This window comes from Glycine max, chromosome 6 (assembly GCF_000004515.6).
Source record: "Glycine max cultivar Williams 82 chromosome 6, Glycine_max_v4.0, whole genome shotgun sequence".
Classification (NCBI taxonomy): Eukaryota; Viridiplantae; Streptophyta; class Magnoliopsida; order Fabales; family Fabaceae; genus Glycine; species Glycine max.
This window is the reverse complement of record NC_038242.2, coordinates 43,391,832-43,463,920: the sequence shown is the minus strand read 5'-3', so window position 1 is coordinate 43,463,920 and position 72,089 is coordinate 43,391,832. Positions and strand designations below refer to the sequence as shown.

General features: G+C 36.1%; 5 protein-coding genes and 1 pseudogene across 6 annotated transcripts; 2 read left to right on the top strand and 4 right to left on the bottom strand.

Annotated features, from left to right (window-relative positions):
- Positions 1–10,584: 10,584 nt before the first annotated feature.
- Positions 10,585–11,300, top strand: LOC102663741 (uncharacterized). The gene is made up of 2 exons (XM_006582660.1): positions 10,585–10,636; positions 10,777–11,300. The coding sequence occupies exons 1-2, from the start codon at positions 10,585–10,587 to the stop codon at positions 11,298–11,300; spliced, it is 576 nt and encodes a 191-aa protein (XP_006582723.1).
- Positions 11,301–17,606: 6,306 nt separating this feature from the next.
- LOC100776576 (G-type lectin S-receptor-like serine/threonine-protein kinase At4g27290) lies at positions 17,607–21,412 on the bottom strand. Of its 2 annotated transcripts, XM_006582141.4 has the most exons (7): positions 20,010–21,411; positions 19,473–19,580; positions 19,203–19,360; positions 18,916–19,126; positions 18,558–18,795; positions 18,320–18,470; positions 17,608–18,236 (listed from the first exon to the last, which is right to left on the bottom strand). In XM_006582141.4, exons 1-7 carry the CDS (start codon positions 21,283–21,285, stop codon positions 17,928–17,930), a joined length of 2,451 nt encoding a protein of 816 aa, XP_006582204.1. In that variant the 5' UTR covers positions 21,286–21,411; the 3' UTR covers positions 17,608–17,927. The 2 variants fall into 2 exon arrangements, with proteins under 2 accessions (XP_006582205.1, XP_006582204.1); XM_006582142.4 differs by lacking the exon at positions 19,473–19,580 and having other exon boundaries at positions 17,607–18,236; positions 20,010–21,412.
- Positions 21,413–23,670: 2,258 nt separating this feature from the next.
- On the bottom strand, positions 23,671–26,111 carry LOC100776042 (G-type lectin S-receptor-like serine/threonine-protein kinase SD1-1). The gene is made up of 6 exons (XM_014776724.3): positions 26,018–26,111; positions 25,743–25,900; positions 25,452–25,662; positions 25,094–25,332; positions 24,853–25,003; positions 23,671–24,772 (listed from the first exon to the last, which is right to left on the bottom strand). Exons 3-6 carry the CDS (start codon positions 25,491–25,493, stop codon positions 24,464–24,466), a joined length of 741 nt encoding a protein of 246 aa, XP_014632210.1. The 5' UTR covers positions 25,494–25,662; positions 25,743–25,900; positions 26,018–26,111; the 3' UTR covers positions 23,671–24,463.
- A 2,065-nt stretch (positions 26,112–28,176) lies between these two features.
- LOC121175011 (uncharacterized) lies at positions 28,177–30,232 on the top strand. The gene is made up of 4 exons (XM_041016166.1): positions 28,177–29,791; positions 29,857–29,960; positions 30,025–30,115; positions 30,189–30,232. The coding sequence occupies exons 1-4, from the start codon at positions 28,177–28,179 to the stop codon at positions 30,230–30,232; spliced, it is 1,854 nt and encodes a 617-aa protein (XP_040872100.1).
- Positions 30,233–39,628: 9,396 nt separating this feature from the next.
- Positions 39,629–41,032, bottom strand: LOC102663080 (G-type lectin S-receptor-like serine/threonine-protein kinase At4g27290). The gene has a single exon (XM_006582658.1). The coding sequence runs from the start codon at positions 41,030–41,032 to the stop codon at positions 39,629–39,631; it is 1,404 nt and encodes a 467-aa protein (XP_006582721.1).
- A 28,934-nt stretch (positions 41,033–69,966) lies between these two features.
- LOC100819695 (G-type lectin S-receptor-like serine/threonine-protein kinase At4g27290) overlaps positions 69,967–72,089 on the bottom strand; it is a 7,954-nt pseudogene continuing 5,831 nt past the window's right edge.

Genomic DNA, 72,089 nt, shown 5'->3' with positions numbered 1-72,089 from the left:
GTGAAGTATTTTTTTGTTTACATACACGCACATCTAAGGTATCTCTCTACCTAAACATACATATATATATTTTGTGAAGTATTTTTTTGTTTACATACATGCATATCTAAGGTATTTTCACTACCTAAACATACATATATATATTTTGTTGTATGACTACCTTCCGAGCTTGCGCTTGTTTTATTTAAATCCCCAGGATCATGAGCAACTAGGTGCGTCCTACTATAAAAAGTGATCAAATAACAGGCATAGATTCAAAAGGTACTAGGTTGCCTCCTAGTAGCGCTTCTTTAACGTCTTTAGCTGGACGCCTTATGACTTGTCGGTCACTGACCTAGTACTTTGCTTACCTTTGGCTTTGGACTTGGTCACCTATGGGTCGGCCATGTGTCGTAGGCAACGCTCTAACTTTTTTGTGGATGAGCAGAGGTGAACTCTAAAGGTGGTGGCGGTGCATCTATTGCCCGCTACCGGCCATCCTAATGCTATTGTGGTGTCTCGCCCTGCGTCTGCCTGAGGGCGCAATACTTCTTGATGAAAGCCCGATTAATAGGGGCCTGATGACCTTGCTGGGGGCGACAGGCACTCTCTAGAACTGACAGAGACTCGTATTTAGAGCTGGCAACTCCAAGACCCTGTTGGCCTTCTTCGGGTCCACTAGGTGTCTTGCGGGCACAATCCCTGCAAACAATAGATGACATCAGAAATCAGTTGGGGGAGGTGCATACTTACCTATGCCACGACGACATGAACTTGCTGGGGGGAACGGGCGCCCTGTAGGGCCGACAGAGGCCCGTAACCAGAGCTGGAAACCCCAGGGCCCTGTTGGACTTCTTCAGGTCCACTGGGTGTCTTGGTGGGTGCGATCCCTACAAACAATAGATGGTATCAGAAATCAGTTGAACCATATGCATACTTACCCATGTCGGGACGACACAGACCAACTGATACTTTTGCAGGGGGAGATTGGCATTGCGGTCGCTGGGCAGAATGTTGCTAAGTGGCAATGTCATCTATATCTGTGTGAGAGTGATCATGTTTGTGCGCATGATCCGCACTCGTCTCTTTGCAGTGGCACGGGTGAAATCTTGCCCCGGTATGCATAGTAGCTGTGTGATAGCCTCCCTCTCTGGTTGTGCTCGCACAGTTGGCCGTCCTCCAATATCAGGGGGTGGCCCAGGAACTGTTAAAAGGAAACTACTGGTCCCTTAACCGGGAGTGCAAGTCTTGGTTAAGCATTTAAGGATAGAGGACCTTAAATTCTCTTAAGGTACGGATGTGGAGCACACTGAAAATGAGGACACGTAGCCCTCTAAAGGTGAGGGCGTGCAACCCTCTCAAGGCGAGGATGTATAGTCCTCTGGAGGTGAGGGCGTGTAGTCCTCTCAAGGTGAGGGCGTGCAGCCCTCTGTTGGCAAGGACGTGTAGTCCTCTAAAGGTGAAGGCGTGTAGCCCTCTGTTGGCGAGGACGTGTAGTCCTCTAAAGGTGAGGGCGTGTAGCCCTACGAAGGTGAGGACATGCAGTCCTCTGATGGCGAGGGCGTGTAGCCCTCTGAAGGTGAGGACGTGTGGTCCTTTAAAGGTGAGGGCGTGTAGCCCTACGAAGGTGAGGACATGTAGTCCTCTGAAGGTGAGGGTAACTAGTACCCAAGGCAAGGGCGAGTAGCCCTCTCAAGGCGAGGACGTGTAGTCCTCTGGAGGTGAGGGCGTGCAGCCCTCTGATGGTGAGGACATGTAGTCCTCTCAAGGCGAGGACGTGTAGTCCTCTGGAAGTGAGGGCGTGCAGCCCTCTGATGGTAAGGACATGGAGTCCTCTGAAGGCGAGGACGTGTAGTCCTCTAAAGGTGAGGGCGTGTAGCCCTACGTTGGTGAGGACATGTAGTCCTCTCAAGGCGAGGACGTTTAGTCCTCTCAAGGTGAGGGTAACTAGTACCCAAGGCGAGGGCGAGTAGCCCTCTCAAGGCGAGGATGTGTAGTCCTCTGGAGGTGAGGGCGTGCAGCCCTCTGATGGTGAGGACATGGAGTCCTCTGAAGGCGAGGACGTGTAGTCCTCTAAAGGTGAGGGCGTGTAGCCCTACGTTGGCGAGGACGTGTAGTCCTCTCAAGGTGAGGGCGTGCAGCCCTCTGTTGGCGAGGACGTGTAGTCCTCTAAAGGTGAGGGCGTGTAGCCCTACGAAGGTGAGGACATGCAGTCCTCTGATGGCGAGGGCGTGTAACCCTCTGAAGGTGAGGACACGCAGTCCTCTGATGGCGAGGGCGTGTAGCCCTCTAAAGGTGAGGACATGCAGTCCTCTGAAAGTGAGGACACACAGTCCTCTTAAGGTGAGGGCGTGCAGCCCTCTGTTGGCGAGGAGTGTAGTCCTCTGAAGACCAGGGTACTAGTACCCGAGGGTCCATCCTTATGAGAAAGCAAGAGATCGACTCATCGAGAGAGCCGGTCATCCCAAATCCACAAGATTTGGACATTAGATGTAGGAAATCTATGCAGTTAACATGATTTTTAGGGATGCAGATGCATGCAACCTTTGTCGGGAAATTTGGTAAATGCGGACTTCATATGAAACAATGCAATGTAATGGAAAGTTGTACAATGTTCATGACATTCTTTCCCTATTTTGTGATTTTGATTTTGATTTAATTTTTTTGGAAAACACAGATTGACTGTCCTTTTGAAAGAGGTGATAATTCATGCAACCTCATCCTATCTTTTTTGCAAATCTCTCTGGGAACTCCCTCAGAGTGTATGTTCTTTTTTATTTAGTCACTTGACCATTTTGGAGTGACGGCAATGGAGTCGTTTGATGTTTAATCAATCCATTGAAATCCTAGGGTTTGTCCCCTTTTTTTTTTGTTGAAAACATCGATGGGTGAGAACTTTTGATCGGCCCCTATGTTCACTTGAGGCTCATGCACGGTGCCCCTCATTGCCCTAGTGTAAGGCTTTGAGGTACCAATCGTTGTCTTTCGTCATGACCTTGTAGGAGGGAACCTATTGGGTGAGAACTTCTAATCTGCCCCTAGGTTCACTTGAGGCTCATGCACGATGCCCCTTATTGCCCCAGTGTAAGGCTTTGAGGTACCAATCGTTGTCTTGTTTTCATAGCCTCGTAGTGAGGAAGAATGAAAGAAGCAGTTGATTCTTGCAAAAAGAATTTTCCAAGGACGAGAAATAGTTGAAGGATTTTTTGATGGATTAAGTCAAATGACTCCTATGTAGAAGCAAGATGTTTTGATGTTTTGATGATGCCAAAGGATCAAGTGCTTCCAAGTTTTATTCAAGGCAAGAATCCAAGAATCCAAGATAATCAAGATATATGATCAAGTTGATCTCTAGAATCTTAGGGAGAAGTTTCCAAATTAAAAAAACAAAAGGTTTGACCAAAGAATTCTATCATTTCAAATTGAGATTTGCTCTCTGGTAATCGATTACCAGCAGCTGAAAATGTTTATATTCAAATTTTTAAAACCTGTGATCGTTTACACAAGTCTTGTAATTGATTACCAGAGGGGATTTTCGGAAAATAATTTCCAAGAGTCACATCTATTCAAATGGTTTATGAATGGGCATCAAAGGTGGCTTGGAAGCACGAATTTAAAGAGAGTTTTCATTGCCCACAAAGTTTATCCTCTCAAAAGATTAAGAGTTTTTCTGAACTGAACTGTCTTATCCTCTCAAAAAGATTCCTTGGTCAACCACTTGCATATTCAATAAGGAATTTTGATTGGTCTTCATTGTACAATCTATCCCTTTTAAGAGAGAATTCTTCTTCTCTTCTTCTTACTTCTGAAAAGGGATTAAGAGACTGAGAGTCTCTTATTGTAGAGGATTCTTGAACACAAGGGAAGGGTTGTCCCTGTGTGGTTCAGACTTTGTAAAAGGAGTTTTACAAAGAGAGTGGAAAATCTCAAGTGGGTTTCTTGAGGACTGGACGTAGGCGCGGGAAGTGGCCGAACCAGTATAAATCAAGTTTGCATTCCTCTCTTCCTTTAAACTTCTTTTATTGCTATTTATCTTTTGCTTTAAAGAAGTTTATTTTGATTTGTCTTTTGAGTAATTCATGTTAAGGGTGCATTGTTAATCCAAAAAGAAAGAGTGATAGTTCAATTGGGGAATAGTCTTTGCATCTTAATTCAACCCCCCTTTTTCTTAAGGTAACTGAGGCCATTTGTCCAACATCCTATTCTTGACAACTCGCTTCTCTAAGAAGACAAACTTTCTGGAATGATAAAATGAAGTCACATGAACGTCTATATTTTTACTTGAAAACACAGTCAATCAAATGCCTTTTTATTTTTTTTTATTTTGAAACTTATTTTTTATTTTGAAACTTATTTGTTTTGAACTTTACTCATTGTTTTACGGAAACCCCACCAACGTGCAAGACGAGTAATCTCTGATTGAACGGTCTTGGAAGTCCAAACTCAGGAGCACAGGTCGCTTGAGCAAACTGACCAATGGCTTGCACTTGAAAATCCTGATGAGTCATTAGAGACATCTAACAACAGTTTTCAAAATTGCCCCATGTGTGGCATCTCTTGTCAATGTCAGGATTTACACGCGATTCTCCTCAAATTTCAACTAGCCCGCATCAATTAGACCTTGCACCTTACGCCTGAGGGTCATACAGTGCTCAATGGAATGCCCCAGGGCTCCCCCACGATATGCACATGTTGCGTTCGAGTCATATCCTTAGAAAAATGGGGGTTTGAGGGAACCTAGCAGGGGTTATGGCTACCATTGCGTTATCAAGTAGATATGGGAGCAAGTTAGCATAGGACACTGGAATTGGGGTGAATTCTACAGGCTTTCTCGCTGCAAAATTCACTTCTTGGTTGGTGTTTTTGGTTTGTGCTAAAGGTGGTGTTCGTCATTGGAAGTGCGGTAGACAGACTTTGTGGTAGATTTAGGGATGGCCTTTGTGGATAACTGGGTGGTGGGTAAGGAGGAGGTTTGTTATTGACTGAGTAATGACATTGTTGGGTTTGGTGAGAAACTTGGCCGTATAGGAATGGCAGTCACAGCATGGGTTTCTCCCTCTTTCTCACCCTCTTCATTTGCCCCAGTTTTCTCAGTCGTCCTAGTAGGATGATCAAATTTGCCTCTTTTCGGACCCACATCGATCCTTTCACTGGCGAAGACCAAATCCGCAAAGCTTTGAGGGTGCGTAGCCCACCATCTTTTCATAGTAGAGTATCGATAATGTGTCTACCATCATGATCATCGTCTCCCTTTCCATCATTGGGGGTACCACCTGGGCCGCCAGATCCCTCCACCTTTTGGGCGTGTTCTTTGAAAGATCCGTCCCCCTTTTTGCAAATGTTCTGTAGTTGCATCCTATCCGGAACCATATCAAAATTGTACTGATATTGCCTAACAAAGGCAACCATTAGGTCCTTCCAAGAATGGACTCGGGAAGATTCCAAGTTAGTGTACCAGGTAACAGCTACCCCAGTAAGACCTTCTTGGAAGGAATGTATTAGCAATTCCTCATCTTTTGCGTATTCCCCCATCTTCTGACAATACATCTTTAGATGGTTCTTGGGACAAGTAGTCCCCTTGTACTTGTCAAGGTCCAGCACCTTGAACTTGGGAGGGGTGATGATATTGGGTTCTAGGAACAACTCTTTTAGGTTAGCAAAGGCATAATCTTCACCTCCTTCAATGGCCCTGAGCCTTTCCTCTAGATGATCCGACTTTCCCATTTCTGCCATAGCATGAGGGTTTTTACTTGTCGTGGAATGCAAGAGGTGTAGTTGTGGGTGATACTGAGGGCCCTCCAAAGTGTTTTGCAGGGGTATACCACCAACTGCTTGCCCTTCAGCAGCATATCCGAGGCAAGGCTCGAAGTTGGCTAGATCGTGGTGGGGAATTTCATGTGTCTCCTCCATGGGTCGAGAGACATGTGCATGATCAGATTGAGGTTGTTGGCTCTTAATGAGTATGGGAGTGAAGTTATTGACATCCTCATTGGGAATGTACACCACATTGGGTGGTGTATAGTTTGGGAGGCAAACCATATGGCGGGAAGGCGTGCTTGTTTTGAATTTTCACATCATGGGGTCATCCATACTTCCCAAATCTTTGCCTACCATATTTGAGGTTGGATGATTCATTTGCTTGAGGCCAGATGGGAGCATCGAGTTCACCTTAGCGACAGCGTTGGTAGCGGCAATTGCAACCGCATTGGCTTCCATTATCTTCTTCACGCTCATCATGGCCTCCATCATTGTGGCCATTTTCTCTTTAATGGCCTCTATGTCGGCCTTCATCTTCTCTTGTATCGCCTCTACTTCACCCATTACTCTAGCTCTAGCACGAGTTCGGTAAGGGCGTCGTAAAGCGTGTCCCTTTCTTTTTTATAACAATGATTAAGTTCATTTTATTTTATTTTATTTTATTTTTCAAGGAAAGAATGCAATGAGCAATGCAACCAATGAAAAGCATGGATGTATGCGAATGATGTACAGTTGAAGTATTGCGAATTTTTACGCAGGATATGGGGTTGAATCATTTTAGATTTTCAACATGGTCCATGACATCTTTGTCAAGGTGAAACTGGCAGTAACAAGGACATCAACAATCCTAAATATGTTTGGCAGTAGACGAAGCAGTGATGTGACTCGATTCATCTTTTGCCCCAATTTTTGCAAGATAGTTACTTCCATACTTCAACTTGACTTGATGAACTTTTTTCGAAAAAGCATAAGCTTGGTTCAACCCTATAATCCAAGGAATGGCAATTCTGATCGCCAATATTTCAACAACATCTCATAGGGATGAATGACTCGGGCATACTTTAAGCTATGCATGGAAAATGTAATTATGAAATTGAGATGCCCGAAGAAACACCATTTCCTAGTTAACCATGCATTAGGTACCATGTTCAATTTTGTTTTGTTGTTGTGTGTGTTTTTTTTTGTTTTTTTTTTCTTTTAGAAATGGGTTTATGATCCCAACATGGTTGGCTCATGGTGCCTAACACATGCAACTAAGAATGTAGTGTGAAGTTTTCACGCTTCCCCTTTTTTGTTTTTGTTTTGTAGAGGAAAACGCAAGGATGAGCAAACATGAAAACAAATGGTATGCAATTTTGCAGATCAAAAAGTTTGTTGAACGCATATGCATGATGATGCCATGACTCATGCAAAATGTGAGGCTGGAATATGATAACGGACAAATCCAGGAACGATATGTTCATTATGATGTTATGAAGAGATGCTTATGCGATGCATGATATGAATGTATTTTACGGATACGGGAGCCCGAGAAATTGTTTCCTTCTTGGATACAACGTTTGGGCAGCATGGCACCCAACGTATGTTTTTTAAGAAGGCGACACGGACCCTCCGTCGGTTTGCTAAAGTGAGGGGATCAAAGACGAAACCCACGCATGATGCATATGCGAAAGGCACAACACGGGGATGTACATAGTACGATAATATTCACAAACAAATATAAGCAAAAGGGTATATGATACTTATGCATGGCAGTGTGAAAAATGGCACGCAACGTGTTTGCTCCGTGCCCCTATTTAAAGGGACCTACAGGGGAGAGAACTAACTAGGTATTTAGCAATAACCCCCCAAGGTAGTCATATCTCTCTTGACGGTTTCTAGAGGTATTATCCTCTTCGAAGAACATATTGCAGCAGTAGGGACTACTAGCAACAATAAGTTTTCAAAGAGAAAAGCTCTAGATGAGGGTTCACTGTAATCAAGCAAGTCGGAGACCTAGCATGATCACAGATTCACCTCCACTCCTTATGTTCCCATGAACCCGGGTATAGGGCCCTTTTTCACTCACAGTGTGTGCAAATAGTGTTGGTGTTTGTGTGCATCAAATGAATAAATATTTACCTCATGCATACATTTTAAAACGCACTAGAAGCAACAAAGAGTTTATATACACAAGAACATAATGAAGGGAAACCAACAAAGGGGTAAATCACGGTAAAACATTGCACAAGATTTAAATGGCCTAACTCTCTAAAAATAGTCCCCAGTGGAGTCGCCAACTGTCGCAACCTACCCTTCGGCGGGAGGGCGACGCGTGACTCGCGGGATGCGTGTTCCACGAAAGGAATACGCGCGGAGTCGCCACCAACGTTTATTTGAGGAAAACGTCGGAAAAACCGGAAAAGACGCGATCTACGAACTTTTAAGTGAAAGGTTCGGGAGTTGTATTTACGCACGGGGAAGGTATTAGCACCCCACACGTCCGTCCCAAGGGACGGCAACCTTTAATCGAATGTGCAAACATGACTTTGATTTTTACGTTCCCTTTTATGTCCTTATATCCTTTATACCCTTTTTATATTTTTTCTCTTTTTGTGGTCGACAAGGGTGTTTCCCTTTGCTCCTACGTATTCCTCAATTTGGGATGAGAAAATCAGACCCACGTAGTTCTTTCGGAACAAAGTGTTTGGTTTAAGTTTGTTTTTTGTCTTTTTTGCAAAATATGTTTTTTATTTGAACAAAAGGTCATTTAAGGTGTTGGACCATTAAACGGTCTTTTGATTTTGAAAGGAGAGAAATGTTAAGGCATTGGACCATTAACGATCTCTTGTTTTTGAAAGGAGAGAAACGTTAAGGCATTTGGACCATTAACGATCTCTTGGGGTGGTCGACAAAAGCGGGGCTTTTGCTCCTACGTATCCTCAATTGCGATGAGGAAATCAGACCTACGTAGTTCTTGCAAAAGCGGTAAAGTTACATGTTGATTTTATGCTTTTGAACGGTCCATGTTAACCGATAAAAGCAAAGAGGACCGTTTAAGGCGTTGGACCTTAAAACGGTTTTTAGTGATTTTTCGGAAAAAAACTTGATTTGTGAGTTGATTTTAGTCTTAGTTTCACTTTGGTTATTAATCAATTCATTCAAGGAAACTTCCAAAGAAAAACGTCCGATTGATTTTTTTAATTTATTTTATTCAAAGATATTTTGATTATTTTATTATTATTTTTCAAGATATTTTGATTATTTTATTATTATTTTACTTTTTTTGGTTTAACCGAGGTTATAGCGTGAACGATCGGTTAGATTTCGTTTTAACAGTGATTAAACGAGATTACAACACAAATGATCGGTTGAAATTCATTTTATCATTTATTAGACGAGAAAACGGCTTAAATAAATGATTAAAGCACGTTAAAAACGGAAGAAAAGAAAACTGAAAGTAAACGAAATTAAAGTGAAAGTAGACAAAACAAGAAATGAATTGAAAGTCTCGAATTCGAAAACTTACCCGTTGAAGAACGAAGAACGAACGAAGAACGGATGAAGAACGGTGAAGAACGATGAAGAATTTCCACAGAATCGCTTACGGAAGCGTTTCGGAAGCGCCTCGGCTTAGATTTTCTTCACGGAAACGATTTTTCCAAGCAAATTCGAAAGAGAGAGAAGTGCCAAAGGGGCTGAACATTTTGAAACAGCTCCCCCCTCCCCTATTTATAGAAAAAAGGGAGGTGCTTGCCGCCCAAAGACTTAATGAAGAAGATTTCTAAGCGCACTCGAATTACTAAGTTCACCTCCCTTTTCGTATTTTACGGAAAAGTTACGAAAGCCTTACGGAACTGTTTTCGAATTTGATTTTCATCTTTTTTCTCTTCCCTTTCACCAATGTTAAGTGGAATATGCTTACCCAAGGTTTTCGGAAATTTTACGGAAGCATTACGGAAGCCGCGGAAGCCCCGAAAACTATTTTTCAAAAACGTGGAGGAGCTTGCCGCCCAGTTGCTTCCTCCTTAAGCAACCCAACTTCCAAAATGTTCTAGAAGGGCCTAGATTTGAATTGCTATTTACACCCCGATCTTGATAAGTTCACCCCCTTACCTTTTTTGGTGATTCTTTTTTCGTAAAGTTACGGAAACTTACGAATCTCGTAACGATACTTGTTTTCTTTCCGTAATGTTACGGAACCTTGCGGATTACATAATCATCCCCCTTTTGACTTACGGAATGTTACGGAATCTCACTTAATTATGCAACGATGCTTCCATTTGATTTCCGGTGTGTCACGGAAACTTACGGATTGTGCATCAATATTTTTTGGTTTTCCGGCATGTCCTGGAATTTCACAAATTACCTAATGATGGATGCCAAGCACCTCACAAGGACCAAAGAAAGGTCGCATGTCATCAAGCAAAGGTCCCCGGACGAAATTAGGGTATGACATGACCTAAGGTAGTTAACATCGGTTTTCAAAAAACCGATTTTATCCATAGGTAGTTAACATCGGGTTTAAAAAAACCGATGTTAACATCATATGGTTAACATCGGTTTTCACAAAACCAATGTTAACTACCTGAGGTTAACATCGGTTACTTTAATACCCGATGTTAACCTTGGGTAGTTAACATCGGTTTTAAAAAAACCGATGTTAACTATGTTGACTTATTTACAAAAATGCCACCGTGCATTTGTTAACATCAGTTTTTTAAAAAATCGATGTTAATCGTGCAATATTAATTCTATATTTTATAGTAGTGTAAGGGCCACCTAAGTACCAGTTGCCAACATTCGAGGAAGGAGAAGAGGAGTGGAAGTTTGAATAACCAGAGCGGACGAATAAGAACCATAGGGAGAATGTTTGCTCTTAGTGGTGCTGATGCTGCACAGTCTGATGATCTCATCCAAGGTATGTGTTTCATAAGTTAAGTTCCCTTGGTTGTATTGTATGATGCAGGTGCGACACATTCCTTTACTTCTCGTGTTTGTGTTGAAAACCTTGCCTTACCTATGTCTTCCTTGAAATTTGACTTGTTGTGAATACACCAGCTAGTGGGTCTGTTTTAACTTCTGATGTGTGCTTGCAATGTCCTGTCTTAATTTCTGATAGACAGTTTCTAATTGATTTAGTTGTTTTACCTTTGAGTCAGATTGATGTTATTCTTGGTATGGAGTGGTTATCTTCCAATCACGTCTTATTAAATTGTTTTGAGAAATATGTTGTTTTTCCTGAGTCTGGTGTGAGTGAAAGTGATATGTTTTTGTCTGCTAACCAAGTTGAGGCATCTTTAAGGGAGGATGCACAGGTATACATGATCTTAGCTAGTATGAGTGTTGAGACCAAAACCCCTGTGAGTGATATACCATTGGTGAGAGAGTTTCCAGAGGTGTTTGAGGAGGTGACAGGATTACAACCTGGGAGAGAGGTCGAGTTCTCTATAGACCTAGTGCCTAGTACTGGACCCATATCCATAGCACCTTATAGGATGCCCCCTGTAGAGTTGAGTGAGCATAAGAAACAGTTAGAGGAACTCTTAGAGAAACAGTTTGTGAGGCCTAGTGTGTCACCCTAGGGAGCACCGATGTTGTTAGTCAAGAAGAAGGATGGGACTATGATGCTATGCGTAGATTATCGTCAGTTGAATAAGGTAACGATTAAGAATAAGTACCCTTTGCCTAGGATAGATGACCTGATGGATCAATTAGTAGGGGCTTATGTGTTCAGTAAGATAGATCTTAGGTCAAGTTACCACCAGATTAGAGTGAAGCCAGAAGATGTTCCGAAGACTGCCTTTAGGACCCGTTACGGCCATTATGAGTACTTGGTTATGCCTTTTTGTGTGACCAAGGCCCCTAGTGTGTTCATGGATTATATGAATAGGATCTTTCACCCCTACCTAGATAGTTTTGTAGTGGTCTTCATAGATGATATCTTGGTGTATTCTAAGACTAGAGAGGAACATGAGGAGCATCTGAGAGTTGCATTGCAAACCCTCAAAGACAATAAACTATATGCTAAGTTGTCCAAGTGTGATTTTTGGCTAGAGGAAGTGAGATTCTTAGGGATGTTATATCCTGGGGAGGGATAGCAGTAGATCCTTCTAAGGTAGAGGCGATGATGAGTTGGGAGAGTCCTAAGTCAGTGTTTGAGATAAGGAGTTTCCGTGGCTTAGCAGGAAACTACCGTAGATTCATAGAGGGCTTTTCTAAGCTAGCCTTACCTTTGACTAAGCTTACTCGTAAGGGTCAAGTTTTTGTGTGGGATGCCCAATGTGAGAATAGTTTCCGTACCCTTAAGGAAAGGTTGACCACTGCACCAGTTTTAGTGTTACCTAACCCAAGTGAACCCTTTGTGGTGTACTGTGATGCATCTAAGATGGGTTTGGGTGGAGTGCTTATGCAGCGGGGACAAGTAGTGGCCTATGCTTCTCGACAGCTCAAGATACATGAAAGGACTTACCCCACACACGATCTTGAGTTAGCAACCGTAGTTTTTGCTCTTAAGCTTTGGAGGCATTACCTTTATGGATCTCAATTTGAGGTGTTTAGTGACCATAAGAGCCTTAGATATTTGTTTGATCAAAAAGAGCTTAACATGAGGCATAGTAAATGGTTAGAGTTCCTTAAGGATTACGATTTTCAGCTTAGCAATCACCCAGGTAAAGCCAATGTAGTAGCTGATGCCTTGAGTAGGAAATCCCTTTAGATGTCTGCTTTGATGGTTAGAGAGTTAGACCTCTTAGAGCAGTTTAGAGACATGACTTTGGCATGTGAGATCACCTCTAGTAGCATTAAGTTGGGTATGTTGAGAGTCACCAACGAACTCTTGAGCGAGATCCGTGAGGGTCAGAAGTCTAACCCATTCTTGTCAGCCCAGTTAGAGTCCATAGTTGCAGGGGGAGAAAGTAGTTTTAGAGTGGGGCCTGATGGAGTCTTGAGATTTCAGGATAGGGTTTGTGTTCCTAGTGTACCCAAGCTTAGGAGAACGATCTTGGAAGAGGGTCATAGAAGTAGTCTAAGTATCCACCCAGGAGCGACTAAGATGTACCAGGACCTTAGGTAGATGTTTTGGTGGCCGGGTATGAAGAAAGAAGTTAATGAGTTTGTCCTTGTGTGCCTAGTGTGTTAGAAAGCTAAGATAGAACACCATAAGCCTTTAGGGAAGTTGCAACCTTTAGAGATACCTAAGTGGAAGTGGGATATCATCTCCATGGATTTCGTGGTGGGGTTACCTAGGACCCCCAAAGGTTTAGATTTCATTTGGGTTGTTGTAGACAAGTTGACCAAATATGCTCACTTCATCCCAATTAACATCAGATATTCCTTAGAGAGGTTGATTAGCTTGTATGTCAGTGAGATAGTTAGACTACACGATGTTCCTTCTAGCATAGTCTCTGATAGAGATCCCAGATTTACCTCTATATTTTGGGAGAGTCTTCATAAAGCCTTGGGGACCAAACTTAAGTAGAGTTCTGCTTACCACCCACAGACTGATAGTCAAACCGAGCGCACCATCCAATCCCTAGAGGACCTCTTGAGAGCTTGTGTGTTAGAGCAGAGGGGTAGTTGGGATAGTTTCTTACCCTTAATAGAATTTACATACAACAATGGTTTTCATTCTAGTATAGGTATGGCACCCTACGAGGCATTGTATGGTAGAAGATGTAGGACACCTCTATGTTGGGTAGATCCCGGTGAGAGCATTGCCTTAGGACCTAAGGTGGTTCAGAAAACCACTGAAAAGGTCAAGTTGATCCAAGAAAGGATGAGAGTAGCCCAAAGTAGGTAGAAGAGCTACTATGATAGGAGAAGAAAGGACCTTGAATTTGTCGTAGGGGATCATGTATTTCTAAGAGTCACTCCGTGGACTGGGGTTGGTAGGGCGTTGAAGTCCCGTAAGCTAACACCTAGATTCATTGGTCCCTTTGAAATCCTAAAGTGTGTTGGCCCAGTTGCGTATCAGGTGGCTTTGCCACATCTCTCTCAAATCTCCATAGTGTCTTCCATATCTCTCAGCTCAGAAAATATGTCCGTGATCCGTCGCACGTGATCGAGTTGGACAATGTCCAAGTGAAAGAGAACTTTACATATGAAACACAACGAGTGAGGATCGATGATCGTATGGTTAAGCAACTAAGAGGGAAGGAGATTTCCTTGGTCAAAGTAGTATAATGAGTTACTCACGATTAGGGATTAGAATAAACATGCGTAGGGATTCCTAGAGGATCAATTTTTGGGTTCTTTTGGGGTATTTTTGTGAAGTTCAATTATGTTTTTATGTTTAATCGCGGATTGAGTGTGTTTAATGAACCAATTGGTGTTCTGATGCGAATTTGTTGTAAAATTGATGTGTTCCTATGTTGGGTGTGTACCTTAGGGATTAGGATTCTTTATAATTAGCATAAAAATATATGGTAGTGATGATTTTGTTTATATCATATATGTTGGCCTTTCAATCTTGTTGATTTTTATTTTATTTATATTTTTTTAAAATTTTTTCACACCGCAATGTATACGTATACATATATTGACACTCTTATTTCACAAACTTTATATTTTATTTCGCGTGGGTGATTTCTCGTCATGAAATTCACATGTACAGGGATTATTGGATAATTGAATTGGCTAAAATTATTTGAAGAAATTAACTAAAGTTGTATTCACATTGTAATTAGGCATTTTCTTGATGTTGATAACTTAGTTCAAATATGTTTAGAATATAGGTATACATGTTTTTCATATAAATCAATATAAGTATATATTTTTATTGTTATATATAATTTGTATTTACTTAATGATATTTTTGATATTATTGTGATTATTTTATATTAATATATATTTAATACATTTTATGTATTTTATATGTTATATATATATATATATATATATATATATATATATATATATAAATAATACATTTTCTATATATATATATATATATATAATATGTATGTTTACGTTAATATTTTGTTATATTTATATTAATGTACATTTATCCAAATAATTTAATTTATCAAGTTAATGTACGTTAACGTTAGTATGTATATATAATAATAAGCTTAACGTTTAAATTAATATATATAATTATATATACATAGATTAATAAGTTTATATTCTAATATACTTACGTTAACAATGTATGTTTACGTTAATACTACGTTAATATATATATTGAATATAATATATTTATATATATGTTTTACGTTTTGAATATAATTATGTTAACATTTTTAATGCTTACGCGAATGTTTCAATATATTTATATTAATGTTTTTAAATGTTTATGTTAAGCCTTAAATATATATAATGTTTTTAATATATTTATGTAAATGTTTTAATATATTAATTGTTTATACATATATATTAATGTTTATAATACATTTAATTACTTACATATGTATATATTTAATGTGTTAATCCCTTTTATGTACTTATATATATAGTATAATATTTATTCAATGATGTGTTTATGATTATTGTTATTTTATATAATATATATATATATATATATATATATATATATATATATATATAGTATTACATGTATGTTATATTTATTTGTTTATAAGTCTTGAAGTTATATATTGTATGTTATTATTATTATTATTATTATTATTATACATTTTTATTTATTTGTTAAGTATACTTTGTAATTAGTTAAATTGTGAAATGTTAAATTGTAGACATGAGATAAGATTATAAATGAGTGTCTGATTAATACTTATAGTGATATTACTTGTCTTGTGAGCTATGAGTTATACAATAACCTGACCAGTGTTTACCTTGAGAAAATTTTTATGTGCAGTGTTAAAGGAAAAGTGTAGGATTCCTAGTTAGGATCTTCAAGGGTGAAACGGTAGCGCAACTTGTTAAATATGTTTGAAATATAAGTGTGAGGTCATGGGTATTGTATAATTCATAAACAGTGTCTGCGTGCAAAAAAAAAATTATTTTAGGGGTTGGACTTGAATTAGGAGGAAGAGGCCTTGACGGACTCTTCGGAGTGTAGGCCTTGGGGGTCACTCGATTTGAGTGCTCCTTTAAGTCTGTGCTGACCCGACATGGTTGGAGCATTCTCGCAAAACAGCGTGACCTTGTCTGATCTCCCTATGATTTTACTTAGTGAGAGTGACCTGGCATATCCATTGTGTTGTGTGTCTTGTTATGTACTCCTAAGTGTCTCAATGTGGTTTTTCACTAATATGGTACCACTTTGCATATAGGATTGAGTCTTAGTATAATTGTTGCATAACGTTTGTGTTTGACTTTCATTGAGTTAACAATTGTGGTTTGATATTATTTTCTGAAGTGTGTGAACTTGAATGGATGTGAATAATGTGTGTGATTTTATGAAATGATGTTATTTATATAAATTCAACTTTAAGTATTGCATGTTTTACATGCTCTAATGTTTTATTATATAAGAATGTGATAACTCATTCCCGATGTGTATTTGTTATTGGGCTGATTGCCATTTTGTTCAAGTGAGCCATCACATGATGAGTTTCACGCTAGAGATGGAGAGACTTAGTCCGTGATAGGAACATGCTCTGATAAGTGTGACATTGGGGCATAGGATTCTACTTCGCATGTTATAATTTCCGTGAATGATATGATTGCACTACATTTTCTATTTTAGTTTTTTTTTTATTTAGCATGGACGACCTTGTTTTGAGTCGGGATAACTTTGTTTTTATTCGAACAATTTTTACTATGTTTTCATTAGGTGAATGTGAACCCTTTGTCTTTTGAAATTAATTTAAGGTCAATGTGTTTTTTTTTAAAAAAAATTAAATAATATTTCTGCATGATTTTATTTCCTTTTATTCGTTATTTGTGAGGGTAGAGGGTGTCACACAAAGCGTCTTCGTCGTGATCTTGTGGGAGGAAAGGAAAGGGGTGAGAATTTGAGAGGTCAGACCGTGTCTTGCAACAAAAGAGATTGGGACGCATAATTTTTCAAAATTCTCATTTTACCAACTATGGGAGGATAGGTGTTGAACAAAGGAATAAGGGTAAAATTGTATTTTTTTGGCAAACTATTCTTGTTATAAGATAGTTTTCGAAAAATCGTCTTAGAATGATAGTTTTTGAAGCGATTTTCGCAAAATCGTCTTAGAATGATTATAATTATTTATCGAAATGCCACCACGTTTCTTTATAAGATGGTTTTTTATCAACCGACTTAAAATCAGTGTCGTAAAAATTAATTTTTCTAGTAGTGAAACGGGTTTAAATGCAGTAATGATTGCTTATAGTGTAGCATTTATAAGGTTTTATTATATGCAATAACAATGACAAAATTGAGGTCTATTGAAAGGCATTGATGCATAAGGTTACTAGTTTTAAAGATACTGATTGACATTTATGCTAGGATTAATTAAGAGTTGTTAAAAAGATGAGTCAAACAAGTGGTACATGCTTACTTGCATCACCAATCTGATAAGAGACTTAGACTGACGATATGTTCGGTTTCCAGTCGAACCAATCAAAGCCGAGTTTAAGAATATTGATCAAATTTACTTAACTTTCTCTTCATCTCTCTCAAGTGCTCACAAATTATATTTGTTCCATGAATTCACCTATTTTGAAATAAATGTTTGTGTATGGCTTAAATGGTTTTTCTCAACTGTTTTTTGGGGTTGCGGAGGGTGGTGGTTTCCTTTGACAAGTAGGTCAAACTTTTATACAAAAGTTCTATGAAAAAAATAATTATTTTTAACAAGGAAAAGAGAGAAAAAATAACTTTAGTCAGCTTTTCTATAACTTATTAGCAAGTGCAAAAATCATGGTAATAAGTATTAGGTTGTTTTTCTTTTGACAATACTATCAGTTAGTCCAACCACGAAAATTAATGAGCCCCAGCATATTTAATACTCATGTACAAAGTTACAGGTACCAACACTCGTTCAACCTGCTACAAAAATCTTCTAACTTTTTTGCTTTCTTATGATGTGTAGAACAAGTTAAGAAGGATCTAAATTGCTTCATATATCTGGAGATGTTTCAGAACTCTATTCTAGTGCAGATAGCAATATTATTGTCTTCAAAGTATGCTTATCTCATACACTTATTTGGATACATGAAACAAAGGCAAAGCTGGCAATCATAATAGAACTTTCACTAGTTATGTATAATGAAAATAGCTGTTATGTTTCACATTATAAGGTGAAGCCCTAACATTTGCTTGCCTCCATTCCCTATCTTGCATCTAATATTGTGATGGACAGTTCATTAACTGAGCACAGTTTGTGATTTGCCGATGAAGAATTTGCTTCAGATGTAACATCCTTTTCGGTGTAAAAACCCGGAACCTTAGGCTTTGACAATAATTTATCACCATTCAAGAATAAACCCACGGATGACATGTCTGGTCTATCTTCTGGTCTTTGTTGCACACATAGTAGGCCTATTTGTATGCATCGTATGATTTCAGAGAGTGTGCATTGTTCTCCTAACACTTCATCTAATAGTTCCAGCGCCCTCCCTTCGGTCCATAATCTCCATGCCTGAGATGGTGAGAATTAAATTAGTAGGAGTGAAACAATTCAATTTATACTGATTAGAAACATAGTCAGATAAGTGTGCTTACATGCCCGAGAAGATTATTGTAGTGTTGTGGGTCTGAAAATTCTCTGTTTTTCTTCCCACTTACAATCTCTAGTAGTATCACACCATAACTAAAGACATCTGATTTCACTGAGAAATGCCCACGTGCAGCATACTCAGGAGGTATGTAACCACTGAACATAAAATTTTAAAAACAAAATAATTAAACTTGATGGAAAATTATCAAAGAATCATAATCACATAGCATCAAACTAGCTTACTATGTGCCAGCCACTCTATTTGTCTTTGCGTCGAATTGATCTCCCAAAAAAGATCGAGCCAAGCCGAAGTCTGATATTTTGGGATCAAAATTTGCATCTAGTAAAATATTGCTAGTTTTTAGGTCTCTGTGAATAATCCTCAGCCTAGAGTCTTGATGAAGATACAAAAGTCCTCGAGCAATGCCACTAATAATGTTGAAACGCTTATGCCAGTCTAGCAATTTCCTTTTGGTTTCATCTAATGAAAAAAAGACTAGCATTTAGCAGAGCAGTTGCAGATTCAATCATTTCATAAAACCACAATAAAGAAATAAGAATATTTTTATAGATGTTTAAATCAAATAGTATAGACTCAAACCAAAAATAAAGTAGTCCAAGCTTTGATTCGGCATGTATTCGTAAATTAACATTTTTTCTTCTCCTTCGATACAACAACCCAGAAGTTTTACAAGATTACGGTGCTGAAGTTTCGCAATCAATGCTACTTCATTTTTGAATTCTTCTAGCCCTTGTCCAGATTCCTTTGAAAGCCTTTTCACAGCTAACACTTGTCCATCTATCAGCTTTCCCTGAAAAAAGTCATCAGCTAAACTTAAAATGTTTTTAAGGAAATTAGAATTTCTGGATATTGGTTTTCTTTATCACCTTGTACACTGGTCCAAAGCCACCTTCGCCAAGCTTATTTTTAGTTGAAAAGTTTTCGGTAGCATTAGCTAAGACTGACAAATTGAAAGTTGGCAAATCACCATCTTCCTTTCTCGGTTTACTTTTGAAATGCTTGTTGTAAAGTTTTCTTGCTGTCCCTGATTGGTTGGAAGATAGCAAACATTATCATGTAATATACATAGATTTTGTTTTGTTCTTTACTTTTCCAATTATGTTATATTTGATGGTAAATTATATCTATGTACTTACATGGATTTCTTATTATAAATACGGATGCACATATGAGAAATCCGAAAATGATTACACCAACGATGATTTCTACTATCTTCTTCTTGATATTTCCATGGCCAGCATGGTCTAAAAGAAACACAGCATGATCAGTCACCAACTTTAAGCACAACAGTTGTGCTGACAGAGTGAGGAAAAAAACATTGTATTTAAGTTGCAAAAATTTATTAGGGAACAATAGTAAAAATTGAGTATTTATTAAGGATAAAAAATAGACTTAGCCCAACAAATAACATGCATTACTAAACTTTATTTGCAATTGTTACCAAAAGCTTGCAACGAACATCGTATAGTCCCCCCTTTCAATTATTTTCTTTACTTCGGCATGGTATTCCATGCTTCAATAATAGAACTTTTAACTTACAATTGAATGTTCCCACGGCCTTCCTTACTCCACCCTTTTCTTTTAGAATAATGCAATGATTAACAAGAAATCAAACAGGAAATGAAACCAAAGACATTAATGGCGAAAATCAAAATCAAAAATGGAACGTGTACCTAATTCTGAAGCTGGGACTCTGACAAACAAGTCTTGTCCCCAATCAGAGAATTTCCTCATGTCAACCAGATCATTAGACCAAAGTAGACAGCCACTCCCTCCATCACGGATATCCAAATTTGTATATGCTGTACAGGAACAGGTTGTAAGACATGACCTCTGACATTCATCAAGGTTCATGGTTTTATTATACCGTGATGCAGATGTGTCTGGCAATTTCAAATGTTTATATGTAAAGAAACCATCTGTATAGCTGTTCTTGCAATTTGATTTATTCCTTGGAACACAACCATCGGACCAGACTGACATATTCCATTGATCAGGAGACTTGGGAACATAACCTCTCAAGCATTCACAAGTTGGTCGGTTACCATCAAAATTGCATATAGAATTTGCTCCACAAAAGGCATAATTCTCGCATTGATCTTCCTCCCCAGTTGAGGCGATTTTCCTTGTGGTTCTTTCACTTGACCAATATAAAGACTGCCCTGTGCCTGAAGGAGTCAGTTTATATACACTGAAGGCCCATCGAGCAACAACGTCGTACTCATAATACACCTCTTTTTCATTGATCACAAATTTTTGTGATGTTTCATGAATTGGACCTGGATATCCAACTAGATACAAGCCATTCCATGATCCTATTCTGGTTCTTATATCAGGTCCCTTGAACCGTACTAATTGTGGATATCCTGTAAGTTCAATTTTTGAAGTATATTCTCCCTCAGCTGGATCTTCAACACTTTTCCAAGATGTAAGATATCTTTCTAGACCAGTCTCTATGTTCCACCCAAGCTTCATTCCTGACATCAATGTATCAGTTGGATAATCAAAACTCTGCCACAAGAAGCTGTTCTCGTTAGTTTCATGTCCATTTTTCACTACAAAATTTCCCGAATCCAAAAGATAAGCAACTGGATTATTCACTGCTTTGCTTGATATATTGGATGACCAAATGGTGCCATTTGTAGGACTGAGAAGCTCAAGAATCCCTTTCTCATTGAGTTTGAGAACTCCTGAGTTATTCTGAAGAGGTGTGTTTCGGTTAGCCACCCATACCACTGTGTAAGGGGATACATTTGTGTACCATATAGCCAAGTATCGTCTTGTCGAATTTCCGGGACTGAAGAAACCCAGTTCAGTAATTCCACCAGCTGAAACCAAAGTCTCACCATCTCGAATGGATTGACTCACTGCTAAATGATTTACGGATCGCAAAGTTGAAGTTGAAGTTGTAGTTGTGTAAGAGATTAGCAAGAACCAAATAAGTAACATCGTGATGCTCCCTTAATATTTTGGCTTCTACTAGTAGAATGACAATAGCATACCATGCGAAGGAACATAATAAACTGATGTGGAATATGGCTCGTAGAGTAGTGCCATGACAACATCATTTGATGTTAGAAGAAGACTGTGCCAAGTCAATGACAGAGTCCATTATTGTAGAGCTGTAGCATAGAAACATATTTTCATACGATTTGGCATTTTTCTATTGAAAAATTATGTTATCTCAATTATTATTATTATTATTATTATTATTATTATTATTATTATTATTATTATTATAATTATTATTATTATTATTATTATTTCACTAAAATAAAAACCAACAGCCCATCGCAAAGAGATGTGGACTCGCGTTCGTGCATTTCATGTAAAAACATTTTTGTAATATATAACACTGCAATCTTCAATGATATTTCTTTTTTTAGTTCGTGATATAAGAAAGGAACACAACATAAATATAGTTGGTGGTTTCCATTGTGAAGTTGAATGTCATTTTTTTTCTTAATGTCTCCGGTAAATGTAATAATGTTGACATTCTCAACCGCGTGGGCATTTGATCCTATATCAGATGTTACAAAGATAGGACTGAAAATGAAATAAACCAACTTAAAATTAATTTGACAATCAACCTATTAATTAACATGATCAACTTGGCTAATTATCTAGTATTAACTATCTTTAAGGACAGAGACAATCCAAAAACAATATGTACAGGAATGAACCGGGCAGATTTTTTTTCGAAATTATATTTCAACTAAATTGTTGGCAGATACTGTAGCAAAAGGCTGGGTTTTGGCAAGAATATATAACCACTACAATGGTCTCTTACCCTGAAAAAAATTGGTATGTTATCTTTTATGCTAGAATCTCCTATATATACATAATTGTTTTGAAGAAATTGGCATGTTATCTTCAGATATAAAATTGGTGAGTTATGGAGAGTGTCCCATCTTTGGTAATGGATTGGCAGATTGCCATTGTCAAAAATTTTAAAAGATATTGCATAATGTATAGTTATCCATCTTATCGTCCATTTTATAAATTAATTTGACAACTATATATAAAGTCAAGCATTTTATAAGCATAAGATGGACATCGTGTTTTTCAATTTACTGAATTTAGTGTGAGGACGATAGTGGAACTGAGCATATGTATCATATCCCAAAGTAAACCTAACTCCAATTCTTTTTTTTTTTCATATCTATGACTAAACTTGACGAAGTCAAAGAAATCCTCAGGTAGCTCTCACCATTAATAATGTTGAACTATTACAACCACTAGCGTCTACTTTATCCAGGATTGATCTGTAAAGGCTCAAAATAAATAGTTCAAGTCAAGCATTTATTATGCCTGTATTCATAAATGAACTTTAGTTAGATTACTTTTTAAGACCTTTAATTTATAAAATGGGTTCTATTTGATCTCATTTTTCTTCTCTAATCTTTAAACATTTTAAAAAATGATAAAATATATTTTTGATCCCTCAACTATTTAAATTTTTTATTTTTAATCTCTCAACTAAATGTTAATTGATCTTGGTCCTTAAACAATTTTTCCCTTTCGATTTTCATTCCCACCCTTTGTAACTCTGTTAAGTTGCTAGCTGTCTGTTGAGGTGAGAAATTAGGGATTGCCACATGGTCATTTTAATTGATGTGACTTTTTCTCAACTTAAAAAACATGTTTTATTTATTTTAATAAAAAATCCATCATTGTCTCTCTTCACCTTCAACTACCTCTTGATGACACCACCCATCACGATGTCCACACACATTCCCACTTCCTCTCCTCCACATTGGAATGACCTAGCACTGCAGTTTGATTTTATCATCATAATCAAATCAATCACGAGCTCTATCGACCACCGTAACAATTCGAAAGGCCACACACATTAAGAATAGTTTTTATATATTTTTTATTTTTTTACAAGAATTATAAGGTTGATTGGGTGATAAAAAGGAGAAGGAAGGAGAAAAAAGTTGCAAGTTCAATTCTCTCACTAACAAAATACTAAAAATTGACAACTAACATTTGCCAAAACAAAAATCATTAATTTTACATCCCCAGTCTGTGTTTTCCAGTTATTCATGTTTAATGGAACGTAAAAGCAACTAAACATTGTGTTGATAATGCGTGCCCGGCATCCCAATTGTTCATGCAAACATACAGCTGATAAAAGAAATTATTCTATTGTTTGATTTTGTAGAAAGTTAAAGAAAAAATATGTATATACAACAATATAAATATATAGTGAAAGGATGATTCATTTTTATATTTTTCTTTCCAAAATATGTTAGGTTACAAAAATAGAGGGGTTTCTTACCTTTTTTGGGCATTCTTTCCTTTCCGAGTGCTAAATATATAGTGAAAGGATGATTCGTTTTTGTACTTTTTTTTCCTTCCATAACAGTTTGAAGCAAACGGATATTAATTACCAGAATGTGACTTAAGCCACACCGTATGACAAATCTAGTGAAAGGATGATTCATTTTTTATATTTTTCTTTCCAAAATATGTTAGGTTACAAAAATAGAGGGGTTTCTTACCTTTTTTGGGCATTCTTTCCTTTCCGAGTGCTAAATATATAGAGAAAGGATGGTTCGTTTGTGTATTTTTTTTTTCCTTCCATGACAGTTTGAAGCAAACGGATATTACTAGAATGTGACTTTAGCAACGACCGTATGACAAATCTAGTAATGGTCTCAACTAAAGGGTGCCAAATAAAAAAAAAATCGTGTTTAATAATGAGTATTAGTTTGTTTTTCTTTTGACACTACTATCCATCGATCAGACCAACCTTGAAAATAAATGAGTCCCAGCATATTTAATACTCATGTACAAAGTCACAGGTACCAACACTCTCAACGGGTTACAAAAAGCTTCATACTTTTTCGCTTTATTGTAATGAGCGGAACAGGTTCAGAAGGAGCTAAATTGTTTCATATCAAGATCTGGAGCAGTTTCATAACTATATTCTATTGCAGATAGAAACTAACAATTATTGTCTTACTTATAGTATGCTTATCTTATGCGTTTGTTTGGATACATGAAACAAAGGTAAAGAGGGAGCTCATAATAGACATTTAACTAGTTGTGTGCTCAAATAACCGATATGTCCCACATTGGAAGCTGGAGCCTTAATATTTTCTTTAATTTCCTCCTTTTCTTATCTTGCATTTAACACTGTGATGGAAAGTTCATTAACTGAGCATAGTTTGTGATTTGCCGATGAAGAACTGGCTTCAGATGAAACATCCCTTTCAGTGTAAAAACCAGGAACCTTTGGCTTTGACAATAATTTATCACCATTCAACAATAAAACCACGGATGACATGTCTGGTCTATCCTCTGGTCTTTGTTGCACACACAGTAGGCCTACCTGTATGCATCGTATGACTTCAGCGGGCTCGCATTGTTCTCCTAACACTTCATCCAATAGTTCCAACGCCCTCTCTTCACTCCATAATCTCCATGCCTGAGATGGAGAGAATTGAATTAGGAGTGCAACAATTCAATTTATACTTATGAGAAACAAAGTCTTATTAGTCTACTTACATGCCCAAGAAGATTATTGTAGTGTTCTGGGTCAGAAAATTCTCTGTTTTTCTTCCCACTTACAATCTCTAGTATTATCACACCATAACTATAGACATCTGACTTAACTGAAAAATGCCCACGTGCAGCATACTCAGGAGGAATGTAACCACTGAAAATAAAATTTTGAAAGCAAAATAATTAAAACTTGACAGCAAATTATCAATGAATCATAATCAGATGGAACTTTAAACTAGCTCACTATGTGCCAGCCACCCGATTTGTGTTTGCCTCAACTTGATCTCCCAAAAATAATCTTGCCAAGCCAAAGTCTGATATTTTGGGATCCAAATTTGCATCCAGTAAAATATTGCTAGGTTTGAGATCTCTGTGAATAATCCTCAGCCTAGAGTCTTGATGAAGATACAGAAGTCCTCGAGCTATGCCACTAATAATGTTGAAACGCTTATGCCAATCAAGCATCTTTCTTTTTGGTTTCATCTAGTAAAACACAGACACATTTAGCATTGCAGTTACAGTCTTCAAAATTTTGTATACCACACAAATAAGAAATAAGGAGATTGCCATAGATGTTCAGAAATAATTGTAAGGGTTCCAACCAAAAACAAAGTAGTCCAAGCTTTGGTTGGGCATGTATTCATAAATTAACATTTTTTCTTCTCCTTCGATGCAACAACCCAGAAGCTTAACAAGATTACGATGCTGAAGTTTTGCAATCAATGCTACTTCATTTTTGAACTCTTCTACCCCTTGTCCAGATTTCTTTGAAAGCCTTTTCACAGCTAACTCTTGTCCATCTATCAACGTGCCCTGAAAAAAAAAGTCATCTGCTAAACTTTAGAAAGTTCTAAAGGAAATTAGAATTTATGAATATCAGTTTTCTTTATCACCTTGTATACTTGTCCAAAGCCACCTTCTCCGAGCTTGTTTTTAGTTGAAAAGTTTTGGGTAGCATTAGCTAAGATTGACAAATCAAAAGTTGGCAAATCCGCATCTCCCTTTTTCTGTTTAATTTTGCAATGCTGGCAGCAAAGTTTTCTTGCTGTTCCTGATTGGTTCGAAGGTATCAGTATTTAAACACTAACACATAATAAGCATGGATCTTGTTTTCTTCTTTTGTTCCTAATAGGCTATATTTGATGGTAAATTATATCTATGAACTTACCTGGATATTTTTTTATAAATATGCATGCACATGTGACTAATCCAAAAGTAATCACACCAAGTGTGATTTCTACTGTCTTTTTCTTGATGTTTCCATGGCCTGCAGCATGATCTAAAAGAAACAGCGCATGATCAGTCACCAACTTTAAGCACAACATTTCAATTGATTGAAGTTAAAAAAGTGAATCTGTGTAATACTTTAGATACAATAACTTAATAACTGTTTGTATTTTTTTTCAACTAAAATTGAAGTTCAACATTGGTAATCTGTGGAATAAAGGTTGACATTAAAAAATTATTTGGATTACCAAGGTTTGGAGAATTACAAAAAAAAAACACCCAAAGTACTGTATCTAAATTTTGTCTATCTCGCAACCGACATATCTTTATGGAAATCATTGTCTTCGCTAGAGTGTGGCATTTCACGGCACAATAATTGAATCATTGTTTAACTAACCTCTGAATGTTCTCACCGCCTTACCCAACTCCATCCCTTTTCTCTTATAACAATGAAATAATCAACAAAAATTGAATAGGAAAAGAAAGCAGAGATATTAAAGGAAAAAAATCTAAATTAAAATATAAATTGATGGAGTACCTAATTCTGAAACAGGGACCCTGACATATAAATCTTGTCCCCATTCAGAGAATTTCCTCAAGTCAAGTAGAGTGTGTTTACACTGGAATTTGGTAAACAACCGCTAGTCTAAGTTAATTGCTTGCGAGACCAACTAGTGAATCTCAGGAGCATGTCATTTGCGTGTTTGCTTTAAACATAAAACCGTTAATGTTCATCATTGCAACAAACACTCACTGGTTCGAAATTTGCAGAAAGTAAAATTGTTTAACAGAAATCGAAATGCTGGAAATAACTAGGCAAGGAAAGGAAAATTCTGACAGAATCGAAAGGCTGGAAGTAAATTAACAAGGGAGGAAAATTGCAGAATGTAAAGGAGCAGTAAGTTCACTCGATCGAATGAACCATTTAAAAGACAGGAATTCTAAAGTGAAGCGTAAATTGCATTGCATTCGAAATGTAAAGTTTACAGAAATTTAAAATGGTTCACAAACAAACATACATTCTCCTTGTGTACTCGTTTCTCTCTGCGCTGGATACTTTGAGTGTATAAGGATTCTGTAGAAATGATTTGCGACCCCGAAATCTAACTAAAAAACTGCTATATATAGACATTCGAAAATAAACTGCCCTAACGGTCGAACATTATCCGAATGCCAAGTGTCCTGCCACGTACATCTTACATGCACATAACTGCTCCTTAGAACGGTTATCCATCTTGCTCGAAGTTGAAGCTAATTTTGTGAAGTTGTCAGAAATTGTGCTAAGTCTAGAACTCCTGTTACCTCGACTTCGACTCGATCATACACCAATTCGAATCACCCAATGATTCGAAAGCTCTCTTTCTTATCCTAGCCTTGTACTTCGCAAATACCTCCTTGAACCTGGGAATCCCTTTCAAAAGACTCTTCTCTCTTTTCGATTCGAACAGGTCCTGACCAGACTCTTGCTCTGTAATACGCTTCGAACCTCGAGACGACATCCAATGCATACTTAGAGCATATTTTAGCCCGTCGAAAATATGGGCTAACAAATTGCCCCCAAAAAATGTCTGCTTCGATTCGAGATCGAAGGAAGATGAGAAGTTGACATTTTTTTCTCTTCTTCTACCAGCTTTCTTGAAACAACGTCACGATCGCACGTTCACTGTGTAACCGTCGCCTCGATCTCCATTACCCATCATTAATTCCACCTTTCTAGGCAGAGTGGGACACGTGTCACGCTGGGGAGTCAAAAGGGAAATCTGATGTGATTGATTTCTGACCCTTGATTCTTATTATATTATTTTCCTCTTTTTTAAAGTGAAACCCCATAAATAGCGCCAGAACTACAGATAAAACCCCTTCAGCTTCTTCCAAAACCCTTCTTCTTCCTTGCTTCTGAAACCCTTCTTCTTCTTTGCTTCATATTTCCGGCGAAACCTTTCTTGCTTTCAGATCTTCCTATTAACTTGTTACTCCTTTCATCATCAACCTCACCGTATCTCTGAGCTTCGCCACTGTTCTTCGTGAACCCAAGCTCTCACTTACTGATTCTATCAGCTACAAAACCCTTCGTAAGAATCATCTTTTCTTAGATTTACAATGTCGCAAGGACAAGCAGTTCCGTTTGCTGGGAAATGGCACCGTTTCACAGTCAGGAACGACGGAGAAAAGGTGGTTCCAGAACCACAAGGTGACGCCGAACACACAGAAATCTGGGAATCGGAGGTGATGATCCCTTTCGCAGTGGAAAGGACAGTTTACGCTTTCGGTGGACCTCTGCCAGACCAAGAGTCACTCTCGAGTTCAATGAACAAGGTATTCCCCTGCTACCCAACTTGCGAACCTAGGATTTTTGATAGTGAGCCTTACAACTTCAATTGTTTAAGCAAACCCCACAAACTCTTTCGATCCGCCCCGTCAATAGCCCATAGGGATTACATACCTTGGCTTGATCGAGTCGAACAAGCGTATGAGGATTTCTGGAAGACATATGGCATATTTGACTTAATACAATTCTCTCGGTTTGGTCCTGAATATCGACCAGAAATGCTGATAGCAGCTATGCATTTTTTCGAGTCTTCTACCAACACCTTTCAATTTAAATGTGGTATGATGACCCCTACTCTCTTAGATGTAGCTGCCCTCACAGGCCTTAGGCCTAGCGGAGAAACGTATGATCCCACTAAATCTAGTGATAATATCAAGCTAGTATATAAGGAGAACACCTTTTCCAAATATATAGCTGAACACAAAGGATCGGTCGAAGAGGAAGTCTCTGATGAAGAGCATGTAGCCTTCTTGACCCTATGGCTATCTCACTACGTCTTTTGCACAAAATCCTTGCAAGTAGCCAAAAGATTTATTCCAATGGCAATACAAATTCATGAAGGTCAGAACTTTGGATTTGGACGCCTCTTGTTAGCAGTGCTATATGAATCGCTTGGAGAGGCATGTGATGACCTGAAGAAATCGAAGGATGGGTCTTCCTTCTTAGTATCTGGGCCTATGTGGCTTCTCCAGTTGTGGCTTAATGCCACTTTCGAACAAGAAATGGGATTAATAATCCCACAAGATTATGCTGAAGAAGTTGCCAATCGCTCGATCGAAGGCCAGAGAGCACTTCGATTAACACCCAAGACCTTCGATCAAAACCCACAAAAGCTGTTCCTCAAGTACATGAAGATTTTTCTGAGTTTTGACAAGTTTCTTCCCCAACATGCTCCATTCATTAGTCGAGAGGTCGGCCCGGCCTGGTTCACTGACGATTTTCCTGCTGTCGATCCGGACAATGAAGAAGAAGTGAATGAAATATGGTCATTTTACTTGAATCCACAGATCCTGTCCTGTCGTACAGGTGTTCAATCGAACTATTTAGGCCTGGTTGGATACCAGCCTAATTTGGTTTCAAGACAATTTGGCCTCTCTCAGATCCGTCCCAAAAGCTTGTTCGAAGATCCTAGAGACGTCATAAGAGGGGCCAATCTCTCAGAAAAGACTTTCAAGAAATTTTTGAAGATTTCTCTTGATGAAAAATATAACCTGCATCCTTTTGAGTTCAACCATTCCCACTTCTGCACCATGGGATTTGTTACCTGGTGGGAGAAGTATTATTCGGGCCGTTCGGTTGGAGACACAACTATCATGATCTCCAGACTTGAGAGTGGTTTTACACAACCAACGGTCGAGAATATCCGCTCAAACCTTCAAGCTCGAGGTACTAACTTTTGATTTTTCTAAATTGATATGTATTTTTGCCTTTCCTAATATTCTCACTTTCAGGCAAAACAATCATGACAAAGAAAATTGCTGAAATATCTCGAGCTGATGTGAGACCCAAAAAACCCACTGGGGTGAAGATCCAAGAATGGAAACAAGAAGAGAAGGTAACTCTTCTGAACTTATCTTTCACTCTTAACGTCTTTGCCTCATATTTCTTTATTTTTTCAGAATCATAAGAAAGATGATAGCACCGAGACTACCACGACCTCAAAACGCTCGAAGCGTGTGGTCATCGAATTCGACGAAGAAAAAGATGCAAGTTTTATTCCTAATGTCAATATTATAACTCTTTTAAGTCTATACTCTGACATTTCTTTACCCTCATAACACAGGAAGAAGAGGAAAGACCTCTTGTAAGAAAAAGAAAATCACCTGAGACTTCGACCAAATCTGCTGACCAAACAGAGGCAGGCGATTCCCAGGCTCAAATGCCTAAGAAGAAAAAGAAAGTGAAGCAGATCGAGCCTGAACCTTTTGTGACGGTCGAGGGTGGTGAGCCAGTCAGGAAGAAAAAGAAGGAGACCAAGTCTTCAAAAGAACAAGGTGAGAATCAACCTGTTGACGTCCAACCACCTTCGACTGATGTCGGCGGCGCTGAAACAGAAACTACTCCCTCTATTGCTGAGATGGGCAACCTTGTCGAACAACCGGACTTACCACAAGAACACCCTACCGTCGAGGTATCATTCTTAATATGATTTTAATCATAGCTAATACGAAACTATTTGTTAACCTTTTCCATGACAATTCGAATCAGGTACAACAAAATGTTTCTGTAGAAGAAATACCCTCATGTGCTCGAACCTCTCCTGCTCCTGAGACGGATGCAGTGAATGTTGAGGAACAGGGTGAAGGTCAAGGTATTGGACCCAGCAGTCCTCAGGGATCGAGTCAAAGAAGTTCATCTGAAGAACACTTTTCCGATGAAGAGGCCATACAAGAGGCTGAAGCTGGAGGTTCAGACATTTTCCCAGCGTCTTCGACATCTAAGCTTTCCGCTAGCATAGGGATCGCAGAGGATACATTCATTCAAATGCAAGACGAAGACCCTGCTGCAGCCCTTCGACTCCTGCTGAACACCAGTCAAGCCAACACCTCAAGTGAAAAGAATCCTGGTGCTTCGTCCTCATCTGATGCTGATATAACCTCTACAGTACGCCAAGATTGCCTGCTTTTGAAGTTATCAATGGAATACGCACGGGCAGACGTACTTAAATCCATTGAAGAGAACCCTTCTGCTGCTTTTGGGCACCTGAACTTTTTGAAGAAATTGCATAACCCCCTTACTTCTGATGAGATTCTGGGCAAAGTTATACAAATCGAGTCCATTATCGATCAATTTGCAAATACTGTGCAGAAAAAACGCGAAAATGGCGCCAGACTCGATGCCCAGAAACAGGCACATATCCTTCTGCTCGAGAAAGCCCGAGCGGCTCAACGTGAAGTCGAGCGTCTCACCAAAGAAGCGAAAGAAGGATCTTCTGAGATCAAAGCCTGTGATGATAACATCTCCTCCTGGGAGGCAACTATTACAAATTTGCTGTCTCAGGTCGATGATCTAAGGCAGAAAATTGTAACAGAGCAGGCCAAGCGCAAAGAACTCCAGGAGAAGGCCGCTGATTCGATTCAGAAACTTGTTGCTGAAAAAGGGAGGGAAGGCTTAAAGGCCTTCAGTGCATCTCAAGCGGTAGCAGATGAGGCGAGAGCTATGGAGAGTGCTGACCAGGTTTTGAGCAAAGAGATGGCCACCTTGAAGAAGCTATATGAGGATTTGATCATGACTTAGTAGAACTTATGATTTTTTATTTCGAATTCTGTATTTCGATTCTACTCTTGATGTAACATTGACACATGCCCTTTCGTGGCAATTTTACTGTTATCGCCATTTTTATGTTTCCATCACTTCTGTTTATTCTATGCTTATTTTAACTTCGAGCAATGTTGGTTTATATTTTTTCAAATATTTACCATTTATCCTCAAAGTACGTTTCTGAGGGGTTAATTCCTCTAATTCATAAGCACCATTCGAATAGATCTGAATTATTTTAAACGGTCCTTCCCAATTTGGGGACCATTTGCCCCAGGCTCGATCCTTACTATCCATGGGCAGGATAACCTTCCAAACTAAATCTCCAACATTAAAAGTTTTCGACTTCACTTTCTTATTATAAGCTTTAGCAACTCTTTCTTTTTGTTTAGTCAAGACTTCTAATGCTCTTAATCTCTCCTCGTCTAAATCAACTAACTCATCTGACATCATTTTCCAATAATGGTCGATCGGAATGTCCATTTGTTTTTGTACTCTAGCTGATTGCAAATGTATTTCGACCGGAAGTATAGCATCGTGCCCATAAGTCAGTCGAAATGGGGTAGTATTAGTTGATTCCTTAGGAGAATTTCTACATGCCCATAGAACTTGATCTAACGTTTTATTCCAATTTCTTGGCTTTTGGGCAATGTGTTTTTTAATCAAGTTGATTACAATCTTATTGGCTGCTTCGACTTGACCATTTGCTTGCGCATAATATGGTGTCGAGGTTAATAATCGAAAGCCAGTTTTTTGGGCAAATTCTTTCATTTTTCGTCCAGTAAAAACTGAACCTTGATCAGTGGTAATTGTTTCGGGAATACCAAACCTATAAATAATATAATTTTGAATGAAACTAATTACTGCTTCCTGATCAACATTTGGCAAAGGGACTGCTTCGATCCATTTTGTAAAGTAATCGATACCAACTATAATATAACGCTGGTTCTTAGAAGAGGCAGGCTTGATTTCACCAATTAAGTCCAAAGCCCATCCTCTGAAAGGCCAAGGTTTGATTATGGAATGTAACTCACTAGCAGGTACATGCTGTATCCCTGCATGCTTTTGGCATTCCTGACAGCCTTTAGCGAATTCTATGCAGTCTTTTAACATCGAAGGCCAATACAAACCTTGTCGAAATAAAAGCCATTTCATTTTATGGCCTGCTTGATGTGATCCACAAGCCCCACTGTGAACATGGGAAACTGCCAAGTATGCTTCTGATTCACTTAGACATTTTAACAACACTCCTTCTGCAGTCTTTTTAAACAAATCATTTCCCACAATCACGTAATTTAAAGCCCTATATTTGATCTTTCGAGCCACATTGCCTATTGGATTTTCCAAATATTCAATAATGGACTTTCTCCAATCATTATCTAACATATTGTCAATGGCCAAAATTTGAATTTTTTCCTGAAGATCATTCATACTTTCATCTTCATTATTTTGTGGAATACTTGCCCCCACAAGTTTTGGCATTGGCAATTTAGTGCCTAATGGCTCTGGTAACACCAGTTTATCTTTTATTTCGATCAATTGAGTTAACTTTTCCTTCGACATTTTGTACCCTGAAGCTATTTGGGCTAAATCATTTGCTTCTCGGTTTTCTTGTCGAGGTACATGCTCAATGTTAATATAATCGAAATGATTCAGAAGAGAACTTGCTATAACAAAATATTTTGCTAAGTGTTCATTAACACATTTGTATTCTTGTGTTAATTGCCTCAACACTAATTCTGAATCACCTCTTATATTAACATTTCTTGCCCCCAGGCTAATTAAAATTTCAAGGCCTGTAATTAGAGCTTCATACTCAGCCTCATTATTAGAACAAAGCCCTTTGATTTTATACTTGAATTTAGTTGGAATTTTATTGGGGGATATTATTAAAACTCCAATTCCAGTTCCATGTTTGTGTTTCGAACCATCGAAATACAAAATCCATGGCTCTGTATCGACATAGTCTTGCGACATTTCGACCACTGAGTGATCTACAATAAAATCTGCCACAATTTGACCCTTAACAGATTTCAAAGGCTTGTACGTTAAAGAATATTCTGTTAATGCTAAAGCCCATTTTCCAATTCTACTGTGTAAAATCGGTTTTGACAACATGTGCTTAATAACATCATAATGAGAATACACATAAACATCAACAGGCTTTATATATTGCTTAAGTTTTGCACAAGAGAAATACAGACAAAGACAAAGTTTTTCTATGGCAGTATATCTAGTTTCTGCATCATTTAGTACACGACTAAGATAATAAATTGCATGTTCTATGCTATCATCATCTTCCTGAGCCAACATGCTACCAATGGTCTTGTCAGACGCAGCAATATACAATTTCATAGACTTGTTTCGACTAGGAGGCATTAACACAGGAGGCTTGATCAGATATTCTTTAATTTCATCGAAAGCCTTTTGATGCTCTTCATTCCATTTGAATGGTTCATCTTTCTTGAGTCGAAGTAATGGCGAAAAAATCTGAGCTTTGCCACTTAGATTCGAAATGAATCGCCTCAAGAAGTTGATTTTTCCTAGCAAAGACTGAAGCTGTTTTTTAGTCGAAGGAGGCTTCGTCTCAAGAATAGCCTTTGTCTTATTTTGATTTATCTCAATGCCTTTTTTATGCACCACAAAACCAAGGAAATCTCCTGCACGCACACAAAAAGCACATTTTAATGGATTCATTTTTAATCCATGTTTCCTCATTCGTTCGAAAGATTGCCTAAGATAATCCAAATGGCTATCTTCTGAGGAGGATTTGATGATTATATCATCAATATAAATTTGCATAAATGTGTCAATAAAATCATGAAACATGGAATTCATAGCCCTTTGATAAGTGGCCCCAGCATTTTTCAACCCAAAGGGCATAACCACCCATTCATAAGTGCCTAAAGCACCAGGGCATCGAAATGCTGTTTTCGACACATCATTTTCAGCAATAAATATTTGGTTATAACCAGAATAACCATCTAACATGCTTAAAAATTCGAAACCAGCTGCCGAATCTACCAACATTTCCGCTACTGGCATAGCATATTCATCTTTAGGTGTAGCATTATTTAAATCCCTAAAATCTATGCATACTCTAAGAGTTCCATTCTTTTTAATGACAGGGACTATATTTGCTAACCATTCGACATACCTGGCAGCCCTGATGAATTTACACCTCAGCAGCCTTTCGATCTCTTCCTTGATCTTGGACATGATTTCTGGTGCGAATCTTCTCGGTAGTTGTTTTACTGGTCTTTTTCCTTCCTTAATAGGTAACTTCATTTCGACCATTTCTCTGCTTAACCCAGGCATTTCGTGGTAATCCCAAGCAAAACAGTCTTTAAACTCTCTAAGAAGAGGCACCAGCTTTTCTTTTAAACTTGAGGTGATATTGGCACTGATATAAGTTGGCCTTTTAATCGAGCCATCTCCAATATCGACCTCTTCCAAAGGATCTTGAGCCTGCATCTTTGGCGCCTCACTTATGGGATTTTTCTCGAAACCCAGCGGCTCATCGTCATATATGCAATCCAGTCTTCGATCCTTTGTTTCTTTGTTTTCATGATCTTCGATCTTGGCTTCAACTGCCATATTTTGTTGAGACTCAGCCTCAAAGGCCGTATTTATTCTATTTTCGGCCATATAAGCCGTAATTCTGGCCCATGCAGTGGCCTCAGTCATATTAATCTTCATATATATTCCACCCAGTTGGTGGAATGACTCCATCTTTAGAGGGAACAACATCAATTTCCTCCCTCTCCCATATAAACCCATAGGTAGGATGGAGTTTGACAGAGTGGACAACATTGTCACTCGATTCGACAACAGCCTCCTTGTCACCACAAGGTGCTATGTTAGCCAACTTTTTGTCAAAGGTCTGTGCAGTAACATTACCGACCTCTGAGTTATAGAAGCTTTGATCCGCCTCTATATTTTCAACAATCCCATCCTCCCTCCAGATAATGAGCTTCTGGTGAAGGGTAGATGGCACAGCCCCAACTCCATGAATCCACTCCCTTCCTAATAGCAAGTTAAAATTAGCCTTAGACTGTATCACCAGGAAAAGAGTTGGTCGAACTATACTGCCTACAGCAACATCTACTTGAATGGCTCCCAAAGAATAGCCAGTTTTACCCTCATAATTCGAAAGCACAATGTTGTGGGCAGATAGATCAGTGTCATGTTTCCCGATCTTGTAGAGCATAGATCGAGGCATTAAGTTGACAGCCGCTCCTCCATCAATGAGCACTTTGTTGATTCCAACATTCTCAACTTTTGCTCTGATGAAAAGAGGTTTGAGATGACTTTTCATCTGAAAATCTGGCTTTTCGAAATAAGCTAATTGCTCTTCCACACAGCCATTATTCATAACATAGTAACATACTGGCTTTGGGTCAGCCATATCAAAATGATCGAACTCACTTTCGATCTCAGTAACTTCAGATTGGACATCATATTCAGATGGCAAAATTGATACCACACAGATGACATCGAAATCTGGCTCAGAATCCAGTAGATCCTCATCCTCCATCTTATCTTCATCCACCGGAGGCAGGAGTCTCTCCTTTACTGGCCTCCTAGATACTTCTTTATATTGGCCCATTTGCGGGTTCTGCTGGGCCAATCTCTTCTGACGCTGGAACCTACGCCATTGGGTCCTCGTCATAGGATTCTTTCCCTTGTAATTGTTCCTATACGAGTACCTATTGGCCTCCTGTGGGCCAATTTGCTTTGTTCCACTCGAACCACCTACTTCCATAATCCCTTTGTTGAACCTTATGAGTCCCTGGTGCATCCATTTTTCGACCGGCACTGAACCAGGAGGAGCGAAAGTATTCCTTCGACCCGACTTCTGATTAGTATTCGACTGCACCATAACTCTTTTGCCTTTATCGAAACGTTGGTTCTGCCTTGCCCCCTTGTTAACAACTTGGTATTTCTTGAGGCCCTCAGTAGCCTCCTTATCACATACTGCACTGCAGCGAGGGCAGAGCATCACAATCTTATTTTCGAGTTTGCATCTGTTCAAGAAATCAATTAACTCCTCCTCAGCCTGAGGATAAACAACCTTCATCTGTTCGTTGTAATCCTCTTCAGATACATCCTGAACTTGCACATGGGACACCTCCATTGTTTCGACCATCATTATTTCTTGGGGCTCCGCATAGAGAGTTTCGGCAGCTTTGGATGTTTCAGCATTTGCCTGAACAACCTTTGGTTTCTCACCAAATTTTAGCCTTCCTTCGTCAAGAGCCTTTTGAACCAAATCCCTGAAAAGAACACAACGTGAGGTTTTATGGCCAAGGAAATTATGAAATTTACAATAACCCCTTTTTTTCTGTTGTTCGATTGGGGGTACTTTCAAGCCCTTAGGAACAACAATCTGGCCATCTGTGACTAATAAATCAAATATTTCATCACATTTAGTTATGTCAAATGTATAAGTTTTAGACATAAATTTATCATTTTTAGGTTCAACAGGGTTTTTTCCATTGGAAGGTCTAAGGAGTTTACAAACATAAGGAGGTCCAGGTTTTAATTCTGCTAAATCAACCTCACTGTCTTCGATATCTTCATATATAATATCGAACTCCTGGTCACTGTCATTGGTTTCGATATAAGCAACCCTTTCCTTCTTGTGGAATTTAGAATTTCTAGCCTTTTCGGCCTTCAACCGTTCGAGTTGTCGAACTCTATCAGCCAATTGAGCCATATCCCTTAAATACTGGGTATCTAATTTCTTTCTAATCGAATAGTCTAGGCCACCAGCAGCCATTTCGACTAATTCATGTTCAGGGACTTGGGTGAAACACCTTGCCTTTAAGAGTCTGAATCTGTTCAAATAATCATCAATTGATTCAAGTGCCTTGCGTCGAACGCTGGCTAACTCTTTAAGGCTGATCTTAGACTGTCCCATATAAAATTGCTCATGGAAAATCCTTTCCAATTGGTTCCAATTATGTATGGAATGAGGAGGAAGGGTTGTAAACCATGTAAAAGCATTTTTAGTCAAGGAACTAGGGAAAAATTTCATTCTTAAATTTTCATTATTAGCCAAATCCCCTGCTTCGACCAAATATCTAGCAACGTGTTCGACAGTGGACTCATTTGTCTCTCCCGCAAACTTGGTAAACTTAGGGATTTTCACACCCCTTGGTAATTCTGTCTGTAACACATACTCAGATAATGGAGACACAAAATTAGGCCTGTGTAAACCTAAGTTCAAACCATTCTGCACCAAAATCGTTTCGACCATTTGGGCTAGGTTATTCTGCATATCGAAACGGTTTTGTTGAATATTCCCTATTACTTCATCAGCATTTTGGTTCCTATTTACCAATACTATACCAGGGTTTGGTTCGACCTGTTGGGCTGGTGGCTCTATGCGAGCCAATGGTTGTGGTGCTTGAGCCATTTGCATCCCTGGATTGTTAGGCATCTGTATCTCTTGGACAGGCGCCTGTATTTGGATCTGTCGCATCGGTGGTTGCTGTATGGGTGGTGCCCCAAAAAAGTCAGCAATTCGACTTATTTGATTTGTTAACGTTTGGTAACTGTCATTTGTATTTTGAATTAAAGGGTTAATAACAGTTCCTATTTGTTGTGTTAACATGTTAACCATATCATGGTTACTTTCATCCATTTGTTGTCTGAGTGACAAAACGGATGTATTAGTTAAATGTTGCGGAATTACCCTACCTTGATTGCCCGCTACAGATCCTGATGGAGAGGACATATTAAGATTCTCTATGTTTGGTTGAGAATTTTGCAACCCTACCATCAAAGATGTAGGCATGCCATATAGAGGGTTTTGAGGCGGTCGAAAGGGACTTCCACTGGGATTCCCTAAACTAGGGTTGTTCCAAGGGGCAAAAGCAGATGCTGACGTGGTCGAACTTGCCAACGTCATGTTGGTCATGGGAGAGGTTACCCCTGTCTGATTCATAACCGTCGAAGCGGTTGAACTAATCGTGCCAACAGTTTGGTCAGGAATTGGTCCTATACCAGAATTTATATTGGCATTACTGACAGATGTTTGCGTTGGTTGCCCCTCCATATTTGGAAGGTCATTGTTTCGATTGCTTGGGGGTGGTCTAGCCATCCTTGTACGAGTTTTGAATTCTGTTAAGTGTGGAACAGATTTCCCACTTCTTAAATGCATACAAAAATCAAAACAATTAAGAAGGCAATAAACCAACTGCAACAAACAAAACTTTAAAAATAATTTAAAACCAAAACACACAATTGACCGGTCCCACCGGGCGTGCCAATTTGTTTACACTGGAATTTGGTAAACAACCGCTAGTCTAAGTTAATTGCTTGCGAGACCAACTAGTGAATCTCAGGAGCATGTCATTTGCGTGTTTGCTTTAAACATAAAACCGTTAATGTTCATCATTGCAACAAACACTCACTGGTTCGAAATTTGCAGAAAGTAAAATTGTTTAACAGAAATCGAAATGCTGGAAATAACTAGGCAAGGAAAGGAAAATTCTGACAGAATCGAAAGGCTGGAAGTAAATTAACAAGGGAGGAAAATTGCAGAATGTAAAGGAGCAGTAAGTTCACTCGATCGAATGAACCATTTAAAAGACAGGAATTCTAAAGTGAAGCGTAAATTGCATTGCATTCGAAATGTAAAGTTTACAGAAATTTAAAATGGTTCACAAACAAACATACATTCTCCTTGTGTACTCGTTTCTCTCTGCGCTGGATACTTTGAGTGTATAAGGATTCTGTAGAAATGATTTGCGACCCCGAAATCTAACTAAAAAACTGCTATATATAGACATTCGAAAATAAACTGCCCTAACGGTCGAACATTATCCGAATGCCAAGTGTCCTGCCACGTACATCTTACATGCACATAACTGCTCCTTAGAACGGTTATCCATCTTGCTCGAAGTTGAAGCTAATTTTGTGAAGTTGTCAGAAATTGTGCTAAGTCTAGAACTCCTGTTACCTCGACTTCGACTCGATCATACACCAATTCGAATCACCCAATGATTCGAAAGCTCTCTTTCTTATCCTAGCCTTGTACTTCGCAAATACCTCCTTGAACCTGGGAATCCCTTTCAAAAGACTCTTCTCTCTTTTCGATTCGAACAGGTCCTGACCAGACTCTTGCTCTGTAATACGCTTCGAACCTCGAGACGACATCCAATGCATACTTAGAGCATATTTTAGCCCGTCGAAAATATGGGCTAACAGAGTGTTAAACCAAAGTAGACAGCCACTTCCTCCATTGCGGATATCTAAATTTGCATATGCTTTACAAGAACAGTTTTCAAGACATGACTTTTGACATTCATCAAGGTTCATAGTGTTACTAAACCATGACGAAGACGTGTCGGGCAATTTCAAGTGTGAGTACTTCAAGAAGCCATCTGTATAACTGATTTTGCAATCAGATTTGTTCCTCCGAATACAACCATCAAACCAAATTCGTATATTCCATTCATCAGGTGACTTGGGAACATAACCTCTCAGACATTCACAAGTTAGATAGTTATCATCATAAATGCATATAGAATTTGCACCACAAAAGGCATAGTTCTCGCATTGATCTTTCTCCCCATTTTGGACAACTTGCGGTGTGCTTGTTTGGTTTGTCCAAGAGAAACTCTGCGTTATGCCTGATGGGGTAAGCTTGGATACAATGAACATCGATTTTTTAATAATCTCGTACTCATAATACACCTCTTTTTCATTGACCACAAATTTGCGTATCAATAGAGGAGTTGGAGATGGATATCCAACTGTTGTCAAGCCATTCCACGACCCTGTTCTCATTCTTATATCAGATCCCTTGAATTCAATCATTTGAGGTAACCCTCGAAGATCAATTTTTATAGCATATTCTCCCTCAGCAGGATCATCATCACTTTTCCAAGAAGAAATAGATCTTTCTAGTCCAGTCTCTAAGTTCCATCCAAGTTTTATTCCTGGCATCAAGGTATCACCCGGATAATCAAAACTCTGCCACAAGACGCCGTCCTCGCTATTTTTCACCACAAAATTTCCCGAATCAAAAAGGCAAGCAATTGGGTTATTCACTGCATTGCTTGATACAATATTGGATGACCAAATAGTGTTGTTTGTGGCGTTGAGAAGCTCAAGAACCCCTTTTTCATTGAGTTTAAGGACTCCTGATTTATTCTCAAGAGGTGTATTCCTGTTAGCCACCCACACTACTATAAAAGGAGATACATTTCTGTACCATATACCCAAATATCGTCTTATGGAATTTCCGGGACTGAAGAAACCCGCTTCAATAATTCCACCCGCAGAAGCCAAAGTCTCACCATCTCGGATGGATTGAGTCACCGCTAAACGGTCTACTGAAGTGGAAGTTGTAGTCATGTAGAAGAATATAAAGAAACAAATAAATAACATTGTGATGTTATGGAACCAATGATTTCTAAACTACACAAGCAAACATGATGAAGTCGGCCTCAACAATATTTGGAACATTGAGGAAGTTGATGTTGAAGTTGAATGTCTGTGAAAATAAGTTCTTGTGATTATGCAGAGGATTACCATAATATAGAATGGAAAATAACTCAATAAACTGCAGAAAAATCGAGCAAAAGGAAAGATTGGTAAGTCACATGTCATGACAACGCCCATTGTTATCAGAAGACCAGTCAGTCAATGACGGAGTCCTTTTGCGTTGAGAAAAGCATAATAGAAGTTTAATATATAGGATTGCTAGTTGCCACGAAAGATATCCTTCCAATACCAATTCTTGAATTACCTAGACTCTACGACAGAGTTGTTAATGAAGTGTGTATTGAAAAAAATTATATTACTTTTCTTTTTTCATTTTGAGAAATGATATCATGAAGATGATCAACAATGAATTAAAAAACAAAAAATAAAAAGACAATCGAAGATGGGCAAAATACTCTTGAATTAATTACAGTTGCTTAAAACTTCTAAATATTAACAAAAATAATCATAAAATATTTTTAGTCCTTATACTTCAAACTATTTCTTTTTAGCCCCTATGTGTATTATTTTAATCCCTTCAAGAGTATATTGATGTTTGGGTTCAATTTGTCTAACAATAAGAAAAGAAGTTTAAATATTTTTTTATCCTTGTAAAATATTATTATTTTTTGTTTTGGTACTTTTAAAATTAATTTTATCAAAATGTATTTGTAAAATTCTTTTTTGGTATTGTCACTACAACAAAATATGGATCTTACGGGTTTTTTTTTTTTTTTTTGCTTTACCAAGGACTTAAACCCCCGTTAAATACGTTACGTGTAGTTGTTTCTTCCGTTGGTAAAGGGTCAGTGGCAAATGTATTACCCCCGTTAAATACGTTACCCGTGATTTTGAAACCCCTGGTAATTACCAGGAGTTTGTAACCACCGTTATATTATAAAAAGGCCCTACACATATTAACTTGGCACTTATGGGTTTTATTGACCCCTGTTAATACCATTTTTAAAAAAAAAAAAATTATCATCCATATATCGAAAGAAATTTAGAACTCAAATGGATGTGATAGATTGACATAAAAAAATACATTGTCTTGCATTATTAATCATTCAAATTAATAATAAGGTTGTATTAAAATAAAGGCTTAAATATTCTTTCCATATATATATATATATATATATATGTATGTATGTATATATGTATGTATGTGTGTGTGTGAGAGAGAGAGAGAGAATTTCATTTTTGATTATTGATAATAGAAATTTTTCGTTTTCCCTCCTTGATATTTAAAAAAATTTATATTTTGATCCGTGTGGTTAGAATTTCTCTAGTGATTAGTGATGTTAATATTATATATTTTTAAAAATATGATTTTCTGATGGGTTTAAAACCGTCAATATTGATTTAAAATTTTAAATTATAATTTTTTGCGGTTAAAAATTAACATAATCAATTAAAGGAGGAGAAAAGGGATATCAAGTCAAATCTACAAGAGATAGATAAAAGAAAAATCGCCACCCACCAACCCCACCTCCTTCCTTTGATGTCACACACCAACCCTGCCACCCTCATTTGACGTCATGCACCACCTCCAACTACATGCAAATCTGATCGTGCATGACTCTTCTGCCTCCAAACACATGCACCCTTACACCTTTAACGACACCAGCGGGACCCCTACCAGAATCGCCACATGTCATCTCCGCCCAACCCTGACGTCGCCACACCACATGCACTGTCTTATGTATATTCTTTCTTTTTTTCATCCATCTCTTGTGTTTCTATGTTCTTTTTTTGTTTTGATTGTGCATTGTATTCATGTTGTTCCAGAGTTTCGATTGTACATGTTCATAAATTCTTCTTAATTATGTTTGATTTGAATTGAAATGACACTATGAAGGAAAAAAGGAAATGTATTTCAAATCCTTTTATCCTTCTTTAATTGATTTTGGTGGTTTTTACCCACCAAAAATTATAATTTTAATTCAAAAATGAATAATGGTATGTCACCAATTAACATAGAAATTCTAACGGCGGGGATCAAAAATAAAACTTTTTAAATATCAAAAGCAAAAACGAAGAAATTTTTTTTATCAGTGATCAAATAAGAAATTTAGATATATATCAAGGAGCACTAATATATTTAAGCCTAAAATAAAAATGTCTTCAAATTGTCATTGTTACGTCTTGTGTTTATCCCCAAATGAATACCTGAAACTATTCATGCTTTTCATAACTTAACCATTTCTTTCATGGAGGTTAGATGAGTCATAGGGTGATCTAGGGACTTAAAATATTTATTCTTTGGCCTTCTCTTACTAAAATCCCATGCACACTTGAAATGTCCCATCCATTTAGCCTTTGACCAACTTCTCATATTACACTCATGTGTGTGCATTAGATACCTCAACCAGAAGTCCAGGACTGAGAAAGAAGTACCTTAGTCTTCGCAACTGATAAGTGTTATGGATACATCATTTGTATACTAAAATCACATAACAATTATCTTGTTTTCTTCTCTTCTATTGTTTATTTTGTGTTGAAGGAATAAGAACATAGCTAATTCTGAGTTTTTATCTAGAAGATGCTAAAGTTAATGAATTTATAGCCATTTTGGTTGTATTTTGTGTAAAGTTTTAGCAGAGACATGGAAGAAGATTGATGAACTGAAATGTCACGCTTAGCGCGACGTCCTTGCTCAGCAAGTCAGAACCGCTCAGTCCAAGCAAGCCACTTAATGTACGAGGCGACCTTAGAAGATAATTGTCATTAGCAAGTGTGCTTGGCGTGCATCATGCGCTCAGCTCATGGCCACCTGATTCAGCTGGATATGCGTGCTCAGCGTGAGTGTCAGGCTAAGCACACAAGAGAGTTATGATTGGCCAATTAGTTAGTGAAACATATAAAAAGGAAGGAAACAATTGTTTCCTTCAATATGAAGCAAATGAGGAACAAAGGAACAGAGGAAGCAAAAGAAGCCATTGTTAAAGGAATCAATTTTGGATCTCAAGTAGATCTGTTTCAATCCATTTCTCTTCCATTTTCTTTTCTTTTATCCCACTTTTATATTAGTAAGTCTCTCATGACAATGAGAGGCTAAAACCACTCGTTGTTGGAAGCTCTGCAAACCAAACTATCTTTGATGTAATGATTCTTAACTATCTTTTATTATAATGTTGTTATTATTATTTATCCATGAGCTTATTCACATACTTATGGTTTGATCATCCGTATTTATGTACTATTTTAGGATATAAATATTGGGAAATGTTTGTATGCTAATAACTTGGAAAGAATATCTAAAATGAGTCATATTTAATGATAGAGTAGTCTACTTTAGCATGTGCATGCATCTCTACTCCTAATATAAATCATTTAGTAATCAATCGCCAAGGGATTGAGAGCGATATTAAGTGATTTAGGTTGTTTCACTCGAGGGATCTTGATTAGAATAGACTTGTAGATGCGGGTGATAGTCATATTAATGTTAAAAGAGAAAAATCAATAAAAGATTACATCAAGAAAAGTTTTGGCAAGCAGATTCCCCAACACATTCCTTAACTCATCACAATATCAACTCACAACCTCAAACATTTGTTTTCTTAACCTGCATATTCCTTGTTTTGTATTTAATTTATTTTAGTTTATACTTGTAGTTAATCAATGAGCAAGATTAGATTTGAGTCACTAATTACTTAATCACTATATATATATATATATATATATATATATATATATATATATATATATATATATATATATATATATATATAACTCTGAGTACAAGCATAGTCCCAGTGGAATTTGATATTCAATCTTACACTACTAGAAAATATATTTTTTATATCAGTTATTAAAAACTTTTAACATTAGTTATCAACCGATGTTAAAGTATCAATGTTAACATTGGTTGTTTAAAAACCGATGTTATTTTACCATTTTGGATTTTTTTTTAATATCATGACTGTTTTTTAATTACCAACTTCTAATTATTCATATTACAACTTATCATTCAAAATTGTAGAAAAACTCATAAAATAATCCATGCGCCAAAAGTTATAAACAAAGCATATCTTGCATCAAGAGTAGTTATAAACATTTATAAATAAAATATACCTCAAATGTGTTCAGGAGGTTCTAATATTTCTCACAAAATACATCAACAAGACTAGCTTATGAAAAAAATTTACAAATTGATAATAGTATAGTAGTAATATACTTTAATTACAAACAAATCCAAAATAAAATAAAGTTAAAAGTTCATATGGGAACTCAAATATAATTTGAGTTCCAGCTTGTAAATTTTGTGATTGTTCAAAATTTCTCCATCCATTTCAAATTTTTGAAGTTTTCCTCCAATGATTACAACTATCCAACACTCCGTAATCCCTTCTAAGTTCATATGGGTGAATCCTGCAATTTTCATAAATGAGTACATGGTACTCGACACATCCTGAAATTAACATTAAATTCATTTTAGATATGTATATGATTTTAAAATTTGACATACAAAGAAGTGCTTAATTACTCACCGAACTACTACAAGTCACTTTGTACTCAGTCAGTAAAACTTTAAAAGTGATTGAGTTAGGAAAGTGGTATAAGGAGTGTCATTTAGGGTAAGCTTTTAGTTCAGAGTTGTTTTTGAAGATGGTGAGGAGAAAAACACCTTGTCCAAAGTGGGTCAAGGTCACTTGATGATTTCTAGTGAGCCCATAGAAATCTCTGAATTCTTTCCATCCAACTAGTAGAGTTAGGATCCCCAAATATTGGTTGTATGTAACAAAGTGCATGTTGCCACTAGAGTGAAGCAGATGTCAAGTTTGCTCTAGTTCATCCTTCTATCTTACAGCAAATGAACTACTGACTTCACCATAATACTACATCTAACAAGCAAAGTAATATAAGTAAATGTGTTATATCATGTCATGTTTATTTGAGAATAGTCTTGAAATTTCTAACCCGATCCATAACATGAAAAATCTAGAACATTTCATCTATTTTTTTGTTAATCCTCATAATTGTGTTAGTCATTTCCTTCCAATTTTGTGGATCTTCATCCAGAATAGGAGGTGCAATGTCGTGAGGAGGAGCAGAATGGGAGGTGTAGTGCCACGAGGAGGAATAGAATGGGAGGTGCAACGTCCCGAGAACGCGGTAGTGGCATGGTGGGCACTTTGCACCGCAAGGAGTTGAGTCATAGTGAGAAAGCGAGAGTGAGAGTCGCGAGGAGGAGAATGGGAGGTGCAGTGCCACGAGGAGGAGGAGGTGCAACATCATGAGAATTAAAATGATACAAAAAAGGTTTGGGCGCCAGAACCCTTATTTAATAAAAAACCGAACAACATCAGTTTTTCTAAAAACCGATGTGAAGAGGGGAATATCAACATCAATTTTTTAAAAAATCAATATAGTTTAAGCACACATCAAGTTTTTAAAAATCGATGTTGTCAGTACTTATACAACATCGATTTTTAAAAAATCAATGTTAATTATGACATCTTATTTACAAAAATACCATCAAGTATTTTTTAACATCGGTTTTCGTCATAACTGATGTTCACATGGCAATGTTAAAAGTAAACTTTCTAGTAGTGTTACTGTTCTATACTACTTGTGAAACTTGTACGCTTGCCAAGAAAGCAACAACAACCCAGCCTCCCCATATCCTAGTACACATATCATCAAATTAAGACTTGTACTTAAGAATTAAACATTTTAAAACATAAAATAAATACATAAATAAAAATAAGGCTTAAATATGTTTTTGATCCCTGATATATATATTTGAATTTTATATTCGATCCCTGATAAATTTTTTCTTGGCATCTGCTCCTTAATATTATAAAAGTTTTGTTTTAGATCCCTGTCGTAAGTTAAGCGATAATGTGTCCGTTAAATATTTGATAACACGATTTATGGAGGCTAAAAAACCGCTAATATTTGTTTCAAAATCAAATTATGAAACAATTAAAAAAAACATGATCCCAAATCGACAATTAACTTGTTTTGGGTTGAAAAACGTCACATCTCCCAATGTTATGCAGTTCTTTCATTCAGGTCTCTCTGAGCTTCAACTTACCATCTCCACCTAAGCTACTTTTATCAATTTTCTTGCATCCCCAACACTCATTGCCTCCTCCACTTCATAGTACATTTGCGACGGCAGTGCCAACCCCTCCAATCGGATCTAGTTCTAGACAATACCCATTGTCCTCGACTTGTTGAAGAGGTTTATGAAGATTGTGGCAACGGAAGAGGCATTTTTCTGAGGTTGTCGAGCTCAATGGCACATGGCAAAACATGAACAAAATTGTGACATCAACGAACAATTGACATCAACGAAAAGAGATTTAAAATAAAACTTTTCAAATAATAAGGAAGAGATGCGGAAAAAAAAATAATCAGGGACAAACATAAAATTTGGGTATATATCAAATATCAAAAATATATTTAAGCCTAAAAATAATAAAGTAAAAAGTATAAATTTTTTAATTAACATAAAATATTGTGGTTACATTAGTTTGAAGTTCTGTAATTGTGGTTACAATTGGAACGTTGAGGAAGTTGAAGTTGAGGTTGAGCGTCTGCGAGAGTAAGTTCTGGTGATTATGCAGAGGGTTACCATAATATAGAATGAAAAGGAACTCAATAAACTGCGGAAACCGAGCAAAAGGAAAGATTGGTAAGTCACATGTCATGACAACGCCCATTGTTAATTGTCCGAAGACCAGTAGTCAGTCATTGACCGGAGTCCTTAGGCATAGGGAAAAGCATAATAGAAGTTTCATAGGATTGCCCGTTGCCACCAAAGATATCCTTCCAATACCAATTCCTCAATTACCTACACTCTAATTCAGCTGGACTTGTTAAAGAAGTGTGTATTGAAAATAATTATATTACTTCTGTTTTTTATTTTTAGCTTCCAAACAAAAATTTAAAATAATAGATTTAAATTTTTGTTGGAAACTAAAAACTAAAAGTTTTAAAACTATAGTTTAGTGACTAAAAATCTTAATGGAAAAATATTGAGGAACCTTGATCAATCAAACAAAAATTTAGATATTAAAAATTGAATTTTAAAAAATTTAGATACTAAAAACTTAATTAATTTTAAATTATTTTTACAATTATATTCAGTTATAGCGAAACATTTTTTTATGGATATTATGGAGTGTGCCTTCTTGTCAGCGTATGTATTCAAATTTATTGTTTTTGGTATGTGGGTGAGTAAAACTAACTGTACGTACATGTCCGACCCACCATATGGACTTTTAGGTACTTGGTGATATCCCAAACTAGTCTTCAAATACAAATATATATTCAATGCTTTTGGACTTTGTACTTGATTAAAAAATATTTCCAATTTTTGTACCGATTTTTCTTTTGGATATTTTCATATCTATGAATAATCTTTATATTGTTGACAATTTCAAATAAATCCACAAGTAACTTTCACAAATTAATAACGCTGAACTGGTCAACAACCGGCATCTACTCAAAAAATTAATGCTTTCTCAGTGGCCTTTCATCAATGCCAGGAGAAAGCTATTAATAATACAATTTATGAATCTCATAAACCTCCAAGTTATCTCAACTCATGTAATCATATTTTTAATGGCTCATTTGGTTCACATCCAAATCTTATATTATTTAATCATGGAATACAATATAAGTGCATGAATATTTATAATTATTTATGTATATCGAGTCTTCTAAAACTCTCCTTTAATTGAGAAAATGTACACCAAACTCACTGCCTCTTAAGTGAGACTGACCACAATTACAACTGACCAAAATATCTTTACAGTAAAATCAACTAAAAAACACATATAGGAGTTTCGTCGTGATATTAAAGGTGTTTTTTTACAATATTTTTAAAATATAAAAAATTTACTAATATATTTACGATATTTTATCAATATAATATAAAATTTATGCTACTAAAGACTTTTAGCAACATTTTAACATAATTGAACCTTAAACTAAATATGTGACCTTTGTATAGGGTATTGTTTGGTGAAGTGAACCCCAACAATTTAATTCATCATTGTTTTACCTATTTTTATCACGGTTGGGAAAACTTCTCTACACACAACAAAATTACCCATACATCCAAGAGATCTTAGATGGAACATATCGTATAATTTTTATTTTTTTGGCTTTATATTTAAATATAGAACTAAATAGCAATACAAAATTTAAATATTAACATATCCTAGTCTTTTAAAAAAAGAAACAAATCCCTAAAATAAATAAAAACAAAAATCTAGATAAAATTTTAAAGATTTAAAACATATCAAATTCCTAAAAAAAAATCTCCTTGAATTTTCACCATCTCAATTATTTTGAAATATGAATTATTCTCCAACAATTTCTCCCTCAATTAAAATTTTTAAATAACTACCTCATTATTAGGAAATTTTATCTTCTCAAAGCTTGTTCTTCCTGTAACATCTCATTTTCGTAAACTAATTTTAAAAAAAATTATTATTTATATATAAATATATTTTTAGAAAAATGATAAGGTTTTTGCAATTAAATGAATAGGGAGAAATAACTTTATTAAAATAATGGTTTGAGAGAAAATAAAAAGGATATTCATTTGATAGAAAATAAAATAGAGTTTCTTTTTACAAAACAATAAAAATAAATAAATAGAGTAAATGATAGGTTGTGAGAACCCTAACTATACATAGCGTTAGGTCAGTTTTCACACTGACGATGCTTTTTCTTTCTCTCAATTTCGTTTTTTTCTCTTCTTCTCCCAAAATCCTATCTTTTCTCGTATACCACCAAACATATCCCAAATAAATGACAATCTCACACTCATTCGCCATTGGATCATCGTGAAATTTGAGCATCAGGTTTAGAACTTATTTCCAAACATTTTCACCGTTGGGAATTACAAAAACATCTCGGAGCTATGAGACAAACCTTTTTTATCGGAACTTTTTATTTTTCCCGCAGAAACTCAAAACTATCTCAGTAAAACTGTGATCCCAGACTCATTAACCGTGGGATTGTCGGAAAATTTTGATATGTGGTTTGAGATTCATTTTCGCACGTCTTTAACGTTGGGATTTGCAAAATAATGTCTTTGGAGGGAGAAAGATGCATCACACGTAGGACCATAGAATGGAGGCTTCAATCCCTTCTCCTTTTCTCTAACGTTTGGGAACCCTAACAGAGCAACCGGAGGAGAAGCTCTAGAGAGCACCAGAAATGTCCCAATTGATAACGGATAATGCTTGAGTGACTACATCGAGGTAAGGGATGAGTTATTCACAATTGGGGATTAGTGAGAACATGTGTAGAGATCTTTAGAATATCAATTAGAATGAGTTTTGGGGTGTTTCCGCAATTTTTTATTCTATCCTTATAATTATAAGTGTGAATTATATATGTTTGAGGAACCAGTTGATGTCCCAATGAGAAATTACTATGAAATTGATGTATTCTTGTGTTGAGTGTGAATCCTTAAAAAAATTGAGTTCGTTTTTATTAACGTGAATTATACTCTGAATAGTATCATTCAATGACTTTTTTTATACAAATTATTATCTTGTTCTAATTTTTACACGATGATGATCAATATGTTATTTGTATATATTTATTGTAATACTAAAATAATAAATTAAAGAAATTTGTAAGGTTAATGCCTAGTCGTAATTTCTTTTGGTGTAATATTAAAATAATTGTTATAAAAACTCTTTTGATTAAAAATAATGTAGCTCAATTTACTATATATATATATATATATATATATATATATGTTTTTTGTCATGCAAATATGATTAATGTGTGATGTGTATATGAGTTATGATGTGTAATAAATTATTATAATGACATTTCATTATAATATTATTATGGAGATTGAGTAGTATAAAGTAGAATGTGTCAAACTTGTGAGATACCTATAAACATGAGATGATTGATGTGATATTATGAGATGTTAAATGATGGGCATGATATTTGGTTGTAAATAAGTGTGTATGTGTTTGACACTTGATGTGACAATAATTCTATTGTGAACTGTGAATTATACAATAATCCGACCAATATTGATATTGAGAAAATGTTTATGCGCAGTGTTAAAGAGAAAGTGTAGGTTTCCTATTTAGGAACCAATGTTAAATTGTAGCGCAATATGTTGAACGTGTTTAAAACATGAATTTGAGGTCGTGGGTATTGTATAATTCATGAATTGTGTCTATGAATGGAATATGTGATGAATTGTGGAATAACATGTTGCTTTGAGATTATAATATTGTTATTGATATTGAGTATAAGTGCAAAGTTGAACATGTAGATATGTGTAAACATGTGATGATGGATTGTGATATTATGAGATGTGAAATTGTGAATGAGTTTTGGTTGTGAATAAGTGTGTGGTTAACACTTGATGTGACATTACTTGTGTTGTAAGCTGTGAATTGTACAATAACCTGACCAGTGTTCATCTTGAGAAAAGTGTTGATGCGTAGTGTTAAAGAAAAAGTGTAGGTTTTCTATTTAGGAATCAATGTTAAATTGTAGTGTAATGTGTTGTACGTGTTTAAAACACGAGTGTGAGGTTGTGGGTATTGTATAATTCATAAGCAGTGTCTGCATGCAAAAATTATTTTAGGGGTTGGACCTAAATCAGGAGGGAGAGGTCCTGACGGACTCTTTGAAGTGTAGGCCTTGGGGGTAAATACACTCGGTTTGAGTGCTCCTTTAAGCCTGTGCCGATCCCAAATGATTAGAGCATTCTCGCAAAACAGCATGACCCTAACTGGTCTCCCTATGATTTTACTTAGTGAGAGTAACGTGACATACTCATTTTGTGGTGTATCTTGTTATGTACTCCTAAGCGCCTCGGGGTGGTTTTTCACTGACATGGTACCACATTGCATATAGGCTTGAGTCTTAGCATAACTGTTGCATAACGCTTGCTAATTGTTTATTATAGAATTGATGTGTTATTATGTCTTGATTGGATTGTGTGATTCATGTGTAATGTGATCGATGATTGAAAAGTGAATTTTAAATGACAAAGTGGTGGAATTACATGAGTTATGTTTAAGTGAGTCGTATATTATTTATATGATGTGTATATCTAGTTGTCTTATTTCTTTATTAGTTAGAAATGTGATAACTCACTCTCCGTGTGTTGTTTGTGTTTGGATCCTGTGATGATCTTGAACTTTGTGTTCAGGGGAGCAGATGACTAGGTGAATTGCTTTAAGGAACTTTGTGCTGAAGGACGTCAGGACACAATGCTCTAATAGGATGTGACATTGGGGCATAAGTTTCTATATTAATTGCATGATGCTAGTCTATTTTATTTTACCTCACTGATTTAACAAAACATTTTTTGTAAATTTTGAAGGCCTTGTTTTGAGTCGGATATATTTTTAATAAGTTTTGTTTGGTAATAGTAAAGTGAATGTGAATCTTTTATCCACGTGAATTTATTTATCAATATTTTTATATATTTTATTTAGTTATATATATGTCGGAGTAGAGAGTGTCACATTTCCAAGTAGCAAAGATTTCTTCAATTTTTCTGACCTTGCAACACCAAGTATACTCCCTTGTACACCTTGCATCCCTAATTTAAACAAACATACTTATATCCTTGTGATGTCATCTCTCCTAATAAAATGCCATTAGTAGTCCAGAAGGTACAAATCTCACATTTTGAAAAATTTGGATCACACTGTTGTGGAATTTCATTCTCACATAACGAATTCCTAATCTTTTTTTTTAAAAAAAAGAAACAAATCCCTAAAATAAATAAAAACAAAAATCTAGATAAAATCCTAAAGATTTGAAACATAACGAATTCCTAAAAAAATCTCCTTGAATTTTCATCATCTCAATTATTTTTAAATTTGAATTATTCTAAAAAATTTCTCCCTCAATTAAAATTTTTAAATAAGTACCTCATTAGGAAATTTTATCTTCTCAAAGCTTGCCCTTCCAAGTAGCAAAGATTTCTTCAATTTTTTTGTCCTCACAACACCAAGTATATCCCCTTGTACACCTTGCATCCCCAATTTAAACAAACATACTTATATCCTTGTGATGTCATCTCTCCTAATAAAATGACATTAGTAGTCCAGAAGGTACAAATCTCACATTTTGAAAAGTTTGGATCGCACTGTTGTGGAATTTCATTCTCACATAACGAATTCCTAATCTTTTTTTTTAAAAAAAAAGAAACAAATCCCTAAAATAAATAAAAACAAAAATCTAGATAAAATCCTAAAGATTTGAAACATAACGAATTCCTAAAAAAATCTCCTTGAATTTTCATCATCTCAATTATTTTTAAATTTGAATTATTCTAAAAAATTTCTCCCTCAATTAAAATTTTTAAATAAGTACCTCATTAGGAAATTTTATCTTCTCAAAGCTTGCCCTTCCAAGTAGCAAAGATTTCTTCAATTTTTCTGTCCTCACAACACCAAGTATATCCCCTTGTACACCTTCCATCCCCAATTTAAACAAACTTACTTATATCCTTGTGATGTCATCTCTCCCAATAAAATGACATTAGTAGTAACAAAAGGTACAAATCTCACATTTTGAAAAGTTTAGATGACACTGTTGTGGAATTTCATTCTCACAGTTTCAATGTTTTCAACCTTCATTTTCTAATCGTTTCCTACATTGAAATAATGGAACTTCCTATTAGTTTTCAAAGTGTCGAACATCGCTCGATCTCTACAAATGTTCAACAGACGAACATTATTCCTCATGTTTTTCCTTGTTACAATCGGTGCTAACATTCACTGTTGGAGATGCTATTAGGGTTTAAGATTTGGTTGTAACTTATAATAATAATGTTCTTTAAAATATTTTGTATTTTTATTTCCTACTTTTTCTTTTTGAATGATAAAAAATGGGTTGTACGGTCTACTATGAAAGTTTTCACAATTTGAACTTCAAATTCAAAGTTGCTGAATGGTGTCATGAGGAAAGGGAGTTTAAGTTTTTTATTCTGTACGATCTAAATTGTTTCATGTCAACTACTGGAGAAGCTTTGCAACCACATTCTATTGCAAGTTGCACTTAAAAATTCTTGTCTCTATTCTATAGAACTCTTTGCTTTATGTCATACATTTTTTTACTACCTGAAAAAAGGTAAAGCTTGAGCTCATAATATCACTTTCACTAGTTATGCATGCTCAAATAACTGATATATCTACGTCAGAAGCTTCCATCCATTTCTTATCTTGCATCTAATATTGTGATGGAAAGTTCATTAACTGAGCACAATATTTGATTTGCCAATGAAGAGTTTGCTTCAGATGTAGTGTTGGACATTTTAGTGTAATTGATCTCTTTATTATGTTAAAATAAGAGTGCACGCTTGTTTTAATGTAATAACGAGATGCTCGGTTTAGGAAAATTTTGGAAGTTACATGGAAGTCAAATTTTGGAAGTTACATGGAAGTTATTTTTCAAGAAAAGACAGTTTTTTAAAAAAGATAAACTTCCATCAACCGCCAACCGTTTTTTTTTTAAAAGGATAAAACTTCCATAATTTCCTTCAACCGCCAAAAACCACCTGTTCTTTGATTATAAATAATCATCCTGGTTCAGAAAGCATAACATGTGAAAAACATATAAGACCAAAACAAAACTCTTGAATTATAATCTTCTGATTTTATCCGATTGAACAATTTTGGTTGAACCCCGAAATTTGATTCAATCTGAAAGTGTTTATACACGACTTCAGATTTATCCAGTATTATCTCGATTTTCAAAAATTAACCAACAAAAGATTGAATCAAATCTTTCGAGATGACGAACGATAGTTCGAAGATGACAAGCAAGTTTGCAAAGTTGAACAAGTTTGAAGGGCAGGATTTTAGAAGATGGCAGAAGAAGATGCACTTTCTCTTGACAACATTGAATGTGGTGTATGTGATGAGTACACCGATGCCGATGTATATGGAAGACGAAACTCTGGATCAAACAAGGAAGCGTTCGAAATGGGAGAACGACGATTACATTTGTCGTGGACACATTCTGAACGGTATGTCTGACTCTCTCTTTGATATTTATCAAAATGTTGAGTCTGCTAAGGAATTATGGGACTCTCTTGAATCCAAGTATATGGCAAAAGATGCCTCAAGTAACAAATTCTTAGTTAGTAATTTCTTTAATTACAAAATGATTGATTCGAGGCCTGTTATGGAGCAATATAATGAACTGCTGTGGATTTTGGGTCAGTTTACTCAACATGATTTGAAAATGGATGAATCCATTGCAATTTCATCTATAATTGATAAACTGCCTTCTTCTTGGAAAGACTTCAAGCATACCTTGAAAAATATGAAGGAAGAGTTGACTCTGGTTCAACTCGGTAGTCATTTCATGATTGAGGAGTCGCTGAGGGCTCAGGAAATTGACAAAGTCAATGATAAAACCATAGCAGGTTCCTCTTCCGTTAATATGGTAGAGGAAAGTGGAACAGTTAAGCAAAATTACAATGCTAAAGGTAACAAACGAAAATTTCAAGGAAATAAGAACAAAGGTCCAAACAAACAGACAAAATTGTCATGTTGGAAGTGTGGGAAACCTGGTCATTTAAAGAGGGATTGCCGGGTGTTCAAAGGAAAGAACAAGGCTGATCCAAGTGGGTCTAATGATCCTGAAAAGCAACAAGGATGATGACGTTGCTTGGTGGTTTGATTCGGGAGCAACAAGCCATGTGTGCAAAGATTTTCGTTGGTTCAAGGAATTTAGACCAATCGATGATGGCTCTATTGTGAAGATGGACAATGTTGCAACTGAACCAATCCTAGGATTAGGTTGTGTGAATTTAGTTTTTACTTCCGGAAAAAGTTTGTATTTGGATAATGTCTTATTTGTACCTGGTATTCGTAAGAACTTATTGTCTGGTATGGTTTTAAATAATTGTGGTTTCAAGCAAGTACTTGAAAGTGACAAGTACATCTTGTCAAGACATGGTTCGTTTGTTGGATTTGGTTATCGTTGTAATGAAATGTTTAAATTAAACATTGATGTTCCTTTTATTCATGAATCTGTTTGTATGGCCTCGTGTAGTTCTATAACTAATATGACAAAATCATAAATTTGGCATGCTAGATTAGGACATGTTCATTACAAAATATTAAAAGATATGTCAAAAACAAGTATGATTCCTCCTTTTGATATGAACATTGAAAAATGCAAAACTTGCATGTTGACCAAGACCACTAGGAAACCTTTTAAGGATGTTAAAAGTGAGACTAAAGTTGCAGACCTTATTCATAGTGATTTGTGTGATTTGCATGCTACTCCATCATTAGGTCATAAAAAATATCTTGTTACTTTTATTGATGATGCATCAAGGTATTGTTATGTATATTTATGAAATACAAAAGATGAAGCTCTTGATAAATTTAAAATTTATAAGAAAGAGGTAGAACTTCATCAAAATGGGCTAATCAAAACTCTTCGTACGGATAGGGGAGGTGAGTATTATGATCCGGTTTATTTTCAATCTACTGGAATAATACATCAAACTACAGCTCCCTATACACCACAACAGAATGGTGTAGCCGAAAGGAAGAATAGAACCTTGAAAGAAATGGTGAATTCCATGTTATCCTATTCGGGTTTAAGTGAAGGATTTTGGGGTGAGGCTATGTTGACAGCTTGTTACTTGTTGAACCGAATTCCTAACAAAAGGAATAAGGTTACCCCATATGAACTTTGGCACAAAAAGACACCAAATTTGAGTTATCTCGAAATTTGGGGATGTAGGGCTGTGAGAACTCGGCATAATTTGGCCGATCATTTAACCAAAGGGTTAAGTAGAGATCTCGTGAAAAGGTCGGCTGTGGGATTAGGATTAAAGTCCATCTGAAATCTCTTATGTTAAGATACCCAATTCCCATCTAATATGACATTAGGTGTTGAATTCAATGTGGAAAGCTTAACATGTAGAGATTGGAACACATCATCGAAAGTATCCCAAAAGGTATGTGTTCGGTTCTGCAAGTTAAGGAGGTTGAAGTATAACTTCTCAATGGTTCTTTTGAAAAATTGCATTTGCAGGTGCAAGAAAGAAAAGGACTACCTATATAAGCATGAAGTTTAGCCGCTTCAAGAAGCTGGGACTTGGCTTTGATATGCTTATGAAGGATAGGGACACAAGCTAGTAAATTAGTGTCGAGCAAGAGTAATGTTATAAACTATTGTGCAAATTATCTTCATGTATTCATTATGAATAGAAAGGGTTCAATCCTTAGTGACACCCTAATATTCGAATATTTGAAACGTGTAATTTGCTAAGATGAAATTCAATCGTCACGATATTTCATCTATGCAGTAGTTTGTTGTATGTTATGACTTTGGTGATTTGATCGGTAATTACATTAAAATGGGAGAGGTTTGTTGGACATTTTAGTGTAATTGATCTCTTTATTATGTTAAAATAAGAGTGCACGCTTGTTTTAATGTAATAACGAGATGCTCGGTTTAGGAAAATTTTGGAAGTTACATGGAAGTCAAATTTTGGAAGTTACATGGAAGTTATTTTTTAAGAAAAGACAGTTTTTTAAAAAAGATAAACTTCCATCAACTGCCAATCGTTTTTTTTTTTTTTAAAGGATAAAACTTCCATAACTTCCTTCAACCGCCAAAAACCACCTGTTCTTTGATTATAAATAATCATCCTGGTTCAGAAAGCATAACATGTGAAAAACATACAAGACCAAAACAAAACTCTTGAATTATAATCTTCTGATTTTATCCGATTGAACAATTTTGGTTGAACCCCGAAATTTGATTCAATCTGAAAGTGTTTATACACGACTTCAGATTTATCCAGTATTATCTCGATTTTCAAAAATTAACCAACATGTAGCATCTGCTTAAGTGTAAAAGCCAGGAACCTTTGGCTTTGGCAACCATTTATCACCATTGAACATTAAAACCACTAATGACATGTCTGACCTGTCTTTTGGTCTTTGTTGCACACATAATAGGCCTACTTGTATGCATTTTATGAATTCAGAGGGTGCACATTGTTCTCCTACCACATCATCCAATAGTTCCACCGCCCTCTCTTCAGTCCATAATCTCCATTCCTTTGATGGTAACATGTAAATTAGTAGGCTGAAATAATTCATTTGATACTAACTATCAATACATTCAGACCTGTTGCCTTACATGTCCAAGAAGATTATTGTAGTTTTCGGGGTCTGCAAATTCTCTGTTTCTCTTATCACTTACAATCTCTAGTACAATTACTCCGTAACTAAAGACATCCGATTTTACTGGGAAATTGCCACGCACAGCATACTCAGGAGGCATGTAACCAATGAAAATAAAATTTTCATATTCAAATAATTAAGAGTTTGTAGAGCACATATAAAAAAACATAATTAGAATGAAATTAACTATGTTCCTGTCACCCTATTTGTGTTTTCCTCAACTTGATCTCCCAAAAATGATCGAGCCAAGCGAAAGTCTGATATTTTTGGATCCAAATTTGCATCCAGCAAAATATTGCTAGTTTTTAGATCCCTGTGAATAATCCTCAGCCTGAAGTCTTGGTGAAGATAAAGAAGTCCCCTCGCAATGCAACTTCCTTTTGGTTTCAGCTAGTCAAATACACACATATTAGGAATAGCAGTTTCTGTCTCCCCAATTTTTTAAAGAAGATTTCAGTTGATGTTTAGAATAAATTGTAAGGGGTCCAACCAAAAACAAAGTAGTTCAAGCTTTGGTTGGGCATGTACTCATAAATCAACATTTTTTCTTCTCCTTCTACGGAGAAACCAAGAAGCTTTACAAGATTACAGTGCTGAAGTTTGGCAATTAGTGCCACTTCATTTTTGAACTCATCTAAACCTTGTCCAGACTTCTTTGAAAGCCTTTTCACAGCTAACGCTTTCCCATCTATAAGTGTGCCCTGAAAGTTATCTTCTGCCATAGTTAGAAAGATTTTAAGGAAAACAGAAGTTTGGGAAGTTTTCTTAGTCACCTTGTATACCGGCCCAAATCCACCTTCTCCGAGCTTATTTTTTGTTGAGAAGTTTTTAGTCACATTAGCTAAGACTGTTGGCAAGTCAATGTCTTCTGTTCGGTGTTTATTTTTGTAACGCTTCTTGTTCAATTTTGTTGCTGTCCCTGATTGGATAGAAATAAAAGTACGTATAAAACCATTGACACATAATAAGGACATCAATTATTTGTGTCTAATTTTCTCTATTAGATGCTAAACTATATTTATATTCTTACCTGGTTTTTTAATCATTATAATGCACACACATGTGATGATTAATCCAAAAGTAGTCACGCCAACTGTGATTCCTACTATATTTATATTTATCGATTTGCTTGATGTATTAGATGACCAAATGGTGTTGTTTGTAGCATTGAGAAGCTCAAGAATCCCCTTCTCATTGAGTTTCAGAACTCCTGAGTTATTCTCAAGAGATGTATTTCTGTTTGCCACTCACACCACTGTCAGAAGGGTCACATTTCTGTACCATATATCAAAGTATCGTCTTGTTGAATTTCAAGGACCGAGGAAACCCGCTTCAATAATTCTGAAACGCACGGTTTCATTTTTTTAAAAATATATATAAAAAAATAATAATAATCAGCCCCTTAGTTTTATAATCACCCGAAACCTCCCATTAGTTTTATAACCAACCCAACTTCTCCTATTTTCAAATTTCCTCTTCTTTTTCAATAACTCACCCCCATCTCTCAATTCCTATCTCTTCTTCCAAAATTTTCACCTCTCAACATTTCACTCATCTTTTTTCATTGTTCCAAAATTTATCAAGTTTATTGCATCCTTGTGTCATTCCCAAACACAAGAATGTGAATGGAGGAAAAAGAAACACCACTCATTTCCTTAAATTTTCTATTTGATCTCTTTAAGGTAAAAATTTATAACTTATTGTGTTAGATGAGTATTTTATATCATTGTTTAGTTATGGGTTGTGTGAAGAGGGTTAGAAACTAAGTATTAGGGATTTTTGTGGTTTCCTCAAAACCCTAGGTTTGCTAAATTTGGAGATTTTGTCTAATCTCTTGTTCTCTTATTTTAAATGCTTAGATCCTGTGGAAAATACGGTGGTTGATCCTCCCAATAGCATTGAAAGGCGTTAATTGCGTTCTTTTGAGTGAGTAGCTAATCTACTTAATGACATTTTTTTAAAAAAGTTCTTTCAGGAGAAGCAAGTAAACTTCAAAATATATATATTCTTTTGTGATCTTTGAAATTTTAGGAGTACTTGAGAATAAAGGAAAATTATTTATTTTCACTTGATTGGAATTTATTTTGAGATTTTGATAAGATATGTAAGAATGAATGTTGGATTATTAGTTTATTTTATTTATTGTGAGTTCATGATTGATTCAATTTCTCATAATATATTTATATTTGTTGTTTCCTACAACGAAAAGATAATGTAGCCTATGAGTCAATTTCTCGTAGTGTATTTATATTTGTCGTTTGCTACAATGAAAAGATAATGTAACCTATGAGTCAATTTCTCACAGTATATTTATATTTGTCGTTCCTACAATGAAGATATAATGTAGCCTATGAGTCAAATTACTCATAATATATTTATATTTTCTGTTTGCTGCAACAAAGAAATAATCTAGTCTACGAGCTAAATGTCGTAGTTCTATAATTATTGTTCACCACAACGAAGATATAATGTGGTCTATGTGCACATAGTGGAATGAAAGTTTGATTATAAAGTTATTATTCTTGAATACAAGTTTATATGAAATTTTAAATTTTTTTAAGGGAGTACACAATAATTTCTAAAAACAAGTTGTATTTATTTTTCTTTATTTAATGTTATTTAAATTCCTTTTGGATGTTAAGACTCGTGTGATGTTGTGTTCTCCTTCCTGTCTACTTTGTATTTTATACTTTCACTGAGTCTTTGTGACTTATCTCCTTATTTTATTTTATTTTCTCAGATACACAAATAGTGGAGTAGCTGACTTTCTAGGATTTGTTGATTTACCCAGAAATTTGATTATCTTTTGGTAAGCCTCCATTGCATCTCATGGATAATTTTTTTTTTGTGACTCTAGTATAATGCAGCTATAGGGATAAGGGTAGTAATAGGTTTAAAGAGAGTTCCTTTATTTTGAAATTTAAATGATTCTCTCTTATAGATATGCTGATGATGTACTTATGATATTTTGAGACACTTTGATGATTAGTATTTATGACTAATATTGTTATTAGTTGATATATTGAACGATATGTCAAGGATTTGTATTGTGACCTGAGGCCTTGATATTTAATTGTTGGATTAGGAAATATATATGTCTAGATATATTATATGTTCTTTTACATATTATTTAATATAGGATAGACTAGTCAAACTAAGAAAATTGTAGTCTATGTGCCGGTCATAGCCCAAGGGTGGGTCATGACAAATTCCCCCTGCTGAAACCAAAGTCTTACGATCTCGGATTGATTGATTCACTGCTAACATGTCTAGTGAAGTTGAAGCTGTAAACATGTAGGAGAATAGGAAGAACCAAATGAATAACATTGTGATGTTATGAAAGAAATGATTTCCAAATTACATTAGCATGCATGTCGGTCAGTTAACTTTTTGGCCTCTCTTCCTGTAGAGAACGTTGAGGAAGATGAGTTTCTGTGAGGGTAAGCGTTTTTTTTTTTTTTTGGTGAATAGAGAGGAAAAACTTCTGATTAGACAGAGGTTTGCCATCACATAGAATGAGAAGACCGGCATGTGTGGTGGAAGAAAAGACCCGTAACTCATATATCACTGTTGTCAGTTAGAAGAAGACCGGCCGGTAGGTTTGATGGGATTGCAAATAAGTCTAAAGATATACTTCCAATACCAAGTCCTCCATTATATATAAAATCTATGCTGGACTTCATAATTAACATTTGCCTAATAAAAACTAACAATTATCAATTGTTGATAAAAAAAATACATAAAATCTACACTGGACTTGATAACTAAAAGTATGTATTGAAAGTGAATATTACTTTTTTTTCCTTTTTGAGAAAAAATACCATGATGTTATAAACACGATCAGGGCAAGGCAAAATATTTTTATTAATTACAGCTACTTAGAACATTAAAAATATTAAAATAGTTCTAAAAAGAATAGTATAATATATACTAAAATTATCTTTATGGTCTCCCAAATTTCCTTCACTTATATATGCATGCATATCCACTTATTTTTTAGCAGTTCATGCCTTTGATTTTTTTTTTCTTTTACAAATGTTGAGTATAATTTCTTGCCTTTGGTATGACTCTAGGTAACTAGACATGGTACTTTTGGACTAACTATGAGACTAATTTTTTATCCTGAATTTAGTCGCATTTGAAGCTTCTCATCCCCTTTCGTAGTTTTCAAATTCTGAAACATCTTTCCTTGAAATTTTGGTATCTTGAACATCATGACTTAAACAGTTTGATAGTTCTAAGTGTTAGAATTAATGTCTCATGTGAGAGGCATGTGACTTAGTAGGGACTAATAAATAAATAATTAACGATTAAGGGCTAAATTGTAATTGGGCTTAATAGGAGAAGTTTCTAAGTTAACTGCTACTTGATGAGAGTAGTGGTTATAAAAGGGGCTTAATACCCACTAACGTGAAATAAGGTCCCCTTCCTGACCAGAAAGTGCTCTTTTCTCACCCATAGCCATCACGAACGGAGAGAGGCAGAAAAGAAAGGCCATAGGAAGTGAAATCCTATTTCTCTTATTTTCAAGGAAATCAAAGTACACCAGAGAGAAGTTCCTATGGAGAAAGGTACACATCATTATCTATTATTCTTTATTGATTGTTTGTGAGAATCATAGGTTTCAAGATCCTGTTGGTTTTCTATAATTGATAGACTAGGAAACCCTTAAGAATTTTTTACATGTGATATCAGAGCATGTGTTATGAAATTTATGATTCTCCAAGAATGATTTAATTTCTCCCAATTATGCATAAACCCTAATTATGAAATTTAGGTTTTTTAATTTATGTTACATGTATTTTCAATTACATGTTTTGATAACGTGTCTTTCGTGTTAATTATATTTTCCGCTGCAAAGTATGAAATTCTAGATATATAAAATTTCATGAGAAGGAAAGCCATGAAAACTGTAGAATTTTTGGAACTTACATTTTGGAGAAAGGGAATGAAAAAAAAATCCGCCATCGTGAATTGTTTTATTTTGAAAAGTTGCGTGGCTATAACAATAGGTTATCTTTAATTCCTATATTTTTAGAAGCTGCGCAGCTTACTTAGGATTGCTTTTAATAATAATGCTTTCAAAAAGGAAAACGTACACGTACCAAATATCTTGCAGGATGAATGAATATTATGAAAATTGCTATTTGCAATCTTTGTTTGTTATTTGCAATCCCACCTATCTTCTTTTTTTTTTCGAATGTTATTGTTGAACATTATTGAAGGATTGAAAGTTTATGTCTTATAATTAATGTGAATGTTTTGAAATTATTGGTAACAGTAAGTATGTATATGTTACATATTCCTTTGAATGTGTTTGAATGCAAAATACAAATAAATGTGAAAATTATTTTATGGCCTAGAATGGAATTAATGGAATAGCTATGAATTGTTAATAGCAATAAGTATGTGCAGGCCATATATATTTGGTTGGAATTAAATGTATGTTAAATTTGTTAGTCACCAAAGTGACCAAATTTGTAAGGTTATTTAATTCCAAATTAATGATTATTTCAATTACTCATAGAATAATGGATGTTAAATTATATGACTGTTGGCTTATGGGTAATTGAAATTCATTGTTATAAGGCATTTATGGATCGCCCAAAGGTTGATTAGTTGTTCTTATAATTAATGAATATTATTGTAGGCGATTTGTGTGTATCATTAGTTTTATTTATATACCCAAAGGAAATAGATACTACTAATTGGTGCATATTTAATTGTCAAATAATGTTAAAATTTTATTAGCATCATCATGTTTGTATGTTGTGTGTTGGTGTGTCACCCAAAGGAGAACATCAATATACATTAATTGTTATCTGAGTAAATTATATGTATGACTTGTGTTTCATGTACCAAAATGCTTATGTGAAGTTTTATTATGCAGTACCTGTTCCCAACTCATTGAATTCTCAAGTATCATCTGTACCAATTTTTAATGGGCTTAACTTCTCTGACTGGAATGAGCAAGTCCAATTTCATCTCGGTGTTTTGGATCTTGACCTTGCTATATTGGAAGAGAAGCCTGCTACTATTACTGATGCTAGTAGCAATGAACAGAAAGCTCATTATAAAGCTTGGGAAAGATCTAACAGACTCAGCCTAATGTTCATGAGAATGACTGTTGCAGATAGTATTAAGACAGCTCTCCCTAAAACCGATAGTGCTAAAAAGTTTATGGGGTTAGTGGGAGAGCGCTCTCAAACAGCTGATAAGTTTCTTGCTGGGACATTAATGAGTACACTAACCACCATGAAGTTTGATGGTTCGTGTACTATGCATGAACATGTCATTGAGATGACAAACATTGCAGCAAGACTTAAGACCTTGGGAATGGCTGTGAATGAGAACTTCTTTGTTCAGTTTATTCTAAACTCATTACCGTCTGAGTATGGCCCGTTTCAAATGAGCTATAATACCATGAAAGATAAATGGAATGTGCATGAATTGCACAGTATGTTAGTTCAGGAAGAAACGAGGCTTAAGAATCAAGGAAGTCACTCAATCCATTATGTAAGCCACCGAGGAAATCAAGGAGCTGGAAAAAAATTTGTAAAGAAACATGATAAAGGCAAAGGACCATTAAAGATCAAGGACGGTCCTGTGCAAATCCAGAAGAAAGCATCAAAGAACAATAATTGTCATTTTTGTGGAAAATATGGACACTTCCAGAAAGATTGCCCAAAGCGTAAGTCTTGGTTCGAAAAGAAAGGTGAGCTCAATGCTCTTGTATGTTTTGAATCAAACTTAACTGAAGTTCCCCATAATACATGGTGGATTGATTCTGGATGTACAACTCATGTTTTTAATACTATGCTGGGATTCCTTACAATCCAGACTATAAGCCCAAATGAGAAGTTTGTTTTCATGGGGAATAGAGTGAAAGCTCCAGTGGAAGCGGTCGGGACTTATCATTTAAAACTCGACACTGGACATCATTTAGATTTACTGGAAACTCTTTATGTACCTAGTTTATCTAGGAATTTGGTTTCATTATCTAAACTTGATATTACTGGATACTCTTTTAATTTTGGTAATGGATGTTTCAATTTATTTAAGTATAATCATCTCATTGGTACTGGTGTTCTTTGTGATGGTTTATATAAATTGAAATTGGATGGTTTGTATGTTGAAACTGTTTTAACTCTGCATCATAATGTTGGCATTAAACATAGTTTAGTGAATGAGCGATCTACTTTCTTGTGGCATAAACGTTTAGGTCACATTTCTAGAGAAAGGATAGAAAGATTAATAAAGAATGAGATTCTTCCTGATCTAGATTTTACGGATCTAAATATTTGTGTGGATTGTATCAAGGGAAAACAAACAAAACACACAAAGAAAGGAGCTACAAGAAGCACTCAGCTTCTTGAAATTATGCATACAGATATTTGTGGACCTTTTGATGTTAGTTCTTTCGGAAGGAAAAGATACTTTATCACCTTTATTGATGATTATTCACGTTATGGTTATGTCTACTTACTGCATGAGAAATCTCAGGCAGTGAATGCTTTGGAAATTTACTTGAATGAAGTAGAAAGACAATTAGACAGAAAGGTGAAAATTATTAGATCTGATAGAGGTGGTGAGTATTACGGAAGATATGATGAAACTGGGCAACACCCAGGTCCATTTGCTAAGCTCCTTCAGAAACGAGGCATTTGTGCGCAATACACAATGTCTGGTACGCCACAACAAAATGGTGTATCAGAAAGGCGTAACAGAACTTTAATGGATATGGTTAGGAGTATGTTAATCAATTCAACCTTGCCCGTATCTTTGTGGATGTATGCTTTGAAAACTGCCATGTATTTGTTAAATAGGGTTCCTAGTAAGGCAGTTCCAAAGACACCTTTTGAACTGTGGACAAATAGGACACCTAGTATGAGGCACCTGCATGTTTGGGGTTGTCAGGCAGAAATAAGAATTTACAATCCACAAGAAAGAAAATTGGATGCAAGAACAATCAGTGAAAATTTCATTGGTTATCCAGAAAAGTCAAAGGGGTATATGTTTTATTGTCCTAATCATAGTACGAGAATTGTCGAAACTGGAAATGCAAGGTTCATTGAAAACGGTGAAACCAGTGGGAATACAGTTCCACGAGAAGTGGAAATTAAAGAAGTTAGAGTGCAAGTCCCTTTAGCTTTTGCCTCTAGCAGTAAGGTGATTACTACTTCAGTTATTGCTACAAACAATACTGAAAAAGTACAACACAATGATGAGCCCATGATACATAATGAACTCATTGTGGAAGAACCACAGGAAGTAGCATTAAGGAAGTCTCAAAGAGAAAGAAGACCAGCTATTTCGAATGATTATGTGGTATACTTACATGAAACAGAAACAAACTTAAGCATTAATGATAATGATCCAGTTTCATTTTCACAAGCTGTAAGTTGTGATAATTCTGAGAAGTGGTTAAATGCCATGAAATAAGAGATAGATTCCATGGAATATAATGGTGTTTGGGACCTTGTAGAATTACCAAAGTGTTGTAAGAGAGTTGGTTGTAAGTGGGTCTTCAAGACTAAACGTGACTCTCATGGCAACCTTGAACGTTACAAGGCTAGACTTGTTGCTAAGGGATTTACTCAGAAAGATGACATTGATTATAAAGAGACGTTTTCACCAGTCTCACGAAAGGATTCTTTCAGAATTATCATGACATTAGTAGCCCATTATGACTTGGAGCTACATCAGATGGATGTGAAAACTGCCTTTTTGAATGGAGATTTAAAGGAGGATGTTTATATGGACCAACCAATGGGATTCTCAGTTGAAGGGAAGGAACACATGGTATGCAAATTAAAGAAATCAATATAAGGTCTTAAGCAAGCTTCCCGCCAATGGTATTTGAAATTTAATGATACCATTGTTTCCTTTGGATTTAAGGAAAACACTGTTGATCGGTGTGTATATCTGAAGGTCAGTGGGAGTAAGGTTATGTTTCTAATCCTGTATGTTGATGATATATTGCTTGCAACTAATGATCTTGGTCTTCTTCATGAGACTAAGAAGTTTCTTTCTAGTAACTTTGAAATGAAGGATATGGGTGAGGCAAGTTATGTGATAAGGATAGAAATATTCCGAAATAGATCACAAGGATTGTTAGGCTTGTCTCAGAAAGCATATATCAATAAAGTACTAGAGAGATTTAGGATGGAAAAGTGCTCAGCATCTCCCGTTCCAATTCAGAAATGAGACAAATTTAGTCTCGCACAATGTCCTAAAAATGATCTGGAACGGAAACAAATGGAAGCAATTTTGTATGCATCAGTTGTTGGGAGTATTATGTATGCTCAGACCTGCACTCGACCAGATATAAGCTTTGCAACTGGAATGTTGGGAAGATATCAAAGTAATCCAGGAATGGAACATTGGAAAGCTGCAAAGAAAGTTTTGAGATACTTACAGGGAACAAAAGACCACATGCTTACATATAAGAGGTCTGATCACCTAGAGGTGATTGGATATTCAGACTCAGACTTTGCTGGATGTGTGGATACAAGAAAATCCACTCTTGGCTTTGTATTTCTCTTAGCCGGATGAGCAATATCGTGGAAGAGTGCAAAACAATCAGTTGTTGCTGCATCCACCATGGAAGCTGAATTTGTAGCATGTTTTGAGGCTACAATTCAGGCTAATTGGCTGCGGAACTTTATTTCAAGGCTTGGAATTGTCGACAGTATTGCTAGGCCGCTGAAAATGTATTGTGATAACTCCGCAGCAGTATTCTTTTCTAAGAACGACAAGTACTCTACGGGTGCCAAGCATATGGAATTGAAGTACTTTGCCGTGAAAGAAGAAGTTCAGAAACAAAGAGTGTCAATAGAACATATTAGCACAAAGCTTATGATAGCTGACCCTTTGACAAAGGGATTACCGCCCAAGATATTTATAGAACATGTTGAAAGTATGGGCATTATTGTTATTGATGATCATTAAGTGTAATTCACCTTATGTAATTTTGCTGACACTTCTAAGTCTCTTGGCCTTCCATGTATTTGAATTCTGGCCATCTACAAACTGACCTTTTCAGTATTTGGAAAAATTTTATGTAGCCTCCAGAACATTGTTATTCTCATTTTTTTTTCTTTTTTTCTAAGCAAAACAAAATCGTGACAATCATTGTTAGGGAAAGAAACTGGATTCGAGGCCAGTACCTCCAAAAGGAAAGAAAAGAAAGGAAGCTTTTGATATTTCATATATTTGCTTGTATTACAATTGCTTTATTAATACTAGTTTCCTACTAACAGTTTTTGTCATTTTGTGCCAAGGAATATCCTGAGGCAATCATTGGTAATCAAATACGGTTATGCTGTCCCCCACTACCAACAATTCCTCATCTAGCAATACCAGCATCCAAACCAGGTCAGCTTCTCTATACGTAGTCACTAAGGTAAGAGGGCCTTGTGATAGTCCTCTTTGCCTTTGCTGCTATCTGCACCCCTTTGTCCTGTGTCTGCACCTTTGTTTGATGAACTCTGTTGCCTCTGCTAGCTATTTCCTCTTTTGTATCAATCATTTTCCAAGTTCGAAATGCTGTGATAATATGAACTTAGATGTTATTGAAGAATACCAGATAATGACTGAAATTAATCCATTCTTATTTGATTCAAGATAAGTGAATTGGACCCAATTGGCTAATGTAGTCTACTATTCAACCTATATTTTTTAGGTTAATATACTACATCTTCCATGTCTTGAACTTGCGCCACAAACTTTTACAGCTTCTGCATATTTCATCAAATCAGATTTCTCCCTTCCTGAGGAACCTTCGTATTTGAGTTTCATACACCAAGTTTCAACACAATTACGTTCACTTATAGAGTCCTCAGTTTTCAATGTTTTATTTTTTTCAGTTGAGCATGAGATCTCAGTTTTCAATGTAAATTCTTATATTTATCATGATAATTGACAGTTTGAAGCAAACAAGGATTACACCAACCACTAAGCGCATGCATCATCTGGTGCAAGGTTGTTCCAGCTCAACTAGTGATATCGAGTTCGAATAGTTAGTATGCAGCTGTGTAAAATACTCAAAAGGAGAGTTTTACCATCTTCAGTGATTACTGTCCGGTGAAGATACTTGTGGTCTATAAAATGAGAACAGAGATTACAACAACCTGACTTAAGCTATGAACTCATGTCAAGTCTAGTATTTAATGGTCTCGACTAAAGTTGGGTATCAAAAGCAAATTACATTTTTGTAAATGAGTGTTAGTTTTTTATTCTTTTAACAGCATTATCAATCATACCTTGAAAATTAATGTTACTTCCAAAAGATTTGCTACTCATGTACAGAAATCACAGTTATCACCACTGTCAACATGTAGCATAAAGCTTCTCACATTTTTTATTCCTTGTGATGTGTGGTGCAAGTTGTGAGGCATAATTTTTTTCATGTCAAGAACTGAAGAAGCATCACATTACAACCATATTCTTTAGCAAATTTCAATTTGCAATTCTTGTCTTCAAAGGACCCTTTGCTTATTTAATGCTAGTGTTTGGATACATGAAACAAAGATAAAAGATACAACAAAAGCTCGAAATAACCTGTTCACTAACTAACTATGTATGATTAAATAAGGAATATATCCCATATACGAAGACGAATCTTTAACATTTTCTAACCTTCCCTTCCTGTCTTCCATCTAAGGTTGTGATGGAAAGTTCATTAACTGAGCACAAGTTGTGATTTGATTCAAATTTAACATCTTTTTCAGTGTAAAACCCTGGAACCTTGGGTTTTGGCAATAATTTATCACCTTTCAACATTAAAACCACAGATGACATCTCTGGCCTATCTCCGGGCCTTTGTTGCACGCATAATAGACCTATCTGTATGCATCGTATGACTTCACGGAATGTGCATTGTTCTCCCAACACATCATCCAGTAGTTCAGTGCCCTATCTTTAGTCCATAATCTCCATTCCTAAGATGGTAAAAAGTAAATTCGTAGGTAGGAAATAATTAAAGTTAAACTAATTACCAACTCATTCAGATCATCAAGCTTACATGTCCAAGAAGATTATTATAGCTTTCAGGGTCTGAAAATTCCCTGTTTTTCTTCGCACTTACAATCTCAAGTAAAATCACTCCATAGCTAAAGACATCTGATTTCACAGAGAATTGCCCACTCACAGCATACCCAGGAGGCATATAACCACTGAAGAAATTTTTATAGTAAGATAATCAAAAGTTGAAAGAGTAATATAAAAAAATCAAAATTGGATAGAAACTAACTAAGTTCCGGCCACTGTATTTGTGTTTGCCTCAACTTGATCTCCCAAGAAAGATCGAGCAAGGCCAAAGTCTGATATTTTGGGATCCAAATTAGTGTCTAGTAAAATGTTACTAGTTTTTAGATCTCTGTGAATAATCCTTAGCCTTGAGTCTTGATGAAGATAAAGAAGTCCCCTGGCACTGCCACAAATAATATTGAAAAGCTTGCGCCAATCTAACAACTTCCTTTTGGCTTCATCTAGTTAAATACAAACACATATTAGGATAGCAGTTTTTGTCTCAATAATTCTATAAACTACAACTAAGCAATAAGAAGAGTGTGCTTGATATATATAATTAATTTTAACGTGTCCAACCAAATATAAAGTAGTCCAAGCTTCGGTTGGACATGTATTCATAGATCAACATTTTTTCTTCTTCTATGCAGCAACCTACAAGCTTTACAAGATTAGGGTGCCGAAGTTTGACAATTAGTGCCACTTCATTTTTGAACTCATCCAACCCTTGTCCTTGTAACATCCCAATTTTTGTAATCTATATTAAAAAGGATTGTTATTTATAAATAAATAGAGTTTTAGAAAAATGATAAGATTTTATAAATAAATAAATAAGGGGATATAATTATTAATTAAAATAATGATTTGAGAGAAAATAAAAAGGATATTTCATTTATCTGTTTGATAGAAAATAAAATAGAGTTTGTTTTTATAAAATAAACAAATAAATATATATAGAGCAAATAATAGGCCGAGTACTCTAGGTATAAATAGTTATGTTAAGTCAGGTACTTCCTTTTGGCTTCATTTTCGTTTTTCCCCTTCTCCTCTGAAAACTCTTTCTTTTTCCTGCAGCCTACCAAACCTGTCTCAGAAAAACGACGATCTTGGTCTTGTTCACCGTTGGATCGTCGTGAAATTTGAGTACCACGTTCGCAACCCAATTTCGAACATTCTCACCGTTGGGAATTTGAAAATCATATCTGAGCTTAGAGAAAAACCCTTCGAATTGTAGCATTTTAATTTCCCGCAGAAACCCAAAACTGTTTCGGTAAAACTACGATCCCGGTTTCGTTAACCGTTGGATTTTCCTGAAATTTGGATATGTTGTTTGAAATTCAGTTGCGCACACTTCTACTGTTGGGATTTTTGAGATAATATTCGTGGAGGGAGGAAAAGGAATTGCATGAAGACAGTACAAGTGGAGGTTTCAATCTCTTCTCCGTCTCTCTAACGTTTGGGAATTCTATCGGAGCAGTCGGAGGAATAACTGAAGGAATATCAGGGAACCGCTAGAGATGTTACTATCGCTGGCTGAAGACACGTGAGTCCGCTCAGAGGTAAGGGATGAGTTATTCACAATTGGGATTAGTGAGAACATGTGTAGGAATCCTTAGAGAACTAAATTTGGGTTTATTTTGGGATGTTTATTGAATTATAATTTTTCTTTATGATTATGAATACAATATTATTGTGTTCTATGTACCAATTGATGTCCT

What these genes read in the sequence shown, in the direction of transcription:
- LOC100776576 (XM_006582141.4), bottom strand. Translation starts at nt 21,285, where the DNA reads ATGTTACTTATTTGGTTCTTGCTAATCTCTTACACAACTACAACTTCA. An exon ending in AGTCCCAGCTTCAGAATTAG is followed by an intron (nt 19,581 to 20,009) that starts GTACACGTTCCA and finishes TGTTTCTTTTAG; the next exon opens with ACCATGCTGGCCATGGAAAT. An exon ending in ACAATAATCTTCTCGGGCAT is followed by an intron (nt 18,237 to 18,319) that starts GTAAGCACACTT and finishes TCACCATCTCAG; the next exon opens with GCATGGAGATTATGGACCGA.
- LOC121175011 (XM_041016166.1), top strand. Translation starts at nt 28,177, where the DNA reads ATGTCGCAAGGACAAGCAGTTCCGTTTGCTGGGAAATGGCACCGTTTC. An exon ending in CTCAAACCTTCAAGCTCGAG is followed by an intron (nt 29,792 to 29,856) that starts GTACTAACTTTT and finishes TCTCACTTTCAG; the next exon opens with GCAAAACAATCATGACAAAG. An exon ending in CGACGAAGAAAAAGATGCAA is followed by an intron (nt 30,116 to 30,188) that starts GTTTTATTCCTA and finishes CTCATAACACAG; the next exon opens with GAAGAAGAGGAAAGACCTCT.
- LOC100776042 (XM_014776724.3), bottom strand. Translation starts at nt 25,493, where the DNA reads ATGAATACATGCCCAACCAAAGCTTGGACTACTTTGTTTTTG. An exon ending in CTTGGACTACTTTGTTTTTG is followed by an intron (nt 25,333 to 25,451) that starts GTTGGAACCCTT and finishes GTGTTTTACTAG; the next exon opens with ATGAAACCAAAAAGAAAGAT. An exon ending in ACAATAATCTTCTTGGGCAT is followed by an intron (nt 24,773 to 24,852) that starts GTAAGTAGACTA and finishes TCTCCATCTCAG; the next exon opens with GCATGGAGATTATGGAGTGA.
- LOC102663080 (XM_006582658.1), bottom strand. Translation starts at nt 41,032, where the DNA reads ATGACTACAACTTCCACTTCAGTAGACCGTTTAGCGGTGACTCAATCC.
- LOC102663741 (XM_006582660.1), top strand. Translation starts at nt 10,585, where the DNA reads ATGTTTGCTCTTAGTGGTGCTGATGCTGCACAGTCTGATGATCTCATC. An exon ending in GTCTGATGATCTCATCCAAG is followed by an intron (nt 10,637 to 10,776) that starts GTATGTGTTTCA and finishes TGAATACACCAG; the next exon opens with CTAGTGGGTCTGTTTTAACT.